Source organism: Pteronotus mesoamericanus, unplaced genomic scaffold, assembly GCF_021234165.1.
Source record: "Pteronotus mesoamericanus isolate MK-2021 breed Mesoamerican mustached bat unplaced genomic scaffold, CSHL_Meso_final scaffold_550, whole genome shotgun sequence".
Classification (NCBI taxonomy): domain Eukaryota; kingdom Metazoa; phylum Chordata; class Mammalia; order Chiroptera; family Mormoopidae; genus Pteronotus; species Pteronotus mesoamericanus.
In genome coordinates this window covers 278,436-350,524 of record NW_026555322.1, presented here as the reverse complement: position 1 = coordinate 350,524, position 72,089 = coordinate 278,436, and the positions used below count along the sequence as shown (strand labels likewise).

Genomic DNA, 72,089 nt, shown 5'->3' with positions numbered 1-72,089 from the left:
GCTAATGAATATAGATGCTAAAATCCTCAACAAAATATTGGCAAACTGCATCCAGCAATACATTAAAAAGATCATCCACCATGATCAAGTAAGATTAATCCCAGTGATGCAAAGATAGTACAATATTCACAAATCAATAAACATAACACACCACATAAACAAAAGGAATAACAAAAATCCCATGATCATATAAATAGATATGTAAACATCTTTTATAAGGTACAGCACCCATTTATGATAAAAAAAAAACACTCAGTAAAGTGGGAGAAGATGGAGCATACCTCAACATAACAAAAGCTATATACAAGAATCCTACAGGCAACATAATACTCAACAGGCAAAAACTAAAAGCTTTCCCACTGAGATCAGGAACAAGACAAGGATGTCGGCTTTCATCACTTCTATTCAACATAGTATTGGAAGTCCTAGCCACAGCAATCAGAGAAGAAAAAGAAATAAATGGCATCCAAATTGGAAAGGAGGTAAAACTTTCAGTGTTTGCAGATGAAATGATAGTGTACATAGAATGCCCTATAGAGTTTATGAAAAAACTACTCAACCTAATAAGTGAACTAGGCAAAACAGCAGGATACAAAGTCTATATTCAGAAATTGAAGGCATTTTCGTACAGCAACAACAAAACATCAGAATAGAAATTAAGGGAAAAATCCCATTTTCTATAGCAACAAGAAAAATAAAGTACCTAGGGATCAACCTAACCAAGGAGGTAAAAGACCTGTACTCATAAAACTGCACAACACTGAAGAAATAAATTAAGGAAGACACAAATAAATGGAAGCATATACCATGTTTATGGATTGGAAGAATTAACGTCATCAAAATGTCCATACTACCCAAAGCAATTCATAGATCCAAGACAACCCCCACAAAAACACCAATGACATATTTCACAGATATAGAACAAATATTTCAAAAATTTATATGGAATCACAAACAACCTTGAATAAACTCAGCAATTTTGAGAAAGAAGAACAAAGTAGGAAGAATCACAATACCCAATGTCAAATTATATTATAAAGCCACTGTAATTAAAACAGTCAGTACTGGCATAAGAACAGACACGTAGATCAATGGAACAGAATAGAGAACCCAAAAACAAACCCATGGCTCTATGGTCAATTAATATTCAACAAAGAGGGCAGGAGCATATAATGGAGTAAAAATGGTGTCTTCAGTGAATGATGTTGGGAGATCTCGACAGCTACATGCAAAAAAAATGAAACTTGATCACCTACTTACACCATACACAAAAATACACTCAGGATGGATAAAAGACTTAAATATAAGTCATTATGCCATAAATGTCCTAGAGGAGGGGACATAGGCAGGAAAATTTCAGACATTCAACGCATCAATATTTTCAGTGATATGTCCTATAGAGCAAGGAATATAAAGGAAGGAATAAACAAATGGCACTACATCAAATTAAAAAGCTTCTGTACAGCTAAAGAAAACATCAACAAAATGAAAAGGGAATCAATCGTATGGGAAAACATATTTGCCAGTGATACCTCAGACAGGGGTTTGATCTCCAAAATATATAAAGAACTCACATGACTCCATTCCAGAAAGACTGACAATCCACTTAAAAAATGGGCAAAGGACCTGAATAGACACTTCTCCAAGAAGGACATACACAGGGCCTATAGGCATATGAAAGGATGCTCAACATCGCTATCCACCACAGAGATGCAAATTGAAACCACAATGAGATACCCCTTCACACTGGTCAGAATGGTCATCATAAACATATCAAGAAATTACAAGTGCTGGTGAGGATGTGAAGAAAATAGTGTCATCTGCAAACACTGGAAATTTTACTTCCTCCTTTCCAATTTCGCTGCCTTTTATTTCTTTTTCTTGTCTGATTGCTGTGGCTAGGACTTCCAATACTATGTTGAATAAAAGTGGTGAAAGTGGGCAACCTTGTCTTGTTCCTGATCTTAGTGGGAAAGCTTTTAGTTTTTGCCTGTTGAGTATGATTTTGGCTGTAAGATTCTTGGTGGGAATGCACTCGTATAGCCGCTATGGAAAACAGTATGGAATTTCCTCAAAAACCTAAAAATGGAACTGCCTTTTGACCTGGCATGTCCACTGCTTGATTTATACCCTAAGAATCCTGAAACACCAATTCAAAAGAACGTATGCATCCCCAGTGTTCATAGCAGCATTATTTACAATAGCCAAGTCCTGGAAACAGCCCAAGTGCCCATCAGTAAATGAGTAGATAAAAAAAAAAAACTGTGGTAAATTTATACAATGGAATACTGTGCAGTAGAAAGAATGAGAGAAGTCATACCATTTTTGACAGCATGGATGGAACTGGACAGTATTATTTTAAGTGAAATAACCAGGGGGTAAAAGACAAATACCATGTGATCTCACCTATAAATGGAACGTAATCAACAAAACAAACAAGCAAGCAAAATAGAACCAAAGACATGGAAATAAAGAACAAACTGACAGTGACTAGAAAGGAGGAGGGAGGGTGATAATGGGGCAAAAAAGGGGAAGAGTCAAGTCAGGGAACCTGCATAAAATGTCTGTGACAGACAACAGTTGGGGGAGGACTGAACGTGGAAGGTGGGTGTGGGTAGGGCAGGGGTTACTACGGGGGAAAACAGGAACAGTTGTACCTGAACAACAATGAAATTTTTAAAAAAGATATCAAATTCATGTTAAAGGCTTCAAAGCTTCCTTACAAATTTTTCACAGACTAAAGGAACGCGTAATTAAAGAAGTAAAGGAAGGTGATGACAAGTTTATCTCAAATAGAGAATATAATAATGGAGATAAAAATGATTTTAAAATACCAAATTGAAATTGTGGAACTGAAAAATATAAGCAAAAATCTCTCACAGTTTCTGTTGTTTCTGATTTGTCTTTTTTCTGATTTGTGTGCCTTGTAAATTTCTTTGGAAACCAGATTTTAGATAATATTGTTAGCCCCCTTCAAAAGAAAAAACAAAGGAAGTGTTCTAGGAAAAAAAAAACCCAACTAAAAGTGTATCATGCACACAGATAATCTCTCTCCAGTTCAATTTAGTATGTTACAAATTTTTTTTTCATTAGACTAAAGAGCCTTGACAGTCTGGAGAATAACACTACAGATCAGAAAGCTCATTTGGCTGAGATATAGCTAGTAATGAAAGCTTATAACTCCTATGTAATTAAACAACCATTTTCACAATTGCCAGTAAGTATTTTTCTTTCTGTATCTCTATATAAAAGAAAAGTGGGACTGATGAACAGGACTTTTTCAAAACTCTTTGTCAGTTATATCTTTCCTTGTTCTGTTTTATTAGGACACTGATATTTTAGTCCTCTGGGTAATTTTTAATCAGGTTTAAGGACTTGGAATGCTAACAAAAACCAACAGCTCTGAATTCAACAACTATTTTCAGTAGCTTTTGTTTATTTAATAAAGCAAAGGCTATTGGGGAAAGACACCTTTTCAATAGTTCCTAGGGTTACTTCCTTGGGAGAAATAAGAAGGGCATCACTGATTTTAAAGAAATTTCTCAGGCAAGAGCTGCTTGTTTTTTCTCTTCCACTGCCTGAAGCTTAAACTCTGCTCTGCTCAGAACCTTGCTTTTCCTGTCTTTTCCCCTGTGGTTTCATGTCCTCCTCCTCCCTATATCTTATGCATCTCCCAAACTACAGAAGATGAATAAATTTGGGGGATCTATTGTACAGCACGGTGACTAGGGTTAACAATACTGTTGTATATGTGAAAATTGCTAAGAGGGAATAGCTTTCATGTCCTCATCATAACAGCAACCACAAAATACTAATTATGTGAGGTAAAGGATGTGTTAATCCTATTGTAGTAATTATTTTTGCAACATATATGTGTATCAAGTCATCATATCTACACCTTAAGCTTACACAATGTTTTATGTCAACTATATATCAAGAAAGCTGGAATAATTTGAAAAAAAAATCCTGGCCCCAGACAGCAAGATGTGTTGAAAATAACACTGGACTGACACCCTGACCAGTGTGGCTCAGTTGGCTGGACACCACCCCACAAAACAAAAGGTCACCAGTTCTATTCCTGGTCAGGACACATGCCTGGGTTGTGGGTTTGTTCCCTGGACAGGTCACTTATGAGAAGCAACTGACTGATGTTTCTCTTCCGCATTGATTTTTCTCTCCATCTCTTTCTCCCTCCTTTCTCTCCTCTCTAAAAATAAAATCTTTTTTATAAAAAACACTAGACTGAGAAGCAGGAGATGAGAGTTCTAGGGATTGATCTATCACCGGCCAGTTGTATGGACTTCAGGAATTCGCTTAACTTCTCAGTTTTATTATGTGTAGAAAGAGGGACTTGGGTCATATTCTTAGGATTGGCTCTAAAATTTGACCTAAAGTTTCACACGTATCTTCTTGCTTTCTGCACCTCACTCCTAAGCTGGAATCATCTTTGATTGTTTGAAATTCCTCTAGGAAATGTGTTTGTTTTAAAGTAGGTCTTTGCATCTGTTAAATACTTTAGTTCTTTGCTATGTCACAAGAACTTGTGCTGTGAAGTTCTTTTAAATAATTATTAACCTCTGAGCACATTTAAAATTCAATATAGATCATACAGTAATATTCATAGGAACAGAAAAAATATAGTCTGGAATGTGTTTTCATTTTAACTCTGGAATCAATTTTTATCTAAATGTGAAAAAATATGCTAATATTAAAATACGGGGAACAGCTGATTAATATCATGAAGGAAGGAAAGAATTATTTCTCATCTACTCTATGACAAGCACAATACTAGACCCTTGTACATGTTATTTCTGGTAATCTACACGAGTCTGTTAAGAAAGATATAATTTTCTCCCTGCATGACCTAAAGAAACTGATGCTCAAGAAGGTTATATAACTAACCTAAGGTAACATTATTGTTTAGATTGGGATTTGAATCTAGGAGATTAAAATGTATGTGTTAATAACAATTGTGAGTGTACTAAATGCCACCGAATTGTAAATTTTAAAATGGTTAATGTTATGTGAATTTTGTTGCAAAGAGAAATACAAAATTTAAAAATTAGAAAAAAAGACTGTGTTTACACTTTCTGTCAATTTAACACAGTATAGTGCACTGGAAAGTACCTAGGATTCAGCTCTCTGACTACCCAACTCTGCGACCTTGAACAAGTTATTTCACCCCTCCAGATTTCCATTTTTCTAGATATACAATAAAGGAAGGATAGACTGGATGATTTCTAGGTGCCCCATCATCTTTACAGATCTCTGGTCTCTGTGTTTAGTCTATGACTGAACACTAACTGGTCTTCATTGCCCCCTTGTGGAAAAGGAGAACTATTACTGTCATTGTATTCATACAAGGTCTATCTGGAAAAAGTCCAGCCATTATTAATATAAGAATGGTTTGTGCGACATTGATGTAACCTGGCAGCCAAGGAGAGTGGACTGGAATACACATGCATGAATGCTGACAACTTCACTCAACTAGTCCATGGGGGTGGTAGATGCAGTTGAATGAGCATGTGTACTGTGTGGCCATCACATTCAAAATGACTGAGTGATAGAGCAACTAATCTGCATCAAATTTTCTGTTAAGCTTTTCAAGCTATTCCTCTCCAGAAACTGTTCAGATGATTCAGAAGGCCGCAGAGATGGGTACCTGGTGATTGGCAGCTTCATCACAACAACACACTTGTTCATGCATCAGGTCTCATACAGAGTTTTTTTGTGAAATATCAAATCACCCAGGTGACTCAGCCCCCCTACAGTCCAGATTTAGTGCCCTGCGACTTCTGGCTTTTCACAAAACTAAAATCACCTTTGAAAGGGAAGAGATTTCAGACTATCAATGAGATTCAGGAAAATACAATGGGGCAGCTGATGGCCATTGGGAGAACTGCATGAGGCCCCAAGGTGCCTCCTTTGTAGGGTACTGAGGCATAATTTTCCTATGTATAATGTTTCTTGTATCTTGTATCTTCTTCAATACATGTCTATATTTTTATTACATGGCTAGATACCTTCTGCACAGACCTCATACAATATTGCAGAATAATCTGTTTATTAAAAATAATAACAAATGAAGATGGTGGAGGAGTGACTAGAAGTCACACTGACCTCCTCCCAGGACCAATATGGAATTACAACTAAATTGTGGAGAAATCACCTGGAAAACAAATGAACAATAGCAAGAAAGGAGTCTTAAAACCTCAGACAGACAGAGCAATCAGCTTTAGCACAAACTAAATGGTAAGGAGTGCAGTAGAGGCTCAAGAAGGTGGGCTAGGAGCCCACGAGCAGCAGCACCAGAGGGATATTGAAACGGCTAGTTGGATCCCCCTGAGAAGAGCAGGGTCTAAACCATAAGCAGGGATCTCCAGACTACAACACCAGAACCCCCAAAGCACACAGACAACAGAGAGTTGTGAAAAGTGTCAGGGTGGTCTCTGCCAGAAACAGGTGGCTGGAGATGCAAGGAGCCATTTAAAGGGCCAGTGGAAAAATTTGTAGTGGCAGCCACTTACCCTGGGCTCTGGTGGACGTGGGAGCAGAGGAGATTGGAGCTGCCTGAGAAGACCATGCCTGAGGAGAGACTGGGGAAGGAGGATTTGGGGAGAGGATTGAGAAAGTGGCCAGCAGGGTCCCAGTGCTGACTCACCCCCCATTCCTCAGCTTCCATCTTGCTCAGGAGAAACACTCCCTTGAGGCATTGGTGAGGAGGAACACAATAGCCACCATGCCAGGAGGCTCTGCCCCGGCCAGGTTTTGTACAGACTTGGATGATGAGTACAGAGCAGCAGTCAAGATGTGGGATCCCTAACTAAAGGGGATGCAGAGTAGTCTAAAGTCACTTGAGGAGAGTCTGGATACAGAGGAACTGGGGAGAGAACTGAGGGAGTAGCCCAGGGGATCCTGGTGCTGCCTCTTCCCCCACAAGCCAACAACCATCTTACTCAGGCAGATCATTCCCCTGAGCAGGAGCAGTGTAAAAGGACACAATAGCCTTGCCCCCAGGAGTCTCAGCCCTGGTCTGGTATTGGGCAAGCCTGACTGCTGAGTACAGACAGCAGTTACAGATCATACATCCCTGCCTAAAGGGGATGCAGAGTGTTCCAGAGATGCTTTATGAAAGTCTATAGATGGAGGCACTGGAGAGAGAACTGAGGAAGTAGTCAGAAGAACCCCAGTGATGACTCCTCCCCCATATGGGAGCAGCCATCTTGCTCAGAAGAATGGCTCACCTGAGCGGCAGCAGCATGAAAGGAGACAATACCCCTTTCCACAGGAGGGACTCTGCCAAGCCCTGACAGCTGAGGGTAGAGTGACAAGATTAACAACTGGAAGACACAGACACAGATAGAAGATTCCTGGAAGTCCCTTACAGACTGCCTAAGGTCAGACAAGATCAACAACTGACATCATCAGAAGTAGATCCAGAAAGAAAAAAAAAAAAAAAAGCTGTCTGCTACCATAGAAGTTCACACAACAAAGTAAAGAATAAATACATCAATTTAAGAAACAGAGGCAAAAAAGAAGAGTCTCTCAATTAATGGGAAGAAAAAGAAACACCCTCCAATCAAAGGGAAAGGAGGAATCCCCACAAAGAAAACTAAATGAAGTACAGGCAAGTAAACTAGCAGATATTGAGTTCCAAACAGCAGTTCTAAGGAAGCTCAATGAGCTCAGTGAGCACAAAGAGAATAACCAAAAACTACAGGGAAACTATGAGGAACTTATTGCAAACTATATCAGCATGAAAAAAGACATTCAAATTCTCAATAAGAGGCAAGAGGAAATGAAGAATACAATTTCTGAACTGAATAACACAGTAGAAGGACTCAAAAGCAGGCTAGATGAAGCAGAGGAGTGAATCTGTGAGCTAGAGGACAAGGTAGGAAAAAGCTCCCAGAAAGAGTAAGAAATGAAAAAAGATTCCAAAACAATGAAGAGGCGTTGAGGGAAATGAAGGACAAACTGACCATAATAATATCTGTATAATAGGGATACCAGAAGGAGAAGAGGAACAAGGGATACGGAAAATACTTGAAAAAGTAATGATATATAAAACTTCCTTAATTGTAAGGGAGAAAAAGTCATGCAAGTGCAGGAAACACAGAGGGTCCCATTCAAGAGGAACCCAATGAGGCCCACTTGAAGGCACATCTTCATTAAAATGGCAAATATCAAAGACAAACGGGGAATCCTAAAGGCAGCAAGGGAGAAACAGGTAGTAAAATTCAAGGAAGCCCCGATACGGCTAACAGCTGACTTCTCAACAGAAACACTACAAGCCAGAAAGGAATGACAAGAAATATTCCAAGTAATGAAAAGCAAGGGCATGCAACCAAGACTGCTCTACCCAGCAAAGCTCTCAATGAAAATGGAAGGCGAAATAACGAGTTTCCCCGACAAAGGAAGGCTAAAAGAATACACCTCCACCAAACCAGCACTACATAATATGCTAAAGGGACAGCTTTAAGATAAAGAAAAAGAGTGAGAAAGAGAGAAATACAGATACAAAATGAAAAAATGATTAAGCATCTATCAAGAATAACTTTAAATGTAAATGGATTAAATGCCCTTATCAAAAGACATAGGATAGCTTAATGGAGAAGCAAACATAAGCCACACATGTGATACCTACAAGAGACCCACCTCAGAACAAACGACCTACACAGATTGAAAGTAAATGGACAGAAAAAAATATTCCAAGAAAAAGCACAGGGGAAAAAAGCAGGGGGAGCAATACTTATATGAGACAAAATATATTTCAAAACAAAGGCCATAAAAAGAGACCCAGAAGGACACTTCACAATACTAAGGAAGTATCCATCAAGAAGACATAAACATTGTAAACATATATGCACCAAACAGAAGAGCACCCAAATATATAAGAAAAATCTTGGAGGACTTCAAGAAAGATATAGACAGCAACACACTTATAGTAGAGGATTTTAACACCCCACTGTCAAAAATGGATAGATCTTTCAAACAAAACATCAACAAGGATATTGTGGAACTAAACCACACATGAGATCATGGACTTAACTGACAGATATAGAACCTTTCATCCCAAAGGAGCAAAATAAACATTCTGTTCAAATGTACAAGGAACATTTTCAAAGACAGACCACATGATAGGACACAAAACAAGGCGCAACGAATTCAGGAAAATCAAAATCATAACAAGCATTTTCTTGGACCACAAGGACATGAAACTAGAAACCAAACTCAAGTAAGAAACTCAAAAACATTCAAACTCACAGAAGTTGAATAGCAATCTATTAAGCAATGAATAGGTCAATAATGAGATCAGAGAAGAAATCAGAAATTTTGTGGAAACTAATGATAATGAACACACAACAGTCCAAAACAAATGGGGAACAGTGAGAGCAGTGCTGAGAGGGTTCATAGCAATGCAGGCCTATCTAAAAAAGATAGAAACATTTCAAATAAACCACCGCCCCTTCCAGCTTCAACAACTGGAGACACAACAGCAAACAAAGCCCAGATCAAATAGAAGAAAGGAAACAATCAAGATCAGAGCAGATCTGAATGACCTGGAGACTAAAAGGACAACACAAAGGATCAACCAATCCAGGAGCTGGTTTTTGAAAAGTTAAACAAAATTGGCAAGCCTTTAAGCAGACTCATCAAGAAAAAGGGAGAGAACCCAAATAAATAATATCAGAAATGAAAGAGGAGAATTAGCAACTGATACCACAGAAATACAAAGGATTATAAGAAATTACTATGAACAATTATATGCCAAGAAATTTGAAAACCTCAATGAAATAGACAAATTTCTAGAAATATATAACCTTCCAACACTGAATGAAGAAGCAGAAAGACTGAACAGACCAATAACAGCTGGTGAAATTGAAACAGTAATTAAAAAAAAAAAAAAACCCGGCACAAAAAAATCCTGGACTGGATGGTTTCACAGGAGAATTTTACAAAACATTTAAGGAAAAGCTAACTCCTGCCCTTCCCAAACTATTACAAAAAAATGTGAGGAGAGGGAAAACTCCCAAACTCTTTTTATGAGGCCAGCATCATCCTAATTCCAAAACCAGATAAAGACACAGCAAAGAAACACAACTAGAGGCCATTATCACCGATGAACACAGACGCTAAAATCCTCAACAAAATATTGACAAACCACATCCAGCAATACATTAAAAAGATCTTCCACAATCAATTAGGATTTATCCCAGGGATGTCAGGATGGTTCATTATTCGCAAATCAATAAACTTAATGCATCACATAAAAAAAGGAAAAAAACAAAAATCATATGATCATATCAATAGATGTGGAAAAAGCATTTCATAAGGTATAGCGCGCATTTATGATAAAAACACTCAGCAAAGTGGGAATAAAGGGGGCATACCTCAACATACTAAAGGCAATATATGATAAACTTACAGCCAGTCTCATACTCAATGGGAAAAAACAAAAGCTTTCCCATTAAGACCAGGAACAAGACAAGGATGTCCACTTTCACCACTTCTATTCAACATAGTATTGGAAGTCCTATCCACAGCAATCAGACAAGAAAAAGAAATAAAAGGCATACAAATTGGAAAGGAGGAAGTAAAACTGTCATTGTCTGCAGATTACATGATAGTGTACATGGAAAACCCTGTAGATTCCACCAAAACCTACTAGATCTAATAAGTGAATTTGGCAAAACAGCAGGATACAATGTCAATATTCAGATTTCAAAGGTGTTTTCATACACTGAGAATGAAATATCAGAATCAGAAATGAGGAAAAAAATCCCTTTTGCTATAACAAAAACATAAATAATGTACCTAGGAATAAACTTAACCAAGGAGGTAAAAGACCTTTATGCAAAAAACTATGCAACACTGAAGAAATAAATTAAGGAAGACACAAATAAATGGAAGCATATACTGTGTTCATGAATTGGAAGAATTAACTTCATCAAAATGTCCATACTACCTGAAGCAATTTATAGATTCAATGCAATCCCTATAAAAACACCAATGATGTATTTCTCAGACATAGACCAAACACTTCAAAAATTTATATGAAACCAAAAATGACCCCAAATAGCCACAGCAATTTTGAGAAAGAAAAACAAAGTAGTAGGGATCACAATACCTGGCATCAATGTATATTATTACAAGGCAACTGTAATGAAGACTAGCATAAGAATAGACACATAGATCAATGGAACAGAATAGAGAGCTCAGAAGTAAACCTATGTATCTATGGTCAATTAATGTTTGACAAAGTGTGCAGAAGCATAAAACGGAGTAAAAATAGCCTCTTCAACAAATGGTGTTGGGAGAGCTGGACAGCTACATGCAAAGAATTGAAATTCAACCACCAACTTACACCACACACAAAAATAAACACAAAAAGGTTTAAAGACTTAAATATAAGTTGTGATGCCATAAAAGTCATAGAGAAGAACATAGGCAGGAAACTATCATATATCCCACACAGCAATATTTTCACCAATATGTCCCCTAGAGCAAGAAACATAAAGGAAAGAATAAACATATGGGACTTCATCAAAATAAGGAGCTTCCACACAGCTAAAGGAAATGTCATCAACATGAAAAGGGAGCCAACAGTATGCAAAAATATATGTGCCAGTGATATTACAGACAGGGGTTTGATGTCCAAAATATATAAAGAACTCATACGTCTCCATGCCAGGAAGACAAACAATCAAATTAAAAAATGGGCAAAGGTCCTGAACAGACACTTCTCCAAGGAGGGCATACAGAGGGCCTAGAGACATATGAAAGGATGCTCATCATCACTAGCCATCAGAGAAATGCAAATTAAAACCACAATGAGGTACCACTTCACACCAGTCAGAATGGCTATCATAAATAGATCAACAAACAACTGGTGCTGGTGAGGTTGTGAAGAAAAGGAAACCTTAGTACACTGTTGGTGGGAATGTAGACTGGTGCAGCCATTGTGGATATCAATGTGGAATTTCCTCAGGAAGTTAAAAATGGAACTGCCTTTTGACCCAGCAATTCCAGTGCTGGCACATTACCCTAAGAATCCAAAAACAACAATTCAAAAGAACCTATGCACCCTAATGTTCATAGCAGCACAATTTACAATAGCAAAGTGCTGGGAGCAACCTAAGTGCCCATCAGTATATGAGTGGATCAAAAAACTGTGGTACATTTATACAATGGAATAGTAAGCAGCAGAAAGAAAGAAAGAGCTACTACTCTTCATGACAGCATGGGTGGATCTGAAGAGCATTATGCTAAGTGAAATAAGCCAGGCAGTGAAAGACAAATACCATATGATCTCACCTATAAGTGGAACCTAGCTTGCAAAGTAAGCAGGCAAGGAAAATATGACTAGCAACATTGAAAGAAAGAAAAAACCGATGGGGACTGGAGGGAGGGTTGTAGTGGGGAAGATTAGGGGAAGGGTCAGATCAAGGAACAGGTGTGAAGGACACATATATGGTTGAAGCCAAGTTGGGGAAGGACTGGGGAGGTGGAGGGTGGGGCTGTAGATACTTGTGGTGGGTAAATGGAGATAAATACATTAGAACAATAATAATTTTAAAAAATAACGACAATAAACCCAAATCAAACCAGCCATTCGACATCATGCAGAAAAAGAAGCGGGATGAATAAACATTTTGTTTGTACCAAGTTTTTATCATGCTGACACAAGCTTAGGCCTATAATTTCTCTAAATAAAAATAACTACATAGTCTCAAGTGTGGCAAGGAACAAAGGACAGATCAAGTAGTCATTCCTCTCTCCCCTGACCTTATTTTCTATTTTATTAGAACATAACCTTTTCAATAACCTATCAGTATTTTTCTTTAAAAAGCACAAATATTGTTAAAAGGAAGAGAAATGGGGGAGAATTACAGAAAACTGGCAACATGAATAAGGCCAAAGGTTAATACCCATAACATTAAAAGTTTCTAGAAGTCAATAAGAAACGAAAATGTTTCCCATCACAAATGGGATAAGGACTAGAAGGGGTATTCACTCCTTCTATTCACTCAAGAAAATATGGTCAACAAATATATGAAAAACTATTTACTCTCAAAGTGTGAAAGAAATGCAAATAAAAACACAAGCTCATTTTTCATCCATCAAATTGGGTAAATGTTGTTAAAAAGTTAGCTAATATTTCATTAGTGATTGGTAAGCCTCTTCTTATTCTACTGGTGTTGGCATAATTTGGGACAACTTTCTAGAGAAAATCTGTCAATTATATATTAATAGCCATAAAAGTATTTATATTCGGAATCAAGATGGTGGAAGAGTGAGTGGAAGTCACACCAACCTCCTCCCAGCACCAACCTGGAATTAAAACTAAATTGTGGAGAAAACACCTAGAAAAAACAACTGAACAATAGCGAGAGGGGAGCCTTGTAAGCTTGGAGACAGAAGAATCGGCTTTAGTGCAATCTAACTGGTAAGGTGTGTGGTACAGACCTGAAAAGGTGGGCAAGGCGCCCATGGGTGGCAGCACCAGCAGGATAATGAAAAGGCCAGTTGGATCCCCCTGAGAAGAGTGAGGTCTAAACCAAAAGTGGGGATCTCTAGCACACAGCACCAGAGCCCAAAAAGTACACAGAAAATAGCAAGCTGCGAAAAGCGGCAGGGTTGCTCTCTGCCGGAGACAGGCACCTGGAGACAGAAAATACTGTTTAAAGGGCCAAGACATAAGTTTTTATGTGCGGCCACTTACCCTGGTCTCCAGGAAAGGCAAGGGCAGAGTGGGTTAGGGACACCTGAGGAGGGACTTGGGCAGGAGGCTTTGGGGAGAGAACTGGGAGAATAGCCAGTGGGACCTCAGTGCTGAATCATCCCCCTTGGGGCAGCAGCCATCTTGCTCAGGCAGAGACCACTCCCCCTGAGCAGCACCAGTGTCAAAGGACCCAATAGCCCCACCCCCAGGTGGGATTCCACCCCATCCTGTGCTGTCTAAGCTGTCTGCTGAGTGCAGAATGGCAGCCACAGACAGTAGATCCCTGGCTAAAGGGGGCATAGAGACGACTGGTGACACTTGAGGAGACTCTGGCAATGGAGGCTTAAGGGACAGAATGGAGAGAGTAGCCAGCAGGATCCCAGTGCAGACTCCTCCCCCATACTGCAGCAGCATGAGAGGACCCAATGACCCCACCCGCAGGAGGGGCTCCACCCCACCATGAGCTGTCTAAGGTGGCCTGCTGAGTGCAGAGTGAATAGATTAACAACTGAAGGAGACAGCCACAAAGAGTACATTGCTGGAAGTCTCAAACAGACTGTCTAAGGTCAGACAGGGTCAACATCTGACATCATGAGAGGCAGATTCAGAAAGTAAAAACAGCGGTCTCCAGCCATTGAAGATCACACCACAGAGTCAGGAGATCAAGAGAAATCAACTTAAGTATCAGAGGCAAAAGAGAAGAGTCTCACAAATAATGGGAAGACAAAGAAATACGCCCCACTCGAAGGGAAAGGAGCAATCCCCAGAAAGAGAACTCAATGAAATAGAGGCAAGTAAACTATCAGATATTGAGTTCCAAACAACGGTACTAAGGAAGCTCAATGAGCTCAGTGAGCTCAGAGAGAATTACCAAAAATTACAGGGAAACTATGAGGAATTTACTGCAAACTATATCACCATGAAAAAGCACATAGAAACTTTCAATAAGAGACAAGAGGAAATGAAGAATACAATTTCTGAATTGAAGAACACAGTACAAGGAATCAAAAGCAGGCTAGATGAAGCTGAGGGCCAACTCAGTGAGCGGGAGGATAAGGTAGAAAAAAATCTCCCAGAAAGAGCAAGAAAATGAAAAAAGACTCAAAATGAATGAAGAGGCATTTAGAGAAATGCAGGATAACCTGTAATATAATAATATCCGTATAATAGGGATACCAGAAGGAGAAGAGGATGAAGAAGGGATAGAAAACCTCTGTGAAAAAGCAATGATGGAAAACTTCCCTAATGTGAGGAGAGAAAAAGTCATGCAAGTCCAGGAAGAACAGAGGGTCCCATTCAAGAGGAACCCAATGAGGCCCAGTCCAAGACTCATCATCATTAAAATGGCAAATATCAAAGACAAACAGAGAATCCTAAAGGAAGCAAGGGATAAAGAGGTAGTAACATATTAGGGAGCCCCAATACGACTAGCAGCTGACTTCTCAACAGAAACCCTGCAAGCCAGAAGAGAATGGCAAGAAATATTCCAAGTCATGAAAAACAAAGGTCTGCAACCAAGATTGCTCTACCCAGGAAGGCTCTCCATTAAAATGGAAGGCGCAATAAGGAGTTTCCCAAACAAAAGAAGGCTAAAAGAATATCCCTCCACCAAACCAGCACTGCAAAATATGCTAAAGGGACTGCTATAAGTTGAAGAAAAAGTTTCTTTGAATACCCAGTTCCTTTCAGAGTTGCCAATACTTGATATTATCAATATTTTTAGTACTCATTAATCTTATTGTGACAGTGATGTTATTTTAATTGTTCTTTTACTCTTTGTTCAAACTGAAACTTTTTTAGTATATTTCTTGCCTATTTCTGTTATTGTAAAAAAAAAGCTTTAAATGACTTTTTGGTATTCGTTATCCACTTATTGATTAAAGGTTTGTAGAACTTTTTTCCCTAAAAAAAAAAAAAAACAAAACAACAAAACTATTAACCATGTTTTAGATGTGTTGCAAATATTTTTCTATTCTATTCTATTCCTTGTCCTTTAATTTTTTAATATGTATATTACTATATAGTTAAATGTTTAATATAGTCATATTGTCAATATTTACTTTATAGCTTCTGGGTGTGAATATTTTTCTTCAGGTCATGAAAAATATTAGTTCTATTTTCTTCTAAAACTCCTTGGATTCTACATATTGATTTTTAACTCACCTGAATATTTCTTGTACAATGTGTGGAATAGGGCTCTATATTTGTTTTATTTCAAGTAATAGTGGTCCATGCACCTTATTTGTTGAATAGGCCTTATTTTCTCCCATTGATTTGAAATATCAACTTAATCATATACTATATTGGTGTGTGTATATATATATATATATGTCTCTAGAATGCTCATTATATTTCATTGATCTACTTGATTATTTCTGTGCTGATGTCATGTTGGTTTAATTGCTGAGACTTTATAATGGCTTTAAATGTTTTTAATATTTTATAATTAACTTTGACATCTAAGGAAATAAATAAAATCAATCTGCATTTAAGAAAGAAAGAGAAGGGAACCCTAGTACACTGTTGGTGGGAATGCAAACTGGTGCAGCCACTGTGGAAAGCAGTGTGGAATGTCCTCAAAAAGCTGAAAATGGAACTGCCTTTCATCCGGTGATTCCCCTGCTGGGACTATACCCTAAGAACACCAAAACGCCAATACAAAACAACCTATGCACCCCAATGTTCATAGCAGCACAGTTTACAATAGCCAAGTGTTGGAAGCAACCTAAATGCCCATCAGTAGAAGATTGGATCAAAAAAGTATGGTACATATACACAATGGAATACTACGCAGCAGAAAGAAAAAAGAACTACCAAACTTCGCGACAGCATGGATGGAACTGGAGAGCATTATGCTAAGTGAAATAAGCCAGGGGGCGAAAGACAAATACCTTATGTTCTCACCTATAAGCGGAACCTAACCACAAAACAAAGATGCAAGGAAAATAAGACCAGCAACACTGAAAGGAAAAGAAATCAACAGAGACAAGAGGGAAGGAGGGAGGGGTGGCGGGGAAAAGGAAGGGAAGGGGAAAGTCAAGGAACGTATAGCAAGGACTCATGGACAAAACCAAAGGGGAAGAGCTGAGGGAGGGAAGGAGGGAGGGGGCAAGGGAAAGTGGTGGGGGGTAGGCAGAGACAAATGTATTTGAAAAAATAAATTAAAATAAAATTTAAAAAAATAATTGAGATCCTATTTGTAAAGTGCCTATAGTATGTGCTATATAAGATTTTGCTAAATAAAACATTAATTAGCATTCAAAAAAAAAGAGAGAGAGAGATGGAACTCCTACCTTTTGTGACAACATGGATGGTATTGGAGAATATTAAGCTAAGTGAAATAAGCTAGTTGATGAAACATAAATACCATATGATCTCACCTATAAGTGGAACCTATTCAACAAAACAAACTAATGAACAAAATAAACCACAGGCACGGGAACACGGAGCAGACAGAAAGTGACCAGAGGACATGGGGAAAGAGGACAATGGTGGAAAGAAGGGGAAGGGACTAGACAAAGAACATGTACGAATGACCCATGGACATGGACAACAGAGTGGCAATTGACTGTGGGAGTGGGGGGTGGGATGTGTGGAGGGGGTAAAGTGTTAAAAATTGAGACAACTGTAATAAAATAAATATGATTTATAAATTAAAAAATAAAATAAAATAAATTAAAATAATAAATTAAATAAAAGGTATTTATATTCTTTGACCCAGAAATTTTATGTACTTGAAATAAACAGAGATGCAAATTAAGATTAATATGAGGAACATTAACCACTCTTATTTCATGAACAATGACAGTTGGAAAACAAATGTTTAGCAATGAGTGTTTGATTACATATATTATGGTCAATCCTGCCACAGAATATTATGCAAGCATTAAATATAATCCCTAGGAGAATATATGATGGTAGATAAAAGTCCTGTTATCGAGTGGAAGAGATTATAATCAGTGTGTAAAGTATGATATAAATTTTGTTATATAAATATATTAAAATACACATTAAAAATAATAGAAAATTTTGGCTACCTCAGGATAATGGAATTACAGATGACTTTTATTTCCTTTATCTTGATTTTCTGTTTATTTTGTTCCTCTTTTTTTTTTTTTTACTATGCTGTGTATAACTTACTGGTGACACTATTTTCCTGTTGGAAACAGTTGGAAAAAGAGATGATTCAAATGTTATACCAACACTTAAATTCATCTATCAGCAGATTCTATATTGATGTGTTGTTTCTAAGGCAGCCAAGAAAAATGAAAGTGAAAAGAGAAGAGATAAGCGTATCTCCTGTTTCCTCATGAATGCATCACAGGAAGGCACGATTTGTATTTTTACCCCAATCATACAGTTAACGTTGAATTAAGAGCTCCTTCTTTCATTAAGGCAGCATTTCCAATTCATTTTTTATCAATCAATTTAAATAGAAGAAGCACATCTTGATATGTATGGCTAAAATTCAGGAGTGCTATAGAGAGACTCATTACACATGTACCCATAATTCATAGGGCATAAAAGGAAATGACAGATGACTCAAAAATATACATACTTTCACTCACAAAAACTATTTAAGAGGCACTTAAATATGGCTGAATCCAAATTCTCCATGTTGCTTTGGAGAAGACAAATTAACATAGACACATATATCACTGCAGCAGTTCTTATATGACTAAAGAAGACAATTCCTTCACATCTTGAGCTATAAAGACACTTATTCACACTGTGATAGCACTAAATAATCCCCCATACATCAATAAAACAAAAACCTCACACAAACATCACCACTTCCACCAGCAAATAAAAGGCAGATCCTTGCTTAACAGTATTTGCAAATATCAATATATCAATAAGGGGACATTTAAAACCTTTCTTTATATATGCCTAGCTTTTGCATTATCCTTTTTCTATCTCTTTTTAAAATATTTTATTGCTTATGCTACTACAGTTGTCTCAATTTTCCCCATCCACCCAGCCCTCCCCGCCACTTCCATAGTCAATCCCCACACTGCTGTCCATGTCCATGGGTCCTTCTTATATGTTCTTTGACTAATCCCTTCACCTTCTTTCAATCCGTCACCACCTCCTTCCTCCCCTTTCACAGCTGTCAGTCTGTTCAATGATTCTATGCCTCTGGTGCTATTTTTCTCATTAGTTAATTTTGTACATTAGAGTCTTATAAGTGAGATCATATGGAATTTGTCTTTCAACGACTGGCTTATTTCACTTAGCATAATAGTCTCCAGTTCCATCCATGTGTCACAAAATGTAGGAATTCTTTCTGCTGTGTAGTATTCCATTGTGTAAATGTACCAAAGTGGTTGTTTTTTTTTTTTTTTTTTGTTTTTTTGGTCTACTCATCTACTGATGGGCGCTTAGGCTGTTTCCAACTCTTGGCTGCTGTAAATAGCACTGCTATGAACAGGAGGGGATGAATAAATTCTTTTGAATTGGTGCTTCAGGGTTCTTCAGGTACATTCCCAGCAGTAGAATCACTGGGTCAAATGGCAGTTCTATGTTTAGTTTTTTTTAAGGAAATTCCACACTCTTTTCCACAGAGGCCACACCAGTCTGCATTCCCTCCAAGAGTTCACTAAGGTTCCCTTTTCTACACATCTTCGCCAGCACTTGTTTGTTGATTTATAAATAATAGCCATTTTGGCACGTGTGAGGTGATATCTCATTTTGGTTTTAATTTGCATCTCTCTGATGTTGAGCTTCTCTTCATATGTCTATGAGCCCTCTGTCCTCCTTGGAGAAGTGTCTATTCAGGTCCTTTGCCCATTTTTTATTTGGGTTGTTTGTCTTCCTGGTGTTGATTCATATAACCTCTTTAAATATTTTGGAGATTAAACCCTTGTCCAATGGTAGATAGATTCTCCCATATGGTTAGCTCCCTTGCATTCTGCTGCTGGTTTCTTTAGCTGTCCAGAAGTTTTTTAATTTGATGTAGCCCCATTTGTTTAATTTTTCCTTTATTTCCCTTCCCCCATTGGCAAAAATATTGCTATGCAAGGTATCTGAAAGTTTACCGCCTATGTTTTCCTCTAGGACTTTTATGGCATCACAGCTTAGATTTAAGTCTTTTATCCATTTTGAGTTTAATCTGTTATATGGTGTAAGATTGTTACCAAACAGCACTTGGGGTTCTGCTGCCCATTGTCACTCTCTAAGCAAAAATTCTAGAGGCAAAAGTTTGGTGATAAAGGAAAGGAGTCTTTATTCAAAAACAGTTACTTAAGGCTATCAAATCACAGCTTTAGTCACTTAAGCCTATCACTTCAGGCTAAACTCTAACACCTGAGTTCTCCAAGCTTCTCCCTGTTTTTAGTTATCTTGTTTCTATAGGGTTAGTTTCCAAACTAAAAACAACATAATATACAAAAACTACACAATTTTGGAAGAATGGCAGGCTTCTACCTCAGAGCCTGTCCACTCCAGAACACTTAAAGAATATACCTGCCACACTTTGCCAGGCCAGCCTGATCCTAGACTGGGTCCAGAGTTCCTTCCTATACAAAATACTATCCACTGGGAAATGCAGGCAGCTGCAGCACAATTATCCAGGCATCTTCAAAGAAGGAGTACCTGAGAGCAAGTCCGAAAGTGAGCCTGAGAGCCTGAGAACCTGAGCCTGAGCCCAGAGAGAACCAGCTCCTGAGCTAGAGAGTTCTCTCTGAGCCAGAGAGCCTCCCCCTTGTTATTTCCATTGTCACTGGAGGCATTCAGCTTTTCAGCCAATCTCATCCTAGACTGCCCACAATTCCTCAGCAAACATCTCCTGTAGCTCCTCCCTATTGCTCCCCAGTGATCTGAGTTATCTGTATCTAGATGGTAGTCTAGCTTCAATTATTTTGCATGTACCAGTCTAGTTCTCACAACAGCATTTATTGAAGAGACTGTCTTTATTCCATTGTATCCTCTTGCCTCCTTTGTCAAATATTAATTGACCACAAAGACGTGGGTTTATTACTGGGCTCTCTATTCTATTCCATTAACTATGTATCTGTTCTTATGCCAGTACCAGACTATTTTTTAGTACATTTGATATCAGGTATTGTGAGCCCTACAACTTTCTTCTTTGTCAAGATGGCTGAGGCTGTTTGGGGTCTTTTTTGGTTCCATATAAATTTTTGTAATACTTGTTCTAGTTCTCTGAAATATGTCACTGGTATCTTGATAGGAATTTTGTTGCATCTATAGATTGCTTTGTGTAGTAGGGACATTTTATTTTTTTCATTTTTCTTTTTAATCTTTATTGTATTTTCTCCATTACCATTTAGCCCCCTTATATGCCCCACACCCCAGCAAACACCACTCCATTGTCCATGTCCATGAGTCCTTTCTATTTTTTGCTCAATCCTTCCACCTCCTAACGTCCCCCACCAACTAGCTGTTATCCTGCCTGCCGTCTATAGGTCTGGCCCTATTTTCCTTGTTAGTTCAGTTAGATCATTAGATTCCACATATGAGTGAAATCATATGGTATTTGTCTTTTTCTGACTGGCTTATTTCACTTAGCATAAGGTTCTCCAGGTCCATCCATATTGTCTCAAAGGGTAAAAGTTTCTTCTTTTTTTACAGCTGAGTAGAATTCCATGTATAACTGTCCCAGAGTTGCTTTATCTACTCATCTACTGATGGACACTTGGGCTGCTTCCATATCTTAACAATTGTAAATAATGCTGCAATGAACATAGGGTTGCTTATGTTCTTTCAAATTAGTGTTTTGGGTTCCTTCAGATATGTTGTCATAAGTGGGGTCGCTGGGTCAAAAGACAGATCTATTTTTAATTTTTTGAGGTATCTCCATACTGCTTTCCACAATGGCTGCACCAATCTGCATTCTCACCAACAGTACAAAAGTGTTCCCCTTTCTCAACGTCCTTGTCAGCACTTGTTGTTTATTGGTTTATTCATAATAGCCACTCTGACCAATGTGAAGTGATATGTCATTCTGGTTTTAATTTGCATTTCTTTGATGATCAGTGATGATGAGCATCTTCTCATATGTCTATTGGCCATCTTTATGTCCTCCTTGGAGAAGTGGCTGGTTAGGTCCCTTGCTTATTTTTTAACTGGGTTGTTTGTTTATTTTTGGTATTGAGTTTTATAAGTACATTATAAATTTTGAATATTAACTCCTTATCAGATGTACTGGTAAATTTGTTCTTCCATTCTGTGGGTTGTCTTTTTATTTTGTTAAAAAAAGGTTTCCTTTGCTGTGCAAAAGCAAATCCCACTTGTTTATTTTTTTTCATTTGTTTCCCTTGCCTGGGGAGATATATCCAATAAAATATTGCTATGAGCAATGTCCAAAATTTTGCTGCATATGTTTTCTTTGAGGAATTTTATGCTTTTGGGTCCAATATTGAAGTCTTTGACCCATTTTGAATTTATTTTTGTGTGTGGTATAAGAATGTAGTCTAGTTTCATTTTTCTACATATAGCTGACTAATTTTGACAACACCATTTATTGAATAAAAAAGCTTCCTCTGTCAAATATTAATTGACTATAAAGGTGTAGGTTTATATCTGGGCCATCTGTTCTATTGACCTGTGTCTTTTTTTATGCCAAAACCAAGCTGTTTTGATTACTATATGGCCTTATAGTATAGTTTTATATTAGGTAACATGATTCCTTCAACTTTGTTCTTCTTTCTTCAGATAGCTGTTTCTATGCCAGGCCTTCTGTGGTTCCATATAACTTTTTGAAATGTTTGTTCTAGTTCTGTGACATATGTCATTAGAATGTTGATAAACATTGCACTGAATCTATAGATTACTTTGGATAGTATGGACATTTTAATGATGTTAATCCTTCCTACACATGAACACAGTATGTGCTTCCATTTATTGTATCTTTTTCAATATCTTTCTTCAGTGTCTTATAATTTTCTGAAGGCAAGTCTTTTACATCCTTGGTTAGGTATATTCCTAGGTACTTTATTTATTTTGAAGCATTTGTTAAAAGGATTGTTTTCTTAATATCCCTTTCTGTTCATTTAATATTGGCATATAAAAATGTAACTGATTGGATATTAATTGTGTATCCTGCTACTTTGCTGAATTCATTTATCAGTTCTAGTAGTTTCTTGGTGGAATCTTTGGGGTCCTCTCTGTCCAGTATCATGTTATCTGCCAATAATGACAGTTTTACCACTTCCTTTCTGATTTGGAAGCCTTTTATTACTACTTCTTGTCTTATTGTTGTGGCTAGGACTTCCAGTACTATGTTGAATGAGAGGTGAAAGCAGGCATTCCTGCCTTGTTCCCGATCTAAGGGGGATGTTTGTAGTTTTTGCCCATTGATTATGATGCTGGTAGGGGGTTTATCATGTATGGCCTTTATTATGATTAGGTGCGTTCCCTCTATTCCCAGTTTGCTGAGAGTTTTTAACATAAATAGGTGCTAGATTTTATCAAATGCTTTTTCAGCATCTATTGATACCATCACCTGGTTTTTATCCTTCATTTTGTTGATGTGGTGAGTCACATTTATTGATTTGTGAATGTTGTACCCACCTTGCATTGCCAGAATCAGCCCCACTTGACCATGGTGTATGATCTTTTTATGCATAGCTGTATTGGTTTGCTAAAATTGTTTTGAGGATTTTACCATTTATTTTTATCAGAGATATAGGCCTATAATTTTCTTTCCTTGTACTGTCTTTATCTGATCTTGGAATTAGGATAAATATGGCCTCGTAAAATGAGTTTGGAGTCTTCCCTCCTCTTGAATTTTACAAAATAGTTTGAGAAGGAGAGGTGTTAGTTCTTCTTTGAATGTTTGATGAAATTCACCTGTGAAGCTGTTTGGTCCAGGGCTTTTGTTTGTTGGGAGTTTGTTTGTTTGTTTGTTTTTTATAGCTTCAATTTCACTAGGTGTAATCTGTCTACTCATCTTCTCTGATTCTTCCTGATTTATTTTTGGAAGACTGTATGTTGCTAGGAATTTATCTATTTCATCAAAATAGTCCAGTTTGCTGGCATATAATTATTCATAATATTTTCTCACAATCCTTTGTATTTCTTTGTTGTCAGTTGTTGTTTCTGCTATTTCATTTCTGATTTTATTTATTTGGATCCTTTCTCTGTTTTTCTTGATGAGTTTGTTTGAAGGTTTGTTAATCTTGTATATCTTTTCAAAGAACTGGCTCTTGGATTAATTGATCTTTTGTATCACATTTTAGGCTATATTTCATTTATTTCTGCTCTGATGTTTATTATTTTCTTCCTTCTACTTACATTGGGCTTTGTTTTTTTCTTTTCAGGTCCTTTAAGAGTGAAGTTAGGTTGTTTATTTGAGCTTTTTGTTTTTTTTTTTTTTTTGAGATAGGTCTGTAATGCTTTGGATTTTCCTCTTAGGATTGCTTTTCCTGTGTGCCACAGATTTCAGATTGTTGTGTCCTCATTTTCATTTGTTTTAAGATGGTCAGAGAAGATTGTCTGATATGATTTAAATCTTCTTAAATTTATTGAGACTTGTTTTGTGTCCTAACGTGGTCTATCATAGAAAGCGTTCCATGTTCACTTGAAAAGTTTGTATATTCTGCTGCTTTGGGGTGAAATGCTCTGAAGTTATAAATTAAATAATTTTGTTCTAGTGTGTCTTTTAAGGCAGCTGTCTCTTTGCTGATTTTATGTCTGGAAGAGCTATCCATTGAAGTCAATGGGGTGTTAAATATCCCACTATGACTGTGATTCTGTCAATCTGTCCCTTTATGTCCAAGATTTGCTTTCAAGATTTGCATGTGGCTCGGGATGGCTGTGAATGCAGCCCAACATAAAATAGTAAATTTACTTAAAACATGAATAGATTTTGGGGGGAAGGGTTGTGTTGTGTTTGTGTATTTAATGTGTGACTCAAGACAACTCTTCTTCCAGTGTGGCCGAGACACCAAAAGATTGGACACCTCTGCTTTACTATTTAGGTGCTCCTATGTTGGATGGGTAAATGTTTACTAGGGTTATATCCCCTTCTTGAATTGTTCTCATTATTGTTATGTAGTGTCCTTCTTTGTCTCTTACTATAGCCTTGGTTTTAAAGTCTATTTGGTCAGATATAATTATTGCTACCCCAGCATTTTTTTCCTTTCCACTTGCATGAAACACATTTTCCCATTCTGTCTTGTGTATTGTTTGATATGAGACCGGTCTCTTGGAAGCAGTATATATATGGATCCTGTGTTCTTTGCCATTCAGCTACTCTCTGTCTTTTGGTTGAAGTATTTAATCCATTTACATTTAAAGTGATTTTAGATATAGATATAGATATAGATATAGATAGATACAGATAGTGCCATTTTTGTTAGACTGTTTTCCTCTTTTTTTCCTCTCTTTTTCTTTTTCTTTTTCTTCTTAAAGCAAGCCCTTTAACATTTGTTGTAGTGCTGGTTTGGTGTTAACAAACTCCTTTAGCTTTTCCTTGTCTGGGAAGCTCCTTCTTTCTCTTTTGATTTTAAATGATAGCCTTGCTGGATAAAGTAACCTTGGTTGTAGGACCTTGCTTTTCATCACCTTGAACATTTCACACTGGTCCCTTCTGGCCTGAAATCTTTCTGTTATGTAGTGAGATCCCAGTCTAATTGGTTCTCCTTTGTAGGTAACTACCTACTTTTCTCTTGTTGCTTTTAAGTTTCTCTACTTGTCTTTAAGCTTTGTCACTTTAATTATGATGTCTCTCATTGTATAACTCTTTTTTTAAAGAATTTTATTTATTTTATTTTTAGACAGAGGGGAAGAAAGGGAGAAAGAGAGGAAGAGAAACATCAATGTGCATTTGCCTCTCATGCACCCCCTACTGGGGACCTGGTCCGCAACCCAGGCATATGCCCTGGCTGGGAATCGAACCAGCCACCCTTTGCTTCACAGTTCAACACCCAATCCGCTGAGCCACACCAGCCAGGGCTCATTGTGGGACTCTGAGTCCCAGCTGTCTGGGACTCTCTGAGTTTCCAGGACTTGTGTGACTTTTTTTTAAATTCACCAGCTTAGGGAAGTTTTAGGTCATTATTTCTCCAAATACATTCTTGATCCCTTGCTCGCTCCATTGGTATTCCCATGATGTAGGTGTTGTTATGCTTCCTGTTGTCCAAAATATTTCTTAAGATCTCCTCATTTTTTTCAAATTTTATTTTTAAATCATGTTTATTCTATTATAGTTGTCTCATTTTTTTCTCCCTTTGCCCTCCTCTGCCCATCCCACCCTCCCTCCATCTCCCAGAGTAAATTCCCACTCTGTTATCCATGTCCATGGATCATTCATACATGTTCTTTGTTTAGTCCCTTCTCCTTCTTTCCACCATTGTCCTTCCCCTTCCCCTCTGGTCACTTGCAGTCAACTCCATGTTTCCTTGCCTGTAGTTTATTTCATTCATTAGTTTATTTTGTTGAATAGGTTCTACTTATAGGTGAGATCATATGGTATTTGTCTTTCGCCAACTGGCTTATTTCACTTAGCTTAATAGTCTCCAGTTCCATCCATGATGTCACAAAAGGTAGGAATTCCTTTTTCTTTCTTTCTTTTTTTAAAAGCCAGATTGATTTTTAATTTATTTTTTAAATGTCAAGATCCATTATAAAATATTAAAAAATTTAAATTCATTATAAAGCCTCAGGAATTAAAACAACATGACACCAGCACAGAAATAATCAAATAGATCAATGAAATAAAATAAGCATTCTAGAAACAATGGATATATCTGTCTCACAATGTAATATATGATTAAATTGATATTTCAAATCACTGGGGAAAATAAAGCTTATTCAACAAATAAGGTGAATGGACCACAATTACTTGAAATAAAAAAAATAGAGAGCCCTATTTCACACATTATACAAAAAATATTCAGGTGAGTTAAAAATCAATATGTAAAATCTAAGGAGATTTTGGAGAAAATACAAAATATATGTATTCCTTTTGATTCCTTCTACTGTGTTCTTCAATTCAGAAATTGTAGTCTTCATTTCCTCTTGTCTCTTGTTGATAGTTTCTATGTCCTTTTTCATGTTGATATAGTTTTCAGTAAGTTCTTTGTAGTTTCTCTGTAGTTCTGGTAATTCTCTCTGAGCTCACTGAGCTCCTTGAGCTTCTTTTGAACCATTGTTTGGAACTCAATATCTGATAGTTTACTTGCCTCTGTTTCATTTAGTTCTCTTTCTGGGGATTCCCCCTTTTCCTTTGACTGGGGGCTGTTTCTTGGTCTTCCCATTATTTGGGAGGCTCTTCTCTTTTTTGTTTCTGCTTCTTTAATTGATCTGTGTTGATTTCCCTACTTTGTGGTGTGAACTTTTACCATAGGAGACTGCTGTATTTTTTTCTTTCTAGATCTGCTTCTGATGATGTCAAATGTTGACCCTGTCTGACCTTAGGCAGCCTGCTCAAGACTTTCATGAATCTACTGTGTGTGGCTATCTCCTTCAGTTGTTGATCTAGTACCTCTGCACTCAGTGGGATGGTATGGAGACACCACAGGGTGGGGCTGAGGCCCTCCTGGGAGCAGGGCTATTGGGTCCTCTTATGCTGTTGCTCTTCAGAGGAGTGGTCTGCCTTAGCCAGATGGCTGCTATCATATGGGGGAGGAGTCAGCACCAGGATCCTGCCAATTACTCTCTCAGTTCTCTTTCCAAAGCCTCCTTCCCCAGTCTCTCATCAGGCGTGTCTAGCCCACTCTGCCCCCACCTTTGCCGAAGCCCAGGGTAAGTGGCTACAAGTAAAAATTTATGCGTTGGCCCTTTAAACGGTTCTTTGCATCTCCAGCCTCCCTTCTCTGGCTGAGAGCAACCCTGCAGCTTTTCGCAGCTGGCTGTTATCTGTTTACTTTTTAGGCTCTGGTGCTGTAGGCTGGGGGTCCCCACTTGTAGTTTAGACCCAGTTCTTCTCAGGGGGATCCAACTGGCCATTTCAATATCCTTCTGGTGCTGCCACCTGTGGGCACCCTTCCCGCCTTCTCGAGCCTCCACCTCATTCTTTACCAGTTAGGTTGTACTAAAGCTGATTCTTCTGTCTGTCTGAGGTTATAAGGCTCCTCTCTCACTGTTGTTCAGTTGTTTCTTCCATGTGCTTTCTCCACAATTTAGTTGTAATTCCAGATTGGTCCTGGGCAGAGGTCAGTGTGACTTCCACTCACTCCTCCGCTATCTTGATCATTCTGATCTCATTTTAAAAAATTCTTTTGATCTGCTTCTCTGCCTGGGTATTTTTTTTTCTATCTTGTCTTCCAAATCACTAATTCAACCCTCTACTTCATCTATCCTACTGTTTATTCCTTCCAGTGTATCATTTATTTGAGATATTGCATTCTTTATTTCTGATTTGTCCTTTTTTATGGTTTCTTCTTTCAAGCTGTTGAGTATCCTTATAATCATTACTCTAAAATCTCTACTTGATAAAGAGCTTCACTACGTTTCATCTAATACTTCTGGAGAATTCTCTTGTTCCTTCATTTTGGGTGTGTTTCTTTGTCTTTGTATTTTGGCTGCTTCTTGGTAATTTCCACCTTAGCTGTTAAAGTAATCAGCCATCAAACTAATCACTTGTTAAACTAATCAAACTGTAATCAGATGCTCAGGATAAGCTCCACAGGGTAGGCAGAGTAACCCCTGAGTGCAGGGCTATTGCTTCCTCTCAGGCTGATACCATTTGGAGGTGAGTATTCTGCCTGAGAAAGATGGCTTCTGCAGTATGATGAAATACTCAGCATAGGGATCCTGGTATCTGTTTCTCTGTTCACTCCGAAGAGCCACTGACAAAAGACTCTCCTCACCCATATCTATTCCACTCTGCCAACCCTCTGCCAAAGCCCAGGGTAAATAGCTGCAAACAAAATTTCCTGAATTGTCATTTAAGAGGCTCTCTGCATGTCTAGTGCCCCGCCCTGGCAGACAGAAACCCTGCTGCTTTTCATAGCTGGATGTCATCTGGGTTCCTTTCTGGCTCTTGTGATGTAAGTTAGAAAGCCCAGCTTGGGGTTTAAACCCCACACTTCCCCAGGGAACCTCCTGGCAGCTAAAATATCCTTCCAGAACTTCAGCTGCCACCTGTGGGAGCCAAGCCAGCCCCTCACACCTACTCTACAGTCCCTGCCAGTCTTGTTGTGGTGAAGTACTTTCTTCTGCCTGTCCCTGGTTATGAGGCTTCTCTCCAGCTAGTGCTCAGTTGGTTATTCACAATGATTTTTTAAAAATTTTTTATTTAAAAAATTTAAAATTTAAAAAAAGATTTTATTTATTTATTTTTAGAGAGAAGGGAAGGGAGGGGAGGGAGAATCTGAGGGAGAGAAACATCAATGTGTGGTTGCCTCTCGTGCGCCCTGCACTGGGGATGTGGCCCACAACCCAGGCATGTGCCCTGACTGGGAATCGGACTGGCGACCCTTTGCTTCGCAGTCCGGTGCTCAATCCACTGAGCCACATCAGCCAGGGCAGTTATTCATGATGATTTATCTACAATTTAGATGTAATTCCAGATTGGTACTGGAAGGTTAGTGTAGCTTCCACTTCTTCCTCCACCATCTTGGATCTGAAGACCTTTTTTTTTTTTGCCTCAACGTTTTCAAACAGTGAATGCTTCTTCCCTTCTAGTGATAGGGCAGGTTAAATTTTAAGGAAACATTAGGAAGGTTAAAACTTAAACTTAAGAATTTAAAGTTCACTATCAGTAGATGACTGGATCAAAAAATTATGGTACATTTACACAATGGAATACTACGCAGCAGAAAGAAAAAAAGAACTACTAAACTTTGCGACATCATGGATGGAACTTGAGAGCATTATGCTAAGCAAAATAAGCCAGGGGGTGAAAGACAAATACCATATGATCTCACCTATAAGCGGAACCTAACCAACAATACAAAGATTCAAGGAAAATAAGACCAGCAACACTGAAAGGAAAAGATACCAACAGAGACAAGAGGGAAGGAGGGCGGGAGGGTGGGGGAAAAGGAAGGGAAGGGGCAAGTCAAGGAACATATAGCAAGGATTCATGAACAAAACCAAAGGGGAAGAGTTGAGGAAGGGAGGGAGGGGGCAAGGGATAGTGGTGGGGGGTAGGCAGAGACAAATGTGTATGAAAAAATTAATTAATTAATTTTTTAAAAAACAACTAAAATAAACCCAAATAAATGTAAAAGACAAATGCTTGCAAGCTCATAAAACTGTAATCATACAAAAGGCATATAATTCCCATCGTTAGCCTAGTACTCCTACCTTGCTTTTTCTTAACAGTAATGTCATATATATTTTTCCTTCAAAATCCATAATGAACTTAATGAATGGCATTACAGCAAATGATATAATTACTCACACAGTTGTGGGTGATCATTTAAAAAAACATTATGAAGTAGTGATTGCCTTTTATTTCATTCGTTAACTAAAAACATTACTAGGATTCCACCCCCCCCCCAAGAGAGGCAAGATTAAGGGTAATAAAGTATGTGTTGTAGTATTTATTTTCTGCTTTTGAAGAAAAATAATTTTTAACTCTATGTTTCCAAAATACATTTTTCATCCTACTCCTTTTAACCAGAAATTATTTAGCATTCACAAATCTCAGAAGTCTCAGGCAAAACACTAATCCTATGACTTCCCCCATGTTAGAATTATTCCAGAATTTAATCACAGCTCCATACACTGAGGAGGCAACTAAATAGTTCATAGCTTGTACATTTTAACTCCCATTTTACACATAGGAAGAAACTGAAAAAAAAAAGGAAAAGAATTTAAAGTTCAACTGTAGGTAATGCTGAAAGGTTCAAGAATGATAATGTTAACTAATTCCATAATTTAGAGATTAACGTTGGTAACATTTTTTGGTATATTTTCCAACCCATTTCCCCCTACATATATGTGTGTGCCCACGTATATATACATATACTTTACATACATAATTAATTCTAATCAAATTGATTTTAATACTATGTATTAAAATACATAAAATCTGTGAAATACATCATTGATATCTTAATAGGGATTGCGTTGAATCTATAAATTGCTTTGGGTAGCATGGACATTTTGATGATATTAATTCTTCCAATCCATGAGCACGGTATATGCTTCCATTTATTTGTGTCTTCCTTAATTTCTTTCTTCAGTGTTGTATAGTTTTCTGCATACAGGTCTTTTATGTCTTTGCTTAAATTTATGCCTAGATACTTTATTTTTCTTCGTGCTATATCGAATGATATTTTTTCTTCTGATTTCTTCTTCTCTTTCATCGTTGGTGTACAACAATGCCTTTGATTTCTGAATATTGACTTTGTATCCTGCTGTTTTGCCAAATTCACCTATTAGGTTGAGGAGTATTTTAGTAGAGTCTACAGGTTTCTCTATGTACATTATCATGTCATCTGCAAACAATGACAGATTTACTTCCTCCTTTCCTATTTGGATGCCTTTTATTTCTTTTTCTTGTCTGACCGCTGTGGCTAGGACTTCCAATACCATGTTGAAAAGAAGTGGTGAAAGCAGACATCCTTGTCGTGTTCCCAATCTTCGTGGAAACGCTTTCAGTTTTTGCCTGTTGAGTATGATATTGGATGTAGGTTTTTCATATATGGCCCTTATTACGTTTAGGAATGCCCCATTTATTCCCATTTTGGTGAGTGTTTTGATCATAAATGGTGATGTACCTTATTGAATGCTTTTTCTACGTCTATTGAGATGATCATGTGGTTTTTGTCTTTCCTTTTGTTTATGTGATGTATTACATTTATTCACTTGCGTATATTGAACCATCCCTGCATCCCTGGGATGACTCCCACTTGCTCATGGTGGATGATCTTTTTAATGTATTGCTGGATGCAGTTTACCAATATTTTGTTGAGGATTTTAGCATCTATGTTCATCAGCAAAATTGGCCTGTAGTTTTCTTTCTTTGTAGGGTCTTTATCTGGTTTTGGAATTAGGGTGATGCTGACCTCATAAAAAGAGTCTGGGAGTCTTCCCTCCTCTTGGATATTTTGAAATAGTCTGATAAGGACAGGGGTTAGATCTTCCATAAATGTTGTGTAAAATTCTCCTGTGAAACCGTCCGGCCCTTGGTTTTTGTATGCCAGGAGTTTTTTGTTTACCTCTTTAATTTCTCCAGCTGTTATCAGTCTGTTCAAGCTTTCTGTTTCTTCTTCCATCAGTGTTGGAAGATTATACTTTTCTAGAAATTTGTGCATTTCATCAAGATTTTCAAATTTCTTGGCATATATTTGTTCATAGTAGTTTCTGACAATCATTTGTATATCTGTGGTATCAGTTGTTATTTCTCCTCTTTCATTTCTGATATTATTAATTTGAGTCCTCTCCCTTTTTTTTCTTGATGGGTCTGCCTAAAGGCTTGTCAATTTTATTTATCTTTTCAAAGAACCAGCTCCTGGATTGATTGATCCTTTGAATTGTTCTTTTCATCTCTCTGTCATTCAGTTCTTCTCTAATCTTGACTATTTCCTTCCTTCTACATGCTCTGGGATTTATTTGTTGTTGTTTCTCCAGTTTCTGAAGTTGTAGTGTTTGGTCTTTTATTTGAGATGTTTCTATCTTTTTTAGATAAGCCTGTATTGCTATGAACTTCCCTCTCAGGACTGCCTTTGCTCTGTCCCATAGGTTTTGGACTATTGTATGTTCATTTTCATTTGTTTCCAGAAACTTTTTGATTTCTTTTCTTTTCTCATTATTGACCCATTCATTGTTGAATAGTCTACTGTTTAGTCTCCATGAGTTTGCAAGTTTTTGAAGTTTCTCTTTGAGGTTGATTTCCAGTTTCATGCCCTTGTGGTCCCAGAAAATGCTGGGTATTATTTCAGTCTTCCTGAATTTGCTGAGGTTTGTTTTGTGTCCTATCATGTGGTCTATCTTTGAAAAACTTCCATGAGCATTCGAAAAGAATATTTATTTTGCTTCTTTCGGATGTAAGGTTCTATATATGTATGTAAGTTAAATCCATTTGATTTAATGTGTCATTCAGCTCTACAGTATCCTTGTTGATGTTTTGTTTGGAAGATCTGTCTATTTTTGACAGTGGGGTCTTGAAATCCCCTACTATCAGTGTGTTGCTATCTATATCTTTTTTGAAGTCATCCAAGATTTTCCTTATATATTTGGGTGCTCGTATGTTGGGTGCATATAAGTTTAGAATGTTTATGTCTTTTTGATAGAGTTTTTCTTTAAGTATTATAATATGTCCCTCTGGGTCTCTTTTTCTGGCCTTTGTTTTGCAATCTATTTTGTCTGATATAAGTATTGCAACCCCTGCTTTCTTCTCTTGCCCATTTGCTTGGAATATTTTTTTCCATCCCTTTATTTTCAATCTGTGTAGGTATTTTGTTCTAACGTGGGTCTCTTGTAGGCCGCATATGTGTGGGTTACGTTTTTTATCCATTCAGCTATCCTGTGTCTTTTGATTGGGGCATTTAGTCCATTTATATGGAGAGGTATTATGGATAGAAACCTATTCATTTTTTCCTCTTTGTACCTGTGTTTTTCTCTTTCTCACTTGTTTCCTTTATCTTCTTAAACCAGTCCCTTTAGCATTTCTTGTAGTGCTGGTTTTGGTGGACACGTACTCTTTTAGTTTTCCTTTGTCTGGGAAACTCCTTTTTTCACCTTCTATTTTAATTGAGAGGCTTGCTGGTTAGAGCATCCTTGGTTGTAGGCCATTGCTTTTCATTACTTGGAATATTTTTTGCCATTCCCTTCTGGCTTGTAGTGTTTTTTGAGAAGTCAGATCCTAGCCCTATCGGGGCTCCTTTGTATGTTACTCCCTTTTTCTCCCTTGCTGCCTTTAGGATTCTTTTTTGTCTTTGATATTTGCCATCTTAATGATGATGTGTCTTGGAATGGACTTTCTTGGGTCCCTCTTGAGTTGGGCCCTCTGTGTTTCCTGGACCCATGAGACCTTTTCTCTCCTCAAATTGGGGAAATTTTCTATCATTACTTTTTCAAAAAGGTTCTCTATTCCTTGCTCTTCTTCTCCTTCTGGTATCCCTATTATGCAGATATTATTGCATTTCAGGTTGTCCTGCATTTCCCTAAATGCCTCTTCATTCTTTTTGAGTCTTTTTTCCATTTCTTGTCCTTTCTAGGAGCTCTTTTATACTTTACCTCCATCTCACTGATTCGATCCTTGGCTTCATCCAGCCTGCTTTTGATTCCTTCTACTGTATTCTTCAATTCTGAAATGGTATTCTTCATATTCTCTTGAGTGTTCTTGATAGTTTCTATGTCCTTTTCCAAGTTGATATAGTTTGCTGTAAGATCCTGATAGTTTCTCTGCAGTTTCCATAGTTATGTTTGAGCTGGCTGAGCTCATTGAGCTTCCTAAAGGCCATTGGTTTGAAATCAATATCTGATAGTTTCCTTGCCTCTATTACATATAGCTCTCTCTCTGGGGATTCCCCTTTTCTACTCATTTGGGGGGAACTTCTTTTTCTTCCCATTTTTGTGAGAGTCTATTACTATTTACTTCCTTATTACTTATTTATTTATGTTGGCTTCTGCTTCAGTTGATATGTCTAGATTTCCTGACTTTGTGGATTAAACCTTTATGGTAGTAGGCGGATCTTTTTATTTATTTATTTATTTTTATTTATTTTTTTTCTTACTTTCTTTTCTGGGTCTGCCTCTGATGGAGACATTTGTTAACCCTATATGATCTTAGGTCATTTGTTTGAGCCTTCTGGGAATCTACTGTCTGTGTCTGACTCCTGCCTTGGGCAGCTCTGTGACCCGTTTGGCCAGAGATCCACTATTTCTTCAGATTGCTCTGCACTCTCATGCTGGTTCCTTGAGCGCTCTCACAGGCTGGTGAGCTAGCGCCCCGACCCAGCGTACACCCCCGACCTTGTGTGCTGGCATGTTGCCTGGTGCATGACCCTGGCACTGGTCAGTTTAGAATATTCTATTGTGTGCTTTCCCCACATTTGGGTCTTTGGGGGTGTGGCCTTCCCGTGCAAGATGGAGACTAAGGAAATGGGAAGAAGTCAGCTCCAGGACTCTCTGGTTAATCCTGTCTCCAGTCTCTCCCATAGGGTCTCTGGGCAGCTCTGTGACCCTTTCAGCTAGGGAGCCACTATTTCTGCAGACTGTAGTTGCGAGCCTTCTGGCTCCCACGCCACTTCTGCCTCTTTGGGGGTGCGGCCTGCCTGCGCAAATGGGGATTATGGATCAGGGAGGGACTCTGCTCTGAGAATCTCAGATAATCCTCCAGTTTTTTCCCTAACCGCTCCGTCTCCAGTCTCTCCTCAAGGGTCTCTATGCAGCTGTGTGTCCCCTTTGGCCAGGGATCCTCTATTTCTTCCAGCCAGTCTGCACTCAGCCCCTAATCCACACTCCCACAAACTGAGTGGAGCATGCATAAGACAGGTTAATTGATTCTCTTATGCCTGGGCGAGGTGGTAGCTGCAGAGTGGGAGGTGAGTTATGACTGGGGCTCCACTGGCCACTATCTCTGTTCTCTTCACAAAGTTTTCCTCACCAATCTTTCCTCAGGCACCAGTCCACTCAGCTGCTGCCTCTACCCAGAGATCAAGGAAGGTGGCTGCCACTCCAAATATTTGCGTTGGCCTTTTAAATGTCTCTTTGCATCTCCAGCCACCTGTCTCTGGCAGTGAGCGCCCCTAAACTTTTCAGGATAGCGTTTTGTCTGTGTGTTTTCCTAATTTCAGCTGCTGTAGTCTAGGGGTCCCTGTTTATGGTTCAGATCCTGTTCTTCTCAGGGGGATCTAACTGGCCATTTCAATGTTCCTCTGGTGCTGGTGCCCATGGGTGCCCAGCCCACCATCTCGTGCCTCCACCGCACTTCTCACCCATTGGGATCTGTGAGAGTTGAATCCACTGTCTGTCTGCAGCTCCAAGTCTCCTCTCCCTCTATCATTCCATTGTTTTCCAGGTGATTTCTCCACTATTTAGTCACAATTCCAGTTTGGTCTTGGGAGGAGTTCAGTGTGACTCCCATTCGCTCCTCTGCCATCTTTTCTCTCTATTTTCTCTTTTTAATTTTTTTTATTGTTGTTCAATTACAGTGGTCCCCATCCCGCACCCATTTTCCACCTTGTCCTGCCCACCACTTCCACATTCCTTCCTCCCCTCCATTGTCCTTGTCCATGTGTGCTTTATACATGTTCCTTGACTTGACTTTCCCCCATTTTCCCCCTAACCACACCCCTCTCGGCACTGTCAATCTTCTCTTTATTGCCATGTCTCTGGTTCTATTTTGCTCATTTGTTTGTTTTGTTTATTAGGTTCCACTTATATGTGATATCATATGGTATTTGTCTTTCATTGCCTGGCTTATTTCACTTAGCACAATACTCTCCAGTTCCATCCATGCTGTTGTGAAAGGTAGGAGTTTCTTTTTTCTTTCTACTGTGCAGTATTCCATTGTGTAAATGTACCACTGTTTTTTTGATCCCTTCCTTTACTGATGGGCACTTAGGCTGTTTCTAGCATTTGGCTATTGTAAATAATGCTGATATAAACACTGGGGTGCATGAGTTCTTTTGAATTGGTGTTTAAGGATTCTTAGGGTATAATCCCAGCAATGGCATTGCAACATCAAAAGGCAGTCCCACTTTTATATTTTTGAGGAAATTCCATACTGATTTCCATAGTCAATGCACCAGTCTGCATTCCCACCAACAGTGTACTAGGGTTCCCTTTTCTCCACATCTTCGCCAGAACTTGTTTTTTCTTGATTTGTTCATGATGGCCATTCTGGCCAGTGTGAAGTGGTATGCCACTGTGGTTTTAATTTGCATCTCTCTGATGGCTAGTGATGCTGAGCATCCTGTCTTATGCCTCTGGGCCCTGTTTACGTCCTTCTTGGAGAAGTGTCTGTTCAGGTCCTTTGCTCATTTTTTCATTGGATTGTTTGTTTTCCTGGAGTGGAGTCGTGTTAGTTCTTTATGTGTTTGAAGATCAAACCCTTGTCTGAGGTATCATTGGCAAATATATTTTCCCATATGGTTGATTCCCTTTTCATTTTGCCAATGTTTCCTTAAGCTGTGCAGAAGCTTTTCAGTTTGAGGCACCCCATTTGTTTATTCTTTCCTTTATATCCCTTACCCTATGGGACATATTAGTGAAAATATTGCAGCGTGGAATATCTGAAATTGTTTTACCTATGTTCTTATCTAGGACTTGTATCGTGTGATGACCTTTATTTGAGTCTTTTATACATCTTGAGTGTATTTTTGTGTATGGTGTAAGTAGGTGATCAAATGTCTCTCTTTCTCTCTCTCTCTTTTTTTTTTTTTTGCATGTAGCTGTCCAGATCTCTCAATACCATTTGTTAAGAGGCTATTTTTACTCCATTATATGCTCCTGCCCTCTTTGTCAAATATTAATTGACCGTAAAGACATGGGTTTGTTTTTGTGCTTTCTGTTCTGTTCCATTGATTTATGTGTCTGCTTTTATGCCAGTACCGGTCTGTTTTGATTACAGTGGCTTTGTAATATAATTTGATATCAGGTATTGTGACCCCTCCTACTTTGTCCTTCTTTCTCAAAATTGCTGAGGCTATTTGGGGTCACTTATGGTTCCATATAAATTTTTAAAATATTTGTTCTTTATCTGTGAAATATGTCGTTGGTATTTTTTGTGGAGATTGTGTTGGATCTAAAAATTTCTATGGGTGTTATGGACATTGTGATGATGTTAATTATTCTAATCCATGAACATGGTATATGCTTCCACTTATTTGTGCCTTCCATAATTTCTTTCTTCAGTGTTGTATTGTTTTCTGAATAGGGGTCTTTTACCTCATTGATTAGGTTTATCCCTATGTACTTTATTTTTCTTCTTGCTGTAGTAAAATGGATTTTTTTCTGAATTTTTGTTTTAGGTGTTTCATTTTTAGTGTACAAAAATGCCTTTAATTTTTGAATATTCACTTTGTATCCCGTTGTTCTGACAAATTCACTCCTTAGGCCGAGTTTTTTTTTTTTTTTTTTTTTTTTTGGTGGTGTCTATAGTGTTTTGTATGTACACTATCATGTCATCTGCAACCAATGACAGTTTTACTTCCTCCTTTCCAATTTGAATGCTTTTATTTCTTTTTCTTTTATGATCACTGTGGCTAGAACGTCTATTACTTTGTTGAATGGAAGTGGTGAAGCAGACATCCTTGTCTTGTTCCTGATCTTCGGGGGAAAGTTTTCATTTTTTCCCACTGAGTATGATATTGGGTGTAGGTTTCTCATATATGCCCTTTATTATGTTGAGATATGGTCCCTTTACTCTCACTTTGCTGGGTGTTTTTATCATAAATGGGTGTGGTACCTTATCAAATGTTTTTTCAGCATCTATCAATATGTGATTTTTGTCTTTCCTTTTGTTTATGTGATGTATTACATTTATTGATTTGCAAATATTGTACCATCCTTGCATCCCTGGGATGAATATCATTTGATTATGGTTTATGATCTTTTTAATGTATTTCTGGATGCAGTTTGACAATATTTTGTTGAGGATTTTAGCATCTATTTTGATAGGAGATATTGGCATGTAGGTTTCTTTCTTGTTGTGTATTTACCAGGTTTTGGGATTAGGATGATGCTGGTCTCATAAAAAAAAGTTTGGGAGTCTTCCTTATTCTTGTATTTTTTTGGGGAAAAGCTTGAAAAAGATAAAGATTAGATCTTCTTTAAATGTTTTGTAAAATTCTCCTGTGAAACCATTCGATCCAGGGCTTTTGTGTGCCAGGAGATTTTTGATTACTGCTTCAATTTCACTGGCTGTTATTGGTCTGTTCAGGCTTTTTACTTATCTTTCATTCAGTTTTGGATGGTTACATGTTCCTAGAAATATGTCCATTTCACCTATGTTTTCACATTTCTTGGCATATAGTTGTTCTTAGTAAATTCTTACCATCATTTATATTTCTGTGGTATTGATTGTAATTTCTCCTATTTCATTTCTGTTTTTGTTTGAGTTCTCTTTCTTTTTTTCTTGATGAGTCTGATTAATGGCTTGTCTATTTTGTTTATCTTTTCAAAGAACCAGCTCCTGGATTGGTTGTTCCTTTGAATTGTTATTTTAAGCTCTGTGTCAAACTCTGGTATTCGTTATTAACTTCCTGTTTGGGTTTTTTCTTGTTTTATTTGTTTGTTTTTTTATAATTCTTTTAGGTGTAGGGTTAGACTGTTTATTCAAAAATTTTCTTTTTTAGGTAAGGTTGTATTGCTTTGAACTTCCCTTTCAGGACTGCCTTTGCTTTGTCCCATAAGTTTTGGGCTATTGTGTGTTTATTTTCATTTGTGTCAGAAATTTTTTGATTTCTTCTTTGATCTCATTGTTAACTCATTCATTGTTTAATAACATGTTATTCAGTCACCATGAATTTGAGTGTTTTTGTGTTTTTCCTTGATGCTGGTTGCTCATTTCGGGCCATTATAATCTGAGAAAATCCTTGACATGGTATCAATTTTCTTGAATTTGTTAAGCTTGTTTTTGTCTTACCATGTGATCTATTTTGAAAACAATCCATGTGTATTTTAGAAAAATATATATTTTGCTTCTTTTGGATGAAATATTCTGTAAACATAAATTAGGTACATTTGATCTAGTGTGGTGTTTAATGCTACAATATCATTGTTGATTTTTTTTGTCTGTAAGTTCTGTTCATTGTTTGCAGTTTGTTGTTAAAATCTCCAACTATGACTGTGTGGCTCTCAATCTCTTTCTTAAAGTTCTCCAAGATTTTCTTTAGACACTTTAAGTACTCCTATATTGGTGCACATATGTTACATGGGTTATATCCTCTTGTGGCACTGAACCCTTAAGTATTATGTAGTGCCCTTCTTTGTCTCTTATTAGGGTCTTTGTTCTGAAGTTTATTTTTTCAAACAGAAACATTGCCTGCCCAGCTTTTTTTTTTTTTTATTTCCATTTTCATGGAATATTTTTTCATCCCTTCCATTTCACCTTGTGTAAATATTTTGTTCTGAGGCAGATCTCTTATAGACAGCATATATGTGGGTCATGTTTTCTCATCCATTTAGCTCTCTTATGTTTTTTGATTGGAGCATCCATTTGCATTTAAAGTTATCATTTTTTTAAAGATTTATTTATTTATTTTGAGACAGAGGGGAAGGAAGGGAGAGAGGGAGAGAAACCCTCTGTGTGGTTGCCTCTCACATGCGCCCCCTACTGGGGACCTGGCCCGCAACCCAGGCATGTGCCCTGACTGGGAATCGAACCGGTAACCCTTTGCTTCACAGTCCGGTGCTCTATCCACAGAGCCACATCAGCCAGAGCTAAATCTTGCCATTTTAATTATGATGTTCCTTGGTGTTAACCTCTTTTAATTCATCCTGATTTGGACTCTCTGTGCATCTTGAACTTGCATGAAGTTTTCCTTCACTAAGTTAAGGAAGTTTTCTGTCATTATTTCTTCAAATAGGTTTTCTATCTCTTACTCCCTTTCTTCTCCTTCTGGTATCCCTATGACACAAATGTTACATTTCCTGTTATCCCAACGCTGTCTTAGACTATCCTCATTCTTTTTAAGTCTTTTTTTTTTTTTTTACTTTGCTGCTCTGACTGAGTTTTTTTATACCTTGTCTTACATATCACTGATTTGATCCTGTGCTTCATCTAGCCTGCTTTTAATTCCTTCTTGTGTACCCTTCATATCAGTTACTATATTCTTCTTTTCCATCTATTTCTTATTCATAGCTTCTATATCATTTTTCCTGTTGATGTAGTTCTCTTTAAGTTCCTTGAGCTTCCTTATAACCATTACTTTGAACTCTATGTCTGATGATTACCTTGCCTCAATTTCATTTATCTCTCTTTCTGGGGATTCCTTCTTTTCCTTCCTTGGAGGTGGTTTCTTTGTTTCCCCAATTTAGGTTTCTTTTTTGTTTGTATCTATGTATTAGATTGATCTGCTTTGACTACATGTCTTGTTGCCTTATGTGGTAGGAGTCCTGTGGTACCCAGTGGTGCAGTTGCCTTGATTTTCTGATCTCAGTGCTCTAGGAATGTTCTTTGTGTGGGTTATGAGGACTTTCTTGTTATATTGGGTTCTGATTGTTGTTGACAATTTGTTGGCTGTATCTCTCTTCTGGCTGGCTGGCTGTGAGGCTCTACCCATACCACATTTTGTATGCTGTTGTGTAGATGCTGACAGAACAAAATAAAAATACACAAAAAACAAAAAAGAAAAACAGCCTCCAACTACAACAGCAATATCAATGGCAAAATATCTAAGAACAATAAAAGCAGGAAGAGAAATGGTATAGTAGAGAAAGGGAAGAAAAAAAAAGAAAAATGAAATAGAATAAGAGAAGACCAAAGGGGGAAAAAGGTCATTATGAAAGGAGAAAAGGGGTGAGAACTAATGTGACTAATGAATTGAAAGAGGAAAATGGGAAAAGGGACAAGGAAAGAAAAAGACTAACAAAAGTTAAAAAAAGAAAGTAGAAGTGAACTATGGTGTAATGAAAGGTAAGAGTAAAATAATGATAGGAAAGAATAAATAGAGCACCAAAAGTAGAAGAAAAAGAAAAAAAATAATGACTATAAAAAAAAAGAATAATGAAAATAATTAAAAGAACAAAGTGAGATTTGTCTTGGCAGAGTTCAGTGCTTGCCTGCCGGGTTCTCCCTCTGGATTTGGCTCTAATGAGCCTGAGTATGGTATAAGCCAGGGTGAGGTACTGTCCATACCTAGCCCTCAGCAACCTGTTTGAAGCTACAAGTGGTCAACTGTTTGTGGCTGATTCTTCTGGGCTTGGCTGCACATGAGTAGGCCAAGATGCTCAGTAAAGCTAGGTTTTATCAACATTGGGTGCAGGAGTATGTTAGCAAACGTCCCAAGTAACCACCAGATCTATCTCTGTCTGTCTGTTCCTGTCGGTCTGCTGTCATCCTTAAAGCACCTGTAGACCTGTTTCTGAGTGGGCCTCTGGTGGGATGGGACTCCTGGATCCCCTATGGCAGGTACCTTTCAGACTCCAGGGAACATGGTGGGTATGTTCTCCTGCCCTCAAGCCACTGGTCAGAGTCTGTTCAGGATTATTTCCCTGTATTCAGCAGGGTAGGACCCTTAGTAGGTTAATGGGTGGGGCCTTCAGAGTCCAGGTTTTTGGTTTGCCAAAAACTGAGAGGGTGTTTCTATGGCTCTCCTGTGAGGAGAAAGTGCCAGACTTTCCCCACAGAGTATATGGTATGGCTGTGCCCTACAGCCAGTCCCTGATGCCCTCTGAGCCTATGTATGCTGCTCTCTCCTTATCAGGGGTTAAGATGCAGGATGGGAGAAAAGAAAGAACAAAAAAAAAACCCACACAAAACAAAACAAACCAAATAAAATGAAAAAAAAAAATTCAGGGTTGCAGAGGAAGGGTGAAATCTCACAGGGTAAGGTAATTGCTTTTACCCTGAGAGGGGCTTGCTCCTCTCAAACAAAATGGCTGGTGCACAATCCAGGTATATCCAGGCACTGAAAGCTTCACAGCCACTCCCCCACATTGCACCCCTGTGCCTCCTACTCTAGACTCTCCTCGTATGACTGCAGTCTGCGTGGCCCTCCCTTTGCTGGAACCCCAGGTGAATGATTGAAAACACAAAACCTATGCTTTGGCCCCTTTAAGAATTTTTAAAAAAATAGTGGCTTTGTCTCTAGCAGTTTCCCCCTCTCCCCAGCAGAGGAAAAAAACCATGGCTTTTCAGCATTGGGTGCTGCATGGTCAGCTGATCCTGGCACTGGTGCTCTATACTTGGGATCCCCACTAGTTGTCCTGGATTCTCTCCTCTCAAGGGGAAGCTCCCATAGTAGTGCTGAGTTCTCAGCCCACTGCCTTTGTGAATAGGGCTGGCCTCTTAATCGACCCCGCCCTTCCTACTGTTCTCAAGGTGGCTAAAATCTCTTTTTTAGGTGATCTTCAATTTATTTTGGGTGACTGCTCCCCTCTTGATTTTATTTCCAGTTTGGATCTGGGAGGAGGTGCACGACCTGTCCTCCTACTCTGCTGCCATCTTGCCCCCAAAACCCTTTCTTCTCTTAAAGAGAAAAGATTAAAGAATGAGAGCTTTGGCCCTGGCCAGGTAGCTCAGCTGGTTAAAACTTCATCCCCCAATACGCCAATGTTGCAGGTTCAATCCCTGGTCAGATACATACAAAAATCAACCAATGAATGCATATTGCATAATTAAGTAGAACAACATCGATGTCTCTCTCTCTCCCTTTCACTCTTCTACTCTCTCTTTAAAATCAATAAACTAAAATAATAGAATTAGAGACAGGCAAGATGGCAGAACAGTGAATGGAAGTAACACTGACTTCCTCCCAGGACCAATCTGGAATTACAACTAAATTGTGGAGAAACAACCCAGAACAAACAACTGAACAATAGCAAGAGAGAAGCCTTATAACCTTGGACAGACAGAAGGATCAGCTTCCCCACAACCTGACTGAAGGAGTGTGGCAGAAACTCCAGAAGGCAGGGTAGGCACCCATCGGTGGCAGTGCCAGAAGGATATTTAAAAAGCCAGATGGATCCCCTTAGAAGAGTGAGGTCTAAACCATAAGCAGAGATCCCCAGCCTACAGCACCAGAGCCCAAAAAGTACACAGATAACAGCCAGCTGTGAAAAGCTACAGGGTTGCTCTCAGCCAGAGATGGGTGGCTGGAGATGCAAAGAGTTGTTTAAAGGGCCAACACATAAATTTTTATTTACAGCCACTTACCCTAGGCTTCGGCAAAGGCAGGGGTGGAGTGGGCTAGAGACGCCTGAGAAGAAACTGGGGATGGAGGCTTTGGAGAGAGAACAGAGAAAGTAGCCGTTGAGATACCTGTGCCGAGTAACCCCCATTTGGCAGCAGCAATCCTGCTCAGGCAGACCACCACTCCCCTCTAAGCAGCTAGAGGGAAAAACAAAAGTGCCAACCCCAGGAGGGATTCTGCCTCACCCTGTTGTGATTAAGCCTGACTGTTGAGTGCAGAGTGACTAGATTAACAACTGAAGGAGACAGCCACAGACAGTAGATACCTGGAAGTCTCGAACAGACTGCCTAAGGTAAGGTGGGGAAAACATCTGATATCATCAGAGGAAAATCCAGAAAGAAAAAACAGGTAAATATTAGAGGCTGCCAAGGTGAAATCCACTGTGGTCTTTTCCATGATTTGCAATATTTTCTTTACTACATAGCTTTTTAACATTCATTTCTGGTGTATCAAGTTTGCACACATTAAATCATTAGATTTTACATTAATAGTTTATTTCTCTCCTTTCTTATAATAATCTTAATCTTTCTACAGCCTTATTAATTGTGATTCATTTGCTGTTGACAGTGGGATTGCAGGGGAGAGTTATTTTTGCAGGTGTGGGTTTGTTTCCTGGGCTTTGTGGTAGTGTTCCAGAAGCACCTGCATAAAAATCACACAACACATGGTAGGCACAGTGACCCTCAGTCAACCAGCTGGAGGGAAGGACCCACCAAAGAACAACCAAACAAAATCCAAAGCCCAATTTTAACCAGAGAGCCAGTATAAATGGCATTAAAGCATCCAACGAGCATCAAGTTTAGGAGACAGGGAGACTGCACCACTGAATCTCACAGATCTCCTACCATAGAAATTCATATCACAAAGTCAGGAAATAAAAACAGATCAACTTAAGAAACAGAAGCAAAAGAGAAGAGTCTCACAAATAATGGGAAGACAAAGAAACAACCCCCAATTGAAAGGAAAAGAGGAATCCTCAGAAAGAGTACTAAATGAAATAGAGAGAAGTAAACTATCAGATATTGAGTTCAAAACAATGGTTATAAGGAAACCAATGAGCTCGGTGAGCTCAGGGAGAATTACCAAGAACTACAGGGAAACTATGAGAAAAGTACTGCAATCTATATTATCATGAAAAAGCACATAGAAACTATCAACAAGAGACAAGAGGAAATGAAGAATACAATTTCTGAGTTGAAGTACACAATAGAAAGAATCAAAATCAGGCTAGATGAAGCAGAGGACCAAATCAGTGAGCTGGAGGACAAGGGAGAAAAGAGCTCTCAGAAAAAGCAAGAAAATGAAAAACTCAAAAAGAACAAACAGGTGTCAAGGAAAATGCAAGACAACCTGAAACGCAATAGTATCCACATAATAGGGATACCAGAAGGAGAAGAAGAGGAGCAAGGGATAGAGAACCTGTTTGAAAAAGTAATTATGGTAAACTTCCCTAATGTGAGGAGAGAAAAAGTCACACAAATATAGGAAGCATAGAGGGTTCATTCAAGAGGAACCCAATGAGGCCCACTCCAAGACACATCATCATTAAAATGGGAAATATCAAAGACAAACAGAGAAACCTAAAGGCAGCAAGAGATAACAGGAAGTAACACACAAAGGAGTCCCAATACAGCTAGCAGCTGACTTCTCAACAGAAAAATTACAACCAGAAGGGAATGGGCAAGGAATATTCCAAGTAATGAAAAGCAAATACCTGCAACCAAGACTTCTCTGCATTAAAATGGAAGGTGAAATAGGTAGTTTCCCAGACAAAAGAAGGCTAAAAGAATATACCCCCAACAAACCAGCATTGCAAGATATGCTAAAGGGATTGCTTTAAGAAGATGAAGAAAAAGAGTGAGAAATAGAGGAACACAGATACAAAGGGAAATATGAATAAGTACCATCAATAATACCTTTAAATGTAAATGGGTGAAATGCTCCAATCAAAAGACATAGGTAGCTGAATGGATAAGAAAACATGACCCACGCATATACTGCCTACAAGAGACCCACCTCAGAACAAAAGACCTACACAAACTGAAAGTAAAGGGATAGAAAAAAAAATATTCCAAGCAAATGGGCAGGAAAAGAAAACTGGTGTAGCAATACTTATATCAGATAAAATAGACTTTAAAACAAAGGCCATAAAAAGAGACCTAGAAGGACACTTTAAAGCACTTAATGGAAGAATCCATCAAGAAGATGTAAACATTGTAAACTTATATGCATCCAACATCAGAGCACCCAAATATTTAAGGAAAATCTGGGAGGACTTCAAGAAAGATAGAGACAACAACACACTGATAGTAAGGGATTTTATCACCCCACTGTCAACATGGATAGATCTCCTTAACAAAATATCAACATGGATATTGTGGGACTGAACAATGTTTTAGATAAAATGGACTTATATATATAGAACCTTTCATCCAAAAGAAGCAAAATACACATTATTTTCAAATGTACACAGAATATTTTCAAAGATAGACCACATGATAGGACACAAAACAAGCCTCAACAAATTCAGGAAAATCAAAATCATAACAAGCATTTTCTTAGACCACAAGGACTGGAAACTAGAAATGAACCTCAAGGAAAAAAAAACTCTAAAACACTCAAACTTTTGGAAACTGAATAGCATGCTATTAAACAATGAATGGGTCAATAATGAGATCAAAGAAGAAATCAGAAAGTTTGTGGAAACTAATGATAATGAACACACAACAGTTCAAAATGTATGGGATACAGCAAAGGCAGTCCTGAGAAGGAAGTTCATCCAATACAGACCTACCTAAAAAAGATAGAAACATTTCAAATAAACAACCTAGAACTAAACAAGCTTGAAGAACTGGAGAAACAAGAACAAACAAAACCCAGAGCAAGTAGAAGAAAGGAAATGATCAAGATCAGAACAAAATTGAATGACATAGAGTCTAAAAAAACAATTTAAAGGGTAAGTAAACCCAGGAGCTGGTTCTTTGAAAAGATAAACAAAATCGACAAGCCTTTAAGCAGACTCATCAAGAAAAAAAGGTAGAGGACCCAAAGAAATAATATCAGAAATGAAAGAGGAGAAATAGCAACCGATATCATAGAAATACAAAGGATTGTAAGAAATTACTAAGAACAACTATACACCAAGAAATTTGTAAACCTAGGTGAAGTGGACAAATTTCTGGAAAAATATAACCTTCCAACACTGAATGAAGAAGAAGCAGAAGCCCAAATAGACTGATAACAGCTAGTGAATACCCTTCACGACAGCATGGATGGAGCTGGAGAACATTATGCTAAGTGAAATAAACCAGGTGGTGAAAGAAATACCGTATAATCTCACCTATTAGTGTAACCTAATCAACAAAATGAACAAGCAATCAAAATATAACCAGCAATAGTGAAATAAGAAGCAAACTGACAGCAACAAGAGGGGAGGAAAGAGGGGTGTATCGGGGGAAAAGAAGGGGAAGGGTCAAGTCTAGGAACATATATAAGGGCCAAGTACAAAGCCAAAGTAGGGAAGGATTGAGGGTGGAATGTGGGGTGGGTGGGGCGGCGTAAGCGGTGGTAGGAAAATGGAGACAACTGTACTTGAACAATAATATAAATAGATGGATAGATAGATAGATACATAGATAGATAGATAATGGAATTAGCCCTGTCTGGTGTGGCTCAGTTGATTGAGTGCTGTCCTATCAACCAAAGGGTCACTGATTCAACTCCCAGTTAGGACACATGTCTGGTTTGCAGGCCAGGTCACCGGTGGAGTGCACACAAGAGGCAACTACATATTGATGTTTCTCTCTCTCTCTTCCTCCTTTCCCCTCTCTCTAAAAATAAATAAATAAAATATTTAAAAAATTAATACGATTAGGGCTTTAATTCTGGTAACTTGAAAAAATTAAAAATACAGGAATAAAAGAAAGGTAGTTCTGTGAGGTGATGAATATATTAATTAACTTGATTGTGATGATTATTTTACAGTGTTTACATGTATCAAATCATCAAAGTGACCACCTTAAATGCATACAGTTTTTTAAAGTTTAAATTATATTTTGTTTATGTTATTACAGTTGTCCTAAATTTTCCCCCTTTGCCCCCAATCAGTGATTCCACCCTACTATCTCAGGAAATCCCTATACTGTTGTCCATGTCCATGGGTCATGTGTATGTGTTCTTTAGCCACTTTATTCCCTATGCTGTCCTTTACATCCCCATGACTATTCTGTAACTACCAATTTGTATTTCTTAATCTCTACACCATTTCCACCCATCTGCCAGACCCCCCTCCCGTATGGCAACCATCAAAATGTTCTTTTTATCTATGATTCTGTTTCTGTTCTGCTTGCTCATTTCTTTTGCTTTTTAGAGTCAATTATTGATACATTTGTATTTATTACCATTTTATTATTCATATTTTTTATCTTCTTCTTAAAGAAGACCCTTTAACATTTCATTTAATACTGACTAAGTGGTGATGAACTCCCTTAGCTTTTTCTTGTTTGGGAAGCTCTGTGTCTATCCTTTGATTATAAATGATAGGTTTGCTGGCTAGAGTAATCTAGGTTGCATATCCTTTCTTTTCATTGCTTTGAATATTTCTTGCCAATTCCACGACACCTGCAAAGTTTCTGTTGGAAATCCGCTGACAACCTTGTGGGAGTTCCCTTGTAGATAACTAACTGCTTTTCTCTTGGTGATTTTAAGAGTCTCTTTTTGTCTTTAACCTTTGGCATTTTAATTATGATGTGTCTGGGTGTAGGCCTCTTTGAGTTTATCTTATTTGGGACTTTCTGGACTTCCTATTTCCTTCACCAAATTAGGGAAGTTTTCTGACATTATTTTTTCAAATAGGTTTCCAATTTCTTTCTTTCTCTCTCCTTCTGGCACCCTCATGATGTGAATATTGGTACACTTGAATTTGTGCTAGAGGCTCCTCACACTATCTTCATCATTTTGGATTATTTTTTTCCTGTTCTCATTAAGTGTGCTTTTCTTCCTTATATTCTAAATCTCTAATTTGATTCTCAGCTCCATCCCCTCTAATGTTGGTTCCCTGTAAATTGTTCTTAATTTCCGTTAGTGTATCCCTCACTTCTTACTAAATCTTATTTTTCTGATTTCCATGCTTTTTTATGCTATTAAGGTCCTCAATAAGTCCACTTAGTATCCTCATAACCAGTGTTTTGAATGCTGCATCTAGCAGACTGCTTGTTTTCATTTTGTTTAGTTCTCCCTTCTGAGTTTTGCTACATTTCTTCATTTGGGCTATGCTTCTTTGTCTCTTCATTTTGGCAGCCTCCCTCTCTTTCCACATGTTAGGTAGACCTGCTATGACTCTCTGGCTTGGTAGAGTGGCCTAATGTAGTAACCATCCTGTAGGATCCAGTGGCACAGCCTCCGCTCTCTCTCAAACTGGGCACTCAAGGTGTGCCCACTGTGTGCACAGTATGTAACTTCTCTTCCCCCTGGCAGCTGAGCCTTGATTGCTGTTGGATGGTCAACAGCAGAGATTTACTGAGGCTGATCAGCTGCAAGGACTGGTGGTGACCACTGACCACCAGCCTCCAAACACTGTGGAGTATTGACTGTGGAGAGGCCCACTTCACAATCCAGAACTTACTTCACCAGGGCTCTGGTGCCCTTTCTGTCATCCCTTTGAGTGTGTCACTTGTGGAGGTGCTTGGGTGATGATGTTTCGAAGTGGTCTGTAAGCTGTTCACTGGGTGTGCAGGCTCTGGGGAGGTCCCATTATTAACACAGGGGGTTGTGGGCCAAGGTCAGCCACACCTTATGTTCTGTTTGGGGCCACCCAAATAAGCTACAAAACAATCTGTATTTGGATGCTACTTGTGCTGGGTTTGGAGGTGCCCAAGTGAGTCTCAGCTATAAACCAAGGCCATCTGTTGTTAGTGCTGGGCCTGGGGCACACTTAGCAATAGGCACAGGGCATATTGAGGCCAGATGTTGTTTGAGAGAATTTAGGAATATCTGAATCATGAGCCAAGACAAATTAGTTATATGGAAAACCACTGGAAACAGACTGGGTGGGCCCAAAAGTTGGGTGGGTTCAACCTCAGGGAATCACTAGGTGGGGCAAAGAGTGTGAGCCAGGTTTATGTCTCAGATATGACATCCATATGCCTGCTCTGTGGCTCTGCATGGGGAGGGATCAGAAAAGGAAAAATGGCCTCTTCCAACTCTTCTGTCTGGGAGAAAGCTGAACCCCAGCTCTCACCCTCATGCTGGACAATTCACTTACTCCTGGTATATCTCTGATGCCTTTCTATCTTCTGATCCCGTTCTGGAGCTTAGAGGGAGTAAGTCTGAGTAAGTCTGTGCACACACCCTTTAAAAAGAACTGTCTGAGAATCTAGCAGTTTGCCTTCCCACAGACTCAATTCCCACTAGTTTTTACAGCCAGAAGTTATCACTTATCTTCCAGGCACTGGAACCTTGGGCTGGGGAGCCTGGTGTGGAGCTGGGACCCCCTTGCTCCTGAGAAATCCCTCCCAATTTTTATCTACCACACATGGGTGTGGGACCAGCACATTCCACATCCTGCCCCTCCTACCAGTCTGGATATAGTTTTTTCTTTAATTTTCCATTTGTAGGACTTCCATTCAGATTGATTTCTGACAGTTCTGTATGATGATTGTTCTGTAGTTTTGTTGTAATTTTGATGTGATTGTATGAGGAGTTTAGCTGTGTTTATCTATGCCACCATCCTGACTGAACCTCTCCTCAATACATAAACTTTTGTTTGTCAATTATACCTCAATAAATCCAGGAGGAAAAAAGAGACCAGTCTGGAAAAACTCATACACATATGTTAATATTTTATCAAAAGGCAATCACAGCCCTGGCCAGTGTGGCTCAGTTGATTGAAGCATTGTCCCATAAAACGAAAGGTTGTTGATTCAATTCCCAGTCATGGCACATGTCTGGGTTGCAGGTTTGGTCACTGGTAGGGACACATGCCAGAGGCAATTGATTGATATTTGGCTCGCTCGCTCTCTCTCTCTCTCTCCCCCACCCACCCTTCTCTAAAATCAATAAGCATGTCCCTAGATGAGGATTCTTTTAAAAAAGGTATATCACAGTTTACCTGCCCTAAAATCAAGACTAAGAGAAGCACACCATTGTAATAAATCCTATATCTCCATAGAAAGAAGAGGAAAAAATGAAATTATTATCTGGGTCACTGAAGAAAAAAAAATTGTTGCAGTTAGAATTACTTCAGGTAATTCAAATGAAAGTAGAGATGCCCACCCCAACTCTTATACTGAAATTACTCATCAATGCCTCAATTTTCCAGTGTTTTAAAAATTCAGTTACAGAATTGAAGAGAAAACATCTATTCCACACACTCTACTTCCTGGAAGGACCATAGCCAAACTATTTCCAAAAAGTGAGAACCTATTCTATTTCTTAAGATATCAAGAGAAGGACATTTCCCACTGGAGTATGAATCAGGCAGAAAAATAGCAAAGACAGAAAGCTAGTTTGCTGCTTTTAAAATACCAGTTTTGGATGAGCAAATCCTTTTTTAAGAGGCTTATAACTTTATGAATTTGTATAGACTAAAAGTTACATCATTATAGCCTATCAAAAGGATTTCAGGGATGTATTTGAAGCAGGGTCTGGTAATTTGTTAAACGATTATCCTCAGAGATGAAAGTAGTACATGTGGCAAAAAAATCTGTTTTTTTCCCCATGTGATTTCAACTGGCCAAAGTTCCAACTGTCCAAAAATACAGAGAGGAGAGAAGACAGCTAAACCTGAGACAGATCGAATCAATGTAATGAAATTATGTGGTGTGGAGAGATTTGAGTCCGTAATTTAAATCTTTTTTTAAAAAAATTATTTATTCATTTTTAGAGAGGGGGAGAGAAGCGGGGGAAACGTCAATGTGTGGTTGCATTCCGTGCAACCCCTTCTGGGGACCTGGCCTGTGACCCAGGCATGTGCCCTACACTGGGAATCAAACCTGTAGCTCTTTGTTTGCAGGCTGGTGCTCAATCCACTGAGCCACACCAGCTAGGGCTTGAGTCCATAATTTAAAAGTCACCACCATGTATGTTAAATCCAGTTGATGCTGATCTTTAAAGTCCAATATGTGGAAGCAAGAAAACAGAATATTTAACAAAATTATCCTTTGTTTACTGATTTATTTTGCCTATATTTTCATGTTTCCTAAGATCTGGACAGTATTCCAGTCAAGAAAATAAAAGGAATATATATATTCTTTTTATATTCTGTGATGTTTTAACATTTGTTTTAAATTATAATGAAGACATAGAGAGTCAAGACCCAATTTCCAGTCCCAATACTCTTCATACATTAAAAAGTGGTATAAAGTAAAAAAGAACCTCCCCATCTTAATTCTTTGAGTTTATTTTGCAGTCAGTAGAAAAGTATTTGTCTGATTATTAGGTAGTGGCTTGGAGTACCATGTGAAAAAAAATGATCTAGAGGTGACATGCAGTACAGCCCAAAAAGTGATTTGATTGAGAAGTACTGTGTATCATGCTCGCCAACTGCTCAAAAAAAGAAAGGGAGAGAAGCACAAGCATTGTATACTGGTTATTCAAAAAGCACTTTTTATTTACTTTAACACAGATGCCTTTTTACAGTTGAAATAAAATATATGATACACAATTTTGAATTTTTAGCAGCACCTGCAACAAGAGGATTGTGGACTACCTCAGGGTAAAGTAGAGATGGCTGAGGCAGGCACAAATTAACCTGAAATTTAACAATCCACTGAAGTCATATGGAATCTGAGGCCCCCTGAATATTAGCTCAATACATGAAAATAAACAGAATAAATATTCTGTATGATGTTCAAATGGACCATTGAAAAACAGTATAGTTTCAATTAGAAATATTTTATTTAAAAAATCTAGTGTTTATGAAAAACTACCAAAAATACTGCACTGCACATTCTAGGGTACATACTTTCTAGGGTACATACAGTTCCTGGGCTTCACAGATTTAAGCCTTTGGTGTTTTTTAATCTAACTCAAATTATATATCACCAAAATGCCACTGTTTTTTTGTTACTTAATGTCAGGTGCTTTCACTAAAGTATTGTGTAGTGATTTGGCAGAAAAAAAAAATTGTCATAGCTAAGAGGAAAGAGGCCTCAGTTGACCTGCTAATAAAATTAACAATTGTTTTGGATGCACAGGAGGCCTATGAATGGGATACCCACATATTACTTTTTTTTTTTTACTTAAATGACCACATTTAATTTTGATAGAGACAAGTACTTTTGTGAGTAGATGGAGGTCTTTATGAAGGCCTGAGATCTACAAATAGAAATTTTATAAGCAGAGTGCAAGTAGAAAGAGAAGGCCCCAGGTCTCATGCACTTTAAAACAATTAGCAATTAACAGTTCTGATGTACAGATTTTTCACCCTAACAAGACTGTGGCAAAATGATCATAGAATTTGGAAACTAGTATGGCTGACTATAGGCATAGGCAGGATAGGGACCAATACTTATGAGCTATGGGGTCCCAGCTCTGTTCTTTGACTTCTAGCATAAAAGTAAGCTGGACAGTAGGGTCAAGACTATATTTAAATTGGAAATATTGAGTATGACTGGGTTGAAATACCCTCTTCAACTTGTCAGTGTGGCAAAAAAGTCCCAGAGCTCTTAAAACACCTATGGTTCAATGTGTAAGGCTGATTCCATGTGGCTACAATGGAGAGTTCTAGGCTGTATTCTTGTGAAAGCTCCCATGCTCCCCACCCTGGCCCAAGTCTCTTCTGGGAATCATTTATAACTGTCCCTCACTAACTTGGGTCACTATTTTTATCATAGGTATTTTAAAAGTACAGATAAAAAGCTATGCAGGAAAAACAGGTCAACCAAAAAGAACTAGACTGCATATTGATAGCTGGCAGCCATAGTAATCAAATTTTGACAAACTACTTTTGTATTTTAACATGGTCCTTTTAGGGTGTTTATATTAGGGCACACAATAATTACTTTGATCTCAAAAATTTTTCCTGCCATAGTATGAAAGCAAATAACAGAGCTATGTAGTTGCTGTTAAATGCTGATCCCAGAATAGTTTTTGAGCATTTTAAAAGTCCCTCTCCATAGTCTTAGCTGTTGTCTTAAGATATTTCAAACTATAACATGGCACTGAAACACAGTATGTAGCTTATAGATTCTTAGAACTTAGACCTGAAAGGGACCTTAAACCAAGCATCCAGTCAGTCAGAAATTATTTTTATGTTATTTTAACAGATGTTCATACAGCATCTACTTGAATATTTTTACTAGAAAGGAGTTCACTATTAAGGCAATCCATTCCACTGTTGGAGAAATCTAATCATGAGAAATTCATCCTAACACTGGGTTAAAATCTGCTTTCTGGTCACTTTCTTCTACAATAAATATTGGAGTTAAGGAACCTTGTGAGAAAAGCCCATTATCCCCCAATTTTTCTGAAGGTTTATGTGAGAGCACAGCATGGTGGACAAAAGGACCATCAAAATTATGAACAAAGAGCATTGCATTCAAAACCATATACTAAACAGCATTGCTAAATTGATAAGAGGTGGTCAGGGAAGCAACATCCTTATGCACCAAAAAAGTAGACTTATGAAGTAAAAGCAAACCAACCATTTATTTGCAAGGGTGGTTGGCATATTTAGACATAATTCATTTTGTAGTACCCTGTTACTTCAAATACAAGGAATATAATAAAGTTCCAGTGTCATCAGTGTATCTCTCATTGAGATGGTATTTTTTGAAAACCTCAGATGGGAGGAAAGCATACATAAGGATTTAAACAAGGCAGTGTACATAATTACACTTTCACATTCCTAATCATTACAACTTTTTATAATTCAAGCTTAGAACATCCTTGTTTGCATTATTATATTTATTTTAATACAGCTCAGAGTATTATTCCCCCTTTGACAGACATGTAAGAAACTGTTTGGCAATAGTTGGTGGTGACATTTGTTAGTGGACTAATGAAACACTTAAAGAAATAGCTGTAGCTCTTTAATTCCTTCATGCAGCTGGGTTCTAAGTTTAAACTGCGATTTGAAAAATATTTAAATCTCTCAGGACTAAAGCTGTCTGAATGTCCTGATGCACACAAGAAGGAAATAGCAGAAATCACACAAAATACACTTGGCTTGATAGGCGCTTTTAAAAATTTGCTCTACAACTTCAGTTTGAAAGGCTCTAAATAACAATTGCAACCTTATCTCTTACCCTTTCTTTTGTGTGTGTGCACTTTTAAAGAGGCACAGTTATTCTTACATTACTGACTGGCCAATTTGAGGTACACTTTTAAAAGGCTTCTTACTTTTAACAGCATGAAGATCCTGCTTTGGAGCCACTGTTCAAGTCAATAGTGTGACCTAACATGCAATGCTCCAACTGTTCCTCTACAGCCAGCACCTGCCTGACAGCTTCTTCAAAGGCCACTGTTACATTAGTGTCATCTTTGGCGCTTGTTTCTAGGTAAGGGTAATCCCCATTCTCCATGCACCAAGCTTGTGCCTCCTCAGTAGTCACTTGCCTATCCTCTTTGTCTACCTTGTTACCCAGAACTACAAAGGGGAAGTGCTCAGGGTCTTTCACATCTGCATAGTAGATGAATTCTTTTTGCCAGTTACCAAGGTTCTCAAAGCTCTGCCGGTCATCCACGCTGAAGGTCAAAAGGCAGCAGTCTGCTCCCCTGTAGAAGGGTGTCCTAAGGCTCTTGAAACGTTCCTGCCCTGCAGTGTCCCAGATCTGAAGAGTTACAAAACGTCCATCTACCTCCAGATCTCGATTTAAGAACTCTACCCCTATGGTGTGAAAAGCCTGGGAGTCAAATTTATTGGTTACATAACGGTTCATAAGTGAGCTTTTCCCAACTCCACCATCACCCAAGAGAATGACCTTTAAGAGCAGGGATTTACCACTCATTGTTGCAGCACCAGATAAGGAGGAGTTTCTAACCAAGAGAACCTGGAAACAAAATAAAAAGTAGGAGGGAAACAGTTAAACTTGAAATGGAATTCAACTTCATAATAAATTTATCTGAATTATGAGGCTTTCTAATTTAGCTTCTCTTGATTCATGCTCATTGACTGATATAGTACCACAAAAGGAACATACCTCTTTTTGCATGAGGAAGAAAATAGGTCTTGTTTTTCTGAGGTCTCTTTCTTGTGCCAGGAAAATCACTGAATGCAATGGGTAAGCAGACTAGCAGATAGTGCTGCAATTTGATTCAGTTCTGACCCTATTCTCTCTCAGATGAGGATTCTAGAACAGGGATGCCACTCAAATGTATAACTATATTAGCTTCTGGTTTGGACAGTTCCAAACAAGAGGCAAATAGTATGAAACTGACTGAAGTTTGTTCCTGATGGACCCAAGCATTATTGAGGAGAAAAGTCTGCATAAGCTAGAATTCTGTCAGTAGAGGTCTGGGCTAGAATTAGACCAAACTTGGAAGATAGAAAAAGGTCAGGCTTCTTCTGGCATTTGCCCCACTATAGTTAAATTTATATGGGTACTCCCATAAGTAAAGGATCTCCCATAATCTTTTCTTCATGGAACAATAGCAGTTAAGTCAATGATAGTTGGCTGGTACAAATATAACAGCTATTATTCAGGAGGAACGTATTGAATCGATTATTAAATTTTAGATTTAAGTTCTAATTCCATACGAGCACTAAAAAAACATACTGTAAACTCTGAAATGCTAATAATTATACTGAATCATTTTGTTACCTCCATAAATGTCTATACGCAGAATACCTAGAATGCATCTTGAGATAAAAAGATCAAATATTTACTGAACAACTACCTCGTACTAGATTCTGTTAGATACTTCCACACTAGCTCCATTATGGGAGCTCAACAATGATGATGGTAATTGGGTGTTATTTATTCAAGAAACCCAAAGAGATGAAAACTGATCATTAATCAAAACAGCACATGCAAGAGTTTGAAAGCACATACATTTGAAATGTAATTTTTTAAAAACCTCAGTAGTCCTTAAAATTATGTTGGTGTGCACGTGTGCTAACAATATATTTTTCTAAACATTCATTTTTAGGAGATCTGATGAAAAAGTATAAAATATATCTAGCCAGGTGAGTATGAAATATAAACCTACCCAGTTGGGTCTTTGTCACAATCTTGCCTTTTCTTGTTGTTTTTTTTCTTTTTTAGGAGTCTAAAAAATAAGTGTGGAAACATTATTTTTTAAAATCTATAATAAAATAAAGAATATATATATTAAAAAAACACACTGAAGTCAGGAAAAACAAAGACCAACCTCAAACTTACCTACAGAAAATGCTTTTAATAAATATACTTAAAAGTTTAAAATGCTATGAATGCTTAACATGAACAAAATAATTTTATTGCAAGAATGTTAACTTGTACGAACTTGAATGAACTTTATATGATTTTTAAAGTTTTACATTGTCTCTCCATTCAAAGTAAATAAAAGAAAGTGGGTGATATTCACAGTAGAAGATATACAGGAAAGGGAAAGCACAGGGAGTCCAAGATATGTTAAGATTCTATGTCAGAGATGAAATTCCTTCCCTTTATACCTACCAATGTTCTTATCTCCATGAACTTGCTAGTGTACTCACAAATCTAACTTGAGTTTGTCTCTGCATTTGATCCCACAAGATCAGTGAAAAAAAAAAAAGCTATGTTTGGGGATTCCCTGTTTACAATATATTCTCTTGGCTAATTATTTTACTCATTAATTTTGATCACCTGTCTTGAACATAAGTTTTAGTATTTAGCTGGTTTTATTAAATTCAAACACAACTTAATTGAATATTTTAATTAATTATGGCACAAGTCTTATTTAACCAGCATCAAGAATGCTGGTCTAAGAATCAAGATGGTGGAGGAGTCAGTGGAAGTCACAGTGACCTCCTCCCAGGACCAATCTGGAATTACAATTAAATTGTGGAAAAATCACCTGGAACAAATAACTGAACAATAGCGAGAGAGGAGCCTTGTAACCTCGGACAGACAGGAGAACCAGCTTTAGCACAACATAACTGGTAAGGAGTATGGTAGAAACTCAAGAAGGATATTGAAATGGCCAGTTGGATCTCCCTGAGATAAGTGGGGTCTAAATCATAAGTGGGGATCTCCAGCCTACAGCACTAGAGCCCAAAAAGTACACAGAAACAAATAGCTATGAAAAGGGGCAGGGTTGCTCTCTGCTAGAGACAGGAGGCTGGAGACACAAAGAGCCTTTCAAAGGGCCAAAACATAAATTTTTATTTGCAGCCACTTATCCTGGGCTCCGGCAAAGGTGGGGGCAGAGTGAGCTGGAGATGCCTGACAAGAGACTTGGGGAGGAGGCTTTGGGGAGAGAACTGAGAGAGTAGCTGGTGGGATCTTGGGGCTGACTCATCCCTTATATGGCAGCAGTCACCTTACTCAGGAGGACTACTCCCCTGAGAAGCAGCAGCATGAGAGGACCCAATAACTCCAACCCCAGGAGGGACTCTGCTATGCTATGTGGTGTCTAAGCCTGATTTCTGAGTACAGAGTGACTAGCTTAACAGCTGAAGGAGACAGACACAGACAATAGATTCCTGGAAGTCTCAAACAGACTGCCTAAGGTCAGACAGGGTCAACAGCTGACATCATCAGAAGCAGATCCAGAAAGAAAAAAAAGGGGTCTCCAACATAGAAGTTCACACCACAAAGTCAGGAAATCAAGACCAATCAATTTAAGAAGCAGAAGCAAAAAAGAAGAGTCTCACAAATAATGGGAAGACAGAGAAACACCCCCCAGTCGAAGGGAAAGGAGGAATCCCCAGAAAGAGAAATAAATGAAATAGAGGCAAGTAAACTATCAGATATTGAGTTCCAAACAACGGTTCTAAGGAAGCTCAATGAACTCAGTGAGCTCAGAGAGAATTACCAAAAACTACAGGGAAACTACAAGGAACTTACTGAAAACTATATCAACATGAAAAAGGACATAGAAACTATCAACAAGAGACAAGAGGAAATGAAGACTACAATTTCTGAATTGAAGAACACAGTAGAAGGAATCAAAAGCAGGCTAGATGAAACAGAAGATTTTACATATTGATTTTTAACTCACCTGAATATTTTTTGTATGATGTGTGAAATAGGGCTCTACATTTGTTTTATTTCAAGTAATAGTGATCCATGAACCTTATTTGTTGAATAAGCCTTATTTTCCCCATTGATTTGAAATATCAATTTAATTATATATTACATTGTTAGACAGATATATACATTTGTTTCTAGAATGCTCATTATATTTCATTGATCTACTTGATCATTTCTGTGCTGGTGTCATGTTATTTTAATTGCTGAGACTTTATAATGGATTTAAATTTTTAAATATTTTATAATGGACTTTGACATTTAAAAAATAAATAAAATGAATCCACATTTAAAAAAATAAAAGAAAGAATGAACTCCTACCTTTTGTAACAACATGGATGGAACTGGAGACTATTATGCTAAGTGAAATAAGCCAATCAGTGAAAAAGAAATACCATATGATCTCAGTTATAAAAGGAATCTAATGAACAAAATAAACTAATAAACAAAACAGAACCAGAGACATGGAAACAAGGAACAGACTGACAGCTGCCCAAAGGGAGTTAGGTGGGGAGGGGGGAAATGGTGGAAAGAAGGGAAAGTGACTAGTCAAAGAACATGTATGAATGACCCATGGAAATGGACAATGGCGTAGGGATTGACTGTAGGAGTTGGGGGAGGGCTGGGTGGCAGAAAGCAAAGGGGGAAATATTGGGACAGCTGTAATAGAATAAACAAGAAAAAATATTAATTTTTTTAAAAAAGAATGCTGGTCTAAAAAGAAAAACAGTCCCTAGATTTGTTGAGTGTTATTCCTTAGTAAGGAAAAAAATAAGCTTTTAAGAAATCTCTTCTGCTTTATAATCTCATTATTTTTTCAAATATAGGTAAAGTGTATAATAAGGGATTTATTAGAGATAGAAATCAGTAAATATAAATTTAAGTAATGTCTTTAAATTGATAGGTTTTTCCTCCTTGTTGGTCTGTATCTATTCTAAAGAATTCTCAAGTTTTCCACAGTTCTTGATTTTTGCCCTTTTTTTCTTTGCTCTCAAACTTCCATCTTTGGCACCAGCTCAAGTAACAAACAGTTCTTTAAATGGATGGAACAAGTGTTAGCACACCTCTTTATTTTTAATACTGGTCTATAGGATATCTTTATAAAGCCAAACTCTTGAACTCTCACTTTTAAAAAGTAAAATAAAAAATAAAAGGAACAGAAGGAAGTACAAACTTGGGCACAATACTGATGCTATAAGGGCCCATGCCAAATGAGTTTCTTAAGTTTCTAGCAAACAGGTGTTCATGCCATTCAACGACTCACTAACTCTACTTTCCCAGTTGCAGATGCATGAGATGATGGGTCTAGGACTGAGTGCATATGGAAACCAAATACTCAACTCCAGGAATAATATTAATACCTATCTGAGATAATGCTGCACTTGCTTGTACATTCCCTATTTGGTCATGTGCACACATAGCTTCTGGGTACATATGCTCTCTACCACAGAAAAGGCAGGAAAAACAATGTGGTTTAGTGTCAAGTGCACTGGACTGGTAGCAACTGGGAGATAAGAGTCTTCATCATTGCTTTCCCATTCGTTTATGTTATGAACTTGGACAGGTCACTTACAGTAATCTTGCTCTGTTTCAATACCTTCCTATATGAAAATAGAGCTGGTAATACCTGCCCTACTTAACTCATAGGATTTGGGGGCAAATGAATATCTTAACAAAGTGTGCAAAGCATTTATTGAAATTTTGGATTGAGGTCTTTGTTTCTCTTGCTCCTCCACTTCCTTTCATTCACTGATGAGAGGGCCTTATAAGTTAGTATTAATCCTTCTCAGAAAGGGCCTGCCAGTAGGAAGATAACAATTCTTTCTTTTCTCTGTCTTCCATATCTGAGAATGTCTTGTTTCCCAAAATTTTGAGCATCTGCATATACTACAGAATCTCAGCGTTGGAGGCACCTTAAAGGTCTTCTGGTCCAATCCTGCTACTGATGCTTGAGAAAACATTTGAGTACCTATTATGTGCTGTGTCCTTACTAGGGTGACCCTCCAGTCTCCATTATCTGTTTGTTTGCTGGAGGTAGAGATGAATATAGTTTAGGCTTGTCTCCTTGCCTTCAGTCACTAAATGCTGCTGATTTTTCCTTGGACTATCCTTTTCCAGTCTTCTGGTACCATCCTCATTTTGGACCATATCTCCTTGCATCTATTAAGAAAGCTTCCTGGCTATTCTCTCCCTTCCCTCTGGTTTCTCCTTACACAATCTACTTTGCAAAACTTAATCACTTGAACACTCATTGGATATAGACACTGTTGGAAATGCATACATATTTCAGGTGAGGTCTTAACCTCAAGGAGTTCACAAATTAACACATAAACTTCAGATCTTATAGTTTATAGTTGAAACAGTATCATTATACTGTCTTATTTGGTTAACAAAACTTTTTGTCAGGTATGTCTTTCCAACACAATCAAATTTTAAATTCCCGGATAGTAAGACCATGTTTGTTTGTCTTTGAAGCCCCTTCAACATGCAGCACCAGGGTCCTCCATATGACTAATCAATAAATATTTATTCATTAATTAACTGTTAGGTAGGTGCCCAGAACTAATGCCTCTGAATTTATGCCAAGGTACAATAGATCCACAGTTCTGTAAGAAATCAAAATACTATTATTTATAAGGTAACTAGAGGACAGAAGTAATGGACTTATCTGGATCATTTTCTAAATGGGACTTAATAGGAATTCCACCTATTGAAAGCTGATAGAAATACTCCAGTTTCCCTCCCTTGACCTCACATTTCAAAAATAAGTATACAAATTTCTTGATTCCTGTCAAAAATAAGAGAATAATCCTCTCCACTTCATGTTTTCAGTGTTTGCTCACAGCGCTATCATCACCATCATCATTTGAAAATGAGTGTGACCTCCTTCAGTACATATTTAAGTTAAAAGAAAAACTAATACAGTATAAAAGCAAGTCAATTTTTCCTACCCAGAATATGCCAAATTTAAATCAAACCTTGAAACAAGATAACATAAATAGGTAAAAGAACTCTTTGATAACACTAAGTACATCTAATAGGAAAGTCATACTCTTTATATATCATTTATGGGTTTCATATAAGGTTAGGATTTGGACTAAAATGTTTATTCTGATTTCGGTCCTATTCAGAAAAAGGTCTAACTTTAACAGACCAACTATCTTAGAGATGCAATTCTCCTTTCCTATCCCACTGCCCCAAATAGATTAACAAGAATTCTGTGATGGTAGTTTATTCATTTTTTTCTAGTTAAAGTCTCAGCCAGTAAGTTGAATTAAGAATTCAGATAACCAATATTTGCCAGCTTTCTTTGTTCTTCAACATACTTGAAACCTTCTGAGTTTGCTGTGCTGGCACCCACACAGGTTTATTAAACTGATTGTATTTAGTCTGGGGTAGGGGTAGAGGTGAGGGAGGAGGCAGTACAATGAGGAGAAAGAGGTTGAACCTTTAAAAATAGTACATTTTAGTGTGACGATGGAGAGAAGAGAGAAATGCAAATTAGTAACGTCAATTTGGTTGCCATGGGTAGAATGATGCACAAATTCATAGTGCAGATTAGGAGCAAGTCTTGAGAACGGTGTGTACTGCAGGACTGGGGGTGGGAATAGAGCAGCAGAAGAGGGCTAGAGAGTGGATGAGAGCAGCACTAGTGGCAATCTGCAGAGGAGATGAGCCATGGTTGGAGCTGTGAGGAAAGGCCCATCTTGTGGTGACTCACTGGTTGAGGCTCCTCAACTCACTGTTGATTCCTGGCAAAACATTTGTTAATACTGCACTCAAGACCTGGGGTAAGCTTTCTTTAATCTTTGTAAAAATCAGTACAAATAAGAAATGATCGAATCCTTGAGATTCTCCACCTCAAATGGTATAGACTGTTTCCAGTACAACCTAATGCTTGGTGGTAGTGTGGGGGCGGGGGAGTTTCCTAGCAGAGAAGCCCTCTGATGTGCATGCTGGATTCATTTGGTAGAGCTAACAAGTTATCAGCTACATCCATACACTGAGTCCAAGCACCACAGCTGTCATGCCACTGAAATGCTATTCCCACATTTATGCCCATATTTAGATCTTATATGCAACTAGAAGAGACCAAGGTAGAATTTCACCTCTAACCTTTCATTCCTCGTGATGACTGCTCTGCAGCTATGAACCTGAAGGCACACTAGATAGCAATTTGGCACTGTCCCCAGGCCACTTCTTCCCAAGTAGACTGGCTGGACACAAATAGGTAAGGATCGGGTAAGTGACCAGGGTACCAGGAGAAGAGCCTTCCTTAGGAGACCAGGAATGTTGTCATCTTTATGACAGGGATACTGTTAACTTGGAGATATAGACAGTGAGATGTCACGCATGGTTTCCACTACCTCGGACCCAGGTCCTCTCATCTCTCAGCTCTTAGAATCAGTAGCCCTGGCGCATGCGCACTGAGCCACACCCGATCTCCAAGGAGCCATCTGCCTCCCTGCCTGGCTCTGTCAGCCGCTGGGATTACTCAGCAACACCCCCCCTCTGCCGCCACCTACCCCAAACTCTGGCCACTGCAGTATTGAGGTCTCTTTCTCAAGGGTGAGCACCCCCAGAAATCACCTAGATCTCCCTTTGTCCATTTTCCCCCAAAACCCCAGCCTCTCGGCCTCTTGGGTCTCGGCGGTCCACCGCCCTCCCTGCCCACGCACAGGCACCTTACCTGACACAATGGGACAGAGAAAGAAGGGATCCTTAGGCACCAGGCAGTCAGCTCTAGGAACTGGCGTCCCAGCTCCTCAGAGGCACCGTCACTGCTTACACTGCCTCCTCCTAGTCCTCAGTGGGGCAGCAAGTGCAGCTTGGACCTCGGCGGCCTGACAGCTGCTGCTCGCGACCGCTGCTGCTGCCCTGCTGCCACGCAGCGTCTCACGCCGGCGCCTGCCTGCGAGGGGAGGGGGCGGGGCCCCGCGCCGCCTCTTCGGGCCCCTTTCTTGGCGCTGGGGACTCAGCTGCCTCCCTCCGCTGGTGGAGAGCCCTACCTGGTTCGCTCACTCTTCTTTTATGCTTAGTGTCCAAACCTGGTCTCCCCTGTCCTCTGCGCCTCCCCTTGGTAGGCATGGCGACAATGGATCGTCAAATACTGCTCTCCCATTTAGTTCCTCTGCAGCCAGAGTCCACAGCCCCATTTCCTGCAGTTGCCCTTCGATGTACCTCATTTACCTTACGGCCAAACCTTCTACTTTTGCAAAAGGATAACACGTACATTTTCCTGTTTCAAATAGCTCAGGGAAATATAGTACTAGCAAATACATTACATAACGCATTACTAGGTCCCCTAGCTGGCTACTGCTCATGAAATTCTCGTAACAACCCAAAAACAAAGGTTCGCATTTGTAGCTCAGGCATAGAAGACACTGCCTTTTACCCTTACCAGTTAGCGTTCCGGAGGGCCACATAGAGAGCATTGCTAGAGGTTTCCGAAATTATTGATGGAGTAGAATGAAATGTTCCAGTTGCACCCAGCCTCTCAGCTAGTACTTTTTTGTTGTCTCCTGTGGCCCTCTAGTATTTCCAACTTGTTTGTGACTTATTCTTTCCTGGAATCAAAGGAGGATGGAGCTCATGGGGTTATTCAGCCAGCACTCCATCTTTCTGTCAGGCAGATCCATTTGTGAAGCTTCCCCAATGTCTGAAGACCTGTGCCTGCATGGCACTGCTCCTCACTCACTGTATGCCTCCTGAAGGTCCTCACACATGCCCTCCCTCCATAACTACTCAGTCAATGCAGCAGGGCCGAGCTTAAATGTCATTTCCTTAGGGTAACCTTTCTCAATAACCCCTGAATGGAGAAAATGCCCTGATTTATTCTCTTACAGTCTCATGTAGACTGTTGTGCCTTTTCTTCATACTACTTAATCTGTTAATGATTAGGCATTCAAATGTATGATATTTTGGTTGACAACTGCCTTCTTCCACTAAACTATGTTGCATGATAAAGTCAAGGACGGTGACTGTCTAGATTGACCATCATATCCCCAGGGCCTAGGGCAATGCTTGTTACACAGGACATACTCAGAAAATATTTGTTGCATATGAATGAATGTTTTTTCATCAAAATTGTTGTTCTTTAAAAATAAAATGAAGGGATCTAAATGAATCCCTGAGCTCCTACTCAAACCAGTCCCCCGCCTTCTCCAAACACATTAAAACCCTCTTCTGATGGACATAGTCCTCTAAATCAATTTTTTACTCCCACATTTTTATCTGTAATAACAGGAAAATTTGAGCATGGGTCCCCATATATGTATATGTATTTTTGGATTATACACATGTACTACTGTGCATATATATATTACTGTATAGTATATATTATAATACATATACATTAAAAACATTCCAACATAGACATTTTAAAAGAATGAGAAAAATATAAATATATTTCATTGTTTTTTTCTGCACTCCAGTGAACTGTTTAGTAAACTGCTCAAAATAATAGTCCTTCATACTAAAGTATCTCATCTTTAGGTGACTCTAGAGTCTTCTTTCCTTTTCTCATAGATGATATTTTTCAACAGTGTAATCATCTCTGAGAATCCTCCAAACTACTTGCAAGTTTTAAGGTCCTTTTAATTTCTAGGTTTTCATACCCTGTTCTGTAGTCAGAAGCTCATAATTGCTGAAGGCATCACACATTTGCAGAATGTTCAAACCCTTAAGAATAAACAAAATCCGATGTTAGCCCACGTACTCTTAATTGCATGTCCTATATTAAAAGAGTCTCTAGAGGCCACTTGAAAAACAACTATTATCCAAGCAGAATAGAAGCAGCATACTACCACAATTTATTAGGGAACAACACAAAAACAGATAGCTCGAAGTTTCAAAGTTGTAGGTGGTCTTGTAGCTCTTACACTGTCAAACCATGCCCTCCACAAATGCTTCCTTGCATAAGGAAATAATATAATCCTGTTTTTATAACACAGTCACACACACACACACACACACACACACACACAATTTTTATCATACTGTGGTCAGAAGATAGGAGGCTAAACCAAGATTGCCTTTAAATAACTGGAGAAAAGGTAACTGGAGAGTGACACACACATGCAAAAATCAACACTCAATGTATAAAACTTATTATTTCCAAAAGTCCCCAATTATGATTCAATTTTTAAATACATTGACTTGGGCTTCAAGAGGATATAATTGGAACGTGATTAATATAAAAGCCTGATTCAGTGTTCATAAGATGCTCAAAAGAGGTCCATGAAGGGATCCAAATAAATTCATAAACACTGCATACTATTTCCCTTCCTGGAGAGTCACAATGCATATTAGAACATTAAAGCATCTTTTGTTTATGGAATACCTGTTAACAGGACTCGTACACTTCAGAACCCAGTTTGGCAGCTGCTATCTTAATTGTGCAAAGCTGTAACGTGGTAACAGGACATTGGTTTGCCTTGAACGTGGATGGAAATAAATGGCCTTTTGCCTGGCAACTCATACAGATTTGTAGTGGCTTTCCAGAGAACTGAGCTCTGGAGGATTCCAAGGTGCAACCAGCTCAGTAGAGAAGAGTAATTAGTGATGACTACCATGCATGAGGCAATGTGTTTGCTGTCTTTGGCCTAAAGTATTTATATTGCAACTATACATTTCATAGTTGCCAGATAGTTCTGATTTTGAATATATTGTTCTGATGTCCCCATGTTTACAATAATAATTATAGGGCCATCTGATATTTTTATTCAGAAAACATAGTAGCCATAGGTGTGTAAAAAGGAAATTGGGCAGTAAGAATTTTCCAGTCATTACCCGTCATTGTCCAAAAGGAAGTCACTGGTTCTGGTGACACAATAACTTTTTTTTTTTATCACTTGACATGTGGGTAATTTTTGGAATAGGGATACTTTGCAAATTTTTCCGTAGCCTGAAGGAAAGATCTCTGGAGATCACTTAATTATTGAAAGAATCAGCATGAACTCAGTTTTATTATTTTAAAACTATACACTTTATTTTATTTTTAAAAAAAAATTATTTATTTATCTTTTGAGAGAATGGAAAGGAGGGAAAAAGAGAGGGAGAGAAACATTGGTGTGAGAGAGAAATATCAATTGGCTGTCTCTCACACGTGTCCCAAGTGGGACTGAACCTGCAACCTAGGCATGTGCCCTGACTGGGAATCAAACCAGTGACATTTTGCCCTGCAAATTTATGCCCAACCTATTGAGACACACTGGTCAGGAAAAAATATGTATTTTCAAGGTCTGTTCACTGAAAACACTTAGAAACACTGAAAATCCCAGTGCCAAAAAGCAATCTAGTGCCTAAATTGAGATTCTGAATGCCATTTCCCAATGAAAGGAACCAAGGTTCCTTAAATAAATTTCTATGTCAAGAAATGTCCAAGATTATCCTGGAATATTTTGTCACACCAGATTGCAAAGAAGCTAAGAAACTGAGATATTAGAAAAGATATATTGGGTTGGCCAAAAAGTTCATTTAGTTTTTCCATAAAACAAAAGGCACATTTTTTTCACCAATAATTTTATTGATATGGACATTTTGAGTATGTCAGCTATTTCCCACATGGTATAACTTTGTTCTCAATTGATGTCTGTATTTGATCGCTATCAACTTCAACTGGTCTACCCAACTGTGGAGCATCATCCAGCAAGAAATCTCCAGCATGAAACTTCACAAACCACTTTTGATATGTTCAATCAGTCACAGCACATTCTACATATACTACACAAATCTTTTTTTTTTTTTACATTTCAGTTGTGTTTTACCTTTCTTGAAGTAATAAAGCATAATATGCTGAAAATGTTGCATGTTTTCTTCCATCATTAATATGGCTACACAAAAATTCACCAATTTTGGTAAGTTTTTAAAAAATGCATGCTGATAATACAGCTGTCACAATATAATCTAACAAAATTATTTTGAATAAAGTTAAAGACAACTAAGAGCTATTAGAGCCATCTTACAGAAAAAAAAAATGAACTTTTTGGCCAACCCAATATATTGGTCTCTGCCCCCACCTCTCCATTCCTGACATAGAACTTCTGAAAGCCTTGTGAATTTCTAAGGGATAAGAGCATTAGGAGCATCTTTGTTCTAATATTTGGTGTTTGACCCCAGTTCCTGACACAGGGCCCCTAAATACCATGTTATTTCCCGGGTGATAGGATTGTCTTTTCTTCTTATGAGGGGACTCTGGGTGGCTCCTGGATGACTCCTGCATGGGGCATGGTCACCAGAGAGACCAAGCCATAATAAGAAGCTTGGAATTTTCAGATCTTCCTGTCCCCTTCTCCAGATAGATCCTCTGTAAATATCCCAAAAGTATGGGGTTCAGAGAACTTCCAGGTTGGTGAACACAACTACTTACCCTGAGGATGATGCACCTGAACTCCGCGGGGACAGAAGCTCCCACTCTCAGGACCCTCCCAGACCTCACCCTATGCATCTCTTCATCTGGTTGTTTATCTGTATCTTTATCATGTCTTTTAATAAACTGGTAAACCTAAGTAAGTGTTTCCTTGATTTCTGTGAGCTACTCTAGCAAATAATGTAATCTAAGGGAAAGGGGATAATGGGAACCTCTGACATAGCTCATCAGTCAGAATCACAGGTAAAAACCTTGACTTGTGATCAGGCTTTTCCCTGTACTGGACACTACTAGGCTAGTGTGAAAAAGACTTGGGAACCAAGTTGAAGAGACTCTCACTGGTCAGATATGAATCAATTTGAGCATCAGTAAAGATAGTAACTACAATGTACTGAAATATACCAAATATATTTAAATATATGAGTTACTAATGATACTTAAAAATATTATTGCTCAATCTGGAGAAAGCTAGAAAACTAGCTCATTATTTTGAAACTGGTAAATAAAATAATAAATCAAATATTTAACTTGCCTTTCTTATGCACATCTTTCTGTATAACCAGATAGTGAGAAAAATGTTGTTTTGTGGAAGAGTTCCAACTAATAAATTAAGAAGGAATTATAGAATTTTACACCTGTTAATGAATTAATGGATTTAGGCAACAATCATCAATTGTCTGCTAAAATTCAAAAGAAGTAATAACTAAATATCATATGACTCCTAATAGAAAAACAAAGCAGTGCTATCAGAGATATAAAGTACAGCATAGGGAATACAGTCAGTAATATTTCAATAACTAAGCTGTCAGGTGGATACTGGAAATATCAGGAGGAACACTTTGTAATAAAGTATATTATTGTCTAGTCATTATGCTGTACACTTGAAACCAACACAGAATAATACTAAAAGTACACTATAATTAAAAGATTAAAAAATAAATAATTTAAAAAAGTCAATGAGGTATTTTTGCCAAAAAAAAATGTAGAATTTGATTCTGATCAAACTTCTAGATATAACTATGAATTTTTTGCAAAATACAAGAACAAAGATGTTAAATAACGTCACAAGGATTTAAGCAAGAACATCCAGACATATATATAGAGTGAGGATGTTGGGGAGGGGAACTCTACAGAAAACAGCATGATTTCTTCATAAATTACAATAGAGAATCTATCTGAAAATGAAAGTAAGATGGGTAAAAGAAGGGAAAGGGTCAAATCAAGAAACATGTATAAAGGACCCATGGACAAGGCCAAAGTGGGGAAGGATTGAGGGTGGGGCAGGGGAAAGTGGTGGCAGAAAAATAGAGACAAACATATTTGAACAATAAAAAAATTTTAAAAAGAGGAAACATTGCATTTACATTAGCATCAAAAAGAATAAAAATAAAGCCATGACCAATGTGGCTCAGTTGGCTGGAGCATTGTAACGAAATCGAAGTGTTGTGGGTTTGATTCATACTCAGGGCACATACCTAGGTTGTAGGTCCAATCTCCAGTCATGGCATGCCCAATCCCTGGTCAAGGCGCATACAGAAGGCAACCAATCAATGTGTTTCTCTTCCATGGATGTTTCTTTCTCTCCCTTCCCCTCTCTCTTCCTTTCCCTCTAAAAGCAATGAAAAAATGTCCTCAGGTGAGAATAAAAAAAAAATTTAAAGGATGAAGATACTTAGGAGTAAGTTTTTTAAAAGAAGTGCAAAACGTAAACCCTTAGAAACAGCAAAATGTTGAAAAAAATTAAAGATCTAAATAAATAGATATCCCATGTTTATAGAGCAGAAGATTTAAAATTATTAAGATGCCAATGCTCTCTAAACTAATCTGTAGATTCAATGCAATCCCTACCAGAATTCCAGTTGGCTTCTTTGTAGAAATTTACAAGCTGATCTTTAAATCTGTATAGAAACTGTGTAACTTTATAATTTTTCCACTGAAAGTGGATAAATAGGTATTTGGCCATCATGAGTTTGACCAGCATGTATTGGTCTCCTTTGAGGTTCCTTGTATCTGAAAATCCAAGGAGAAATTCCCACATCTTACCCATTCACTGGTCTTTTCACTCTTTGAAGTTACCCCTTAATAGAAAACCCACCTCCCCCTGATGTCTTCAGAATTCAGTATATAGGCTCTCAGTTTTGGCACGGGTTTTTGAGGTTATCTAATCCATGAATCCCCAATCCTAGATGCACATCAAAATCACATACAGGATTTATCAGAAGTATAGATTCAAAGTCTCTGACTTTGAAATCTCTGCCATGGAACCCAGGAATGTATGTTTTTAATAACTTCCCTAAGGGAGTTTGATAACCTGGCCCATATACAAGCATTTAGAAAGCATTAACTTTTTCTAGCCTGTCATCTGTTACAGGATCCTTTCTATAACTCCCTGACCTGTGGTCATTCAATCTCTTTTTTTATGTGTATACTTAAGGATTTTTTAAAGTATATTTTATTGATTATGCTATTGCAGTTGTCCCATTCTTTCTCCCCTTTATCTCCCTCCACCCTGCACCCCCACCTACAGCAATCCCCTCCCCTTAGTTCATGTTCATGGTTTGTACATATAAGCTCCTTGACTTCTCCATTTCCTATACTATTCTTTTTTTAAAAAATACATATTTTTATTTATTTCTAGACAGAGAAGATGAGAGGAAGAAAGAGAGGAAGAGAAACATCAATGAGTGATTCCCTCTCGCACACCCCCTACAGGGGACATGGCCCACAAACCAGGAATGTACCCTAACTGGTAATCAAACTGGCAACCCTTTGGTTTTGAGGCCAGCACTCAATCCACTGAGCCACACCAACCAGGGCTATTTCCTATACTATTCTTAACTTCCCCCTGTCTATTTTGTTCCTACCTATTATGCTTCTTATTCCCTGTGCCTTTTCCTGCATTCTCCCCCTCCCCCTCCCCACTGAAAACCCTCCATGTGATCTCCATTTCTATGATTCTGTTCATGTTCTAGTTGTTTGCTTAGTTTTTGTTTGTGTTTTTTAGGTTCAGTTGTTGATAGTTGTGAGTTTGTTGTCATTTTACTGTTCATAATTTTTGAACTTCTGTTTCTTAGATAGGTCCTTTTAACATTTCATACAATAAGGGCTTGGTGATTATGAATTCTAACTTTAACTTATCTGGGAAGCACTGTATCTGCCCTTCAATTCTAAATGATAGCTTTGCTGGATAGAGTAATCTTGGATGTGAGTCCTTGCCTTTCATGACTTTGAAGACTTCTTTCTAGCCCCTTTTTGCCTGTAAGGTTTCTTTTGAGAAATCAGCTGAGAGTCTTATGGGCACTCCTTTGTAGGTAACTCTCTCTTTTCCTCTTGCTGCTTTTAAGATTCTCGCCTTATCTTTAGTCTTGGGTAACTTAGTTATAATGTGCCTTGGTGTGTTTCTTCTTGGACCCAACTTCCTTGGGACTGTCTGAACATCTTGGACTTGCATGTCTTGTTCCATCGCCAGATTGGGAAGGTTTTCCTTCATTATTTTGTCAAATAAGTTTTCAGTTTCTTGCTCTTCATCTTCTCCTTCTGGCACTGCTGTGATTTGGATGTTAGAATGTTTAAAGTTGTCCCACAGGTTCCTCAGTCTCTCCTCATTTTCTTTTGAATTCTAATTTCTTCATTCTATTCCAGTTATATGTTTACTTCTTCCTTTTGTTCCAAATTGTTGATTTGATTCCTGGTTTCCTTCTCTTTGCTGTTGGTTCCCTGCATATTTCTTTTTAATTTTTAACTCACCTTTACTCTATTACAGTCTCAATTACAGTAGTCTCAATTTTTTCCTTTTTACCCCACTCCACCCATCCAACCCACACTCCCCACTCCCACAGTCAATTCCCACTCTGTTGCCCATGTCCATGAGTCATTCATATATGTTCTTTGTCTAGTCCCTTCCCCTTCTTTTCACCATTGCCCGCTTTCCTCATTCCCTCTGGTCACTTTCAGTCTGCTCCATGTTTCCATGCCTGTGGTTTATTTTATTTGTTAGTTTATTTTGTTGAATAGATTCCACTTATAAGTGAGATCCTATGGTATTTGTGTTTTGCCAACTGGCTTATTTCACTTAGCAAAATATTCTCCAGTTCCATCCATGTTGTTGCAAAAAGGTA

General features: G+C 38.2%; 1 protein-coding gene across 1 annotated transcript; it reads right to left on the bottom strand.

Moving 5' to 3' along the window:
• Positions 1-54,791: 54,791 nt before the first annotated feature.
• RAB9B (RAB9B, member RAS oncogene family) lies at positions 54,792-63,363 on the bottom strand. The gene is made up of 3 exons (XM_054561837.1): positions 63,292-63,363; positions 56,599-56,658; positions 54,792-55,439 (listed from the first exon to the last, which is right to left on the bottom strand). The coding sequence occupies exon 3, from the start codon at positions 55,395-55,397 to the stop codon at positions 54,792-54,794; it is 606 nt and encodes a 201-aa protein (XP_054417812.1). The 5' UTR covers positions 55,398-55,439; positions 56,599-56,658; positions 63,292-63,363.
• Between the last annotated feature and the right edge of the window lie 8,726 nt (positions 63,364-72,089).

Excerpts from the sequence above, each read along its gene's own strand:
- RAB9B (XM_054561837.1), bottom strand. The coding sequence starts at position 55,397 with ATGAGTGGTAAATCCCTGCTCTTAAAGGTCATTCTCTTGGGTGATGGT.